The sequence below is a fragment of the Triticum urartu genome, chromosome 2A (assembly GCF_056163025.1).
Source record: "Triticum urartu cultivar PI428250 chromosome 2A, HENAU_Tu73, whole genome shotgun sequence".
Classification (NCBI taxonomy): Eukaryota; Viridiplantae; Streptophyta; class Magnoliopsida; order Poales; family Poaceae; genus Triticum; species Triticum urartu.
In genome coordinates this window covers 252,560,718-252,632,806 of record NC_141874.1, presented here as the reverse complement: position 1 = coordinate 252,632,806, position 72,089 = coordinate 252,560,718, and positions in this window count along the sequence as shown.

The following is a 72,089-nucleotide window of genomic DNA, read 5'->3' as shown; positions in this document are numbered from 1 at the left end:
CTAATATAATTGGATCATATAACCCTCCCTCAACGTGCAATGAAGAATCACTCCAAAGTTCCTATCTAGTGGAGAACATAAGAAGAAATCGTTTGTAGGGTACGAAATCACCTCGAAGCTATTCTTTCCGATCGATCTATCCAAGAGTTTGTACTAAAATAACACGAAATAATTTCAGATTCACAATACTCAGTCCAACACAAAGAACCTCAAAGAGTGCCCCAAGATTTCTACCGAAGAAACAAAAGACGAGAACATGCATCAACCCATATGCATAGATTACCCCAATGTCACCGCAGGAATCCACAAGTTAAATGCCAAAAGACATATCATGTGAATCAATATGATACCCCATTGTCACCACGAGTATTCATATGCAAGACATATATCAATTGCTCTCAAATCCATAAAAGTATTAAATCCGGTAACAACAAAATCTCAAAGGGAAAAACTCAATTCATCACAACAAGATATTGAGGGGAAAACACAATATGATCCAACTATATTAACAAAGCCCGCAATACATCAGGATCGTGCCATCTCAAGAACACGAGAGAGAGAGAGAGATTAAACACATAGCTACTGGTACAAACCCTCAGCCCCGAGGGTGGAGTACTCCCTCATCATCATGGTGGCCACCGGGATGATGAAGATGGCCACCGGAGATCATTCCCCCCTCCAGCGGGGTGTCGGAATGTGGTCTAGATTGGTTTTCGACGGCTATACAGCCTTGTGGCGGCAGAACTTTTGATATAGGGTTATTTTTGATGGTTTCTCTATTTATATGATTTTTTGGCGTCAGTTTCACACAAAGATGGGCCTTGAGGTGAGCACAACCCACCGGGGCAAGCCAGGCACGCCCTGGTGGGTTGTTCCCTCTTTGTGGCTCTTCTGGCCCTCCCACGAAGCTTTGGGGGTCTCTTTTGTTCCAAAAATAATCATCAAAAAGTTTCAGCTCATTTGGAGAACTTTAAAGAAAGCACAAAAAACAACACCACGGTAGTTATGCTGAAAACTGCGTCAGTCCGGTTAGTTCCATGCAAATCATACCAAAACCATATAAAATTTTTGTAAACATGGCATGAATACTTCATAAATTATAGATACATTGGAGACGTATCACTTCCCGCATACAGAAGTATGATCTCAAAGTATGAAGTGACACACGACAACCTAAATTTGAATTTGTAACCACTCATTGCACTTGACATGATCAACTTGCTTTCTCCAAGATACTTGCACGAACAAAATGTCTACGCATTTCAAACCTGTTGGGCTCACTAAGATATGCGTTGAACATCCTCACACATGACCAAAATGAACAATCACCTATGTCGGCACCTTCCCGCATGCAAAGTAGGATCTTAAAGTATGAAGTGACACTCGACACTGTAACTTTAATTTATAACCACCACTGGTACGTGTCGGTCCTAAATGAACGGTTTTTAACCCCTTTCCGCGACGTCATTTGGAACCATCGCCAAGTTAGTGTGGGCGATAGGAGGGTCCTTCCCACACGACCCAGAAACCGTCGGGGATATGCCCTCCTGGCACACACACTCGGCAAAATGAGGTCGTGTGCGACCGGTGAGCACTCAAATACGGAAATACATACAGTAGAGCTGAAAAATACAATTATACTGCGAAATTGTTTTCGGTCGCAAGTACATCCCACACAGTCAGTCCCCGCTAAGCATTTCCGTTCGTATGCACATCCCACACAGTCGCTCCAAGGAAAACGTTTCCATTCACAGGTACATCACACACAATTTTTCTCGTTAAATCTTTTGCGTTGTTGAATGTATCACACACGGTCTGTAGAAGAAACTGTGTGGCAAAGGCTGTCCACCACACACAGTTTTTATGTGGTAAACGTTTATGCAAGGCGGCCTAACACAAACAATTTTCAAGAGAAAGTCGTGTGTGATTGTTCATTGATCCAACACGTTTTATTACTAGAAACTGTGTGTGTAGCCTGATGTCATCACGCATGGTGTTTTTTCAACAACCGTTTGCAATAGCAAACCACAATTAGTAGGCTAATTCGCCATTAGCAGGCTAATTATCCGATTATTCATAATCCATTTATTAATCTAATTGGCATTTCATATTAAGCATACAATATTTTTCATTTCCATTAAGGAAGGAGAATTTCATAATTGAAATACATCAGAGTACAACATGATATAGCTTCAACACTCAACTACCCTATTACACAACTGCACCAGCAGTAAGTTCCACATGCAACATGTAGAACCTTTCGAAATTAGCATCACAGACGGTATATAGATAGATGCATCTCATCTGGAAAATTGCTGAAGTGGAAGGCAAATATTGAGCCTTCATTCATGTTGAAGGTCTTTGCAACTTTAGGCTAGTGCCTGTGGATGATTGACCGCCCATCCTTTGTCCTCTTCAGGAACACTTCAATATCGAACCGTGGGTGTTGTATGAAAACCTTCCTGGCCTCCTAACCATAGAGGTGGTTTGAGAGGTAATCATCGGTGAACTTCTTTGGAAAGGCCTAAAAGCAAGGATGTGCATAAATATCTTCTCTATATTGGAAATGGGGCAAAGGAATAAAAAAGGAAAGGTATAATAGTTAGTACCATCTTGTAGTGAACTGATGTCTTCTTCATTGTGCAGACAATGATCTTGTATTTTTTGTCGCTGATTTCTTTGTCCTAACAATCTTTCTGAGTTTCTTGATTTTATTGATATTCATGGAAAACTCATTTCCCCATAGGCAAAAAGGGTCGAACAGTGGGTCAAAACCTCTTACAGCAGGACCTACATGTGCAAGACCAAATTGTTAAAAACCAAAATATTAGAATGATTCCTGCAATTGCACAATAATGTGCTATTAGAAAATAGACCATGCACGTGCTAACCTCGATTGTAAACCTCGGTGCTTCACATTGTTTCCCTGCAACACATATAAGGTAGTTAGTCATCAGGTTAAGTAAGGGTTCACATGCTATCTGTAAAATATGTTGATGAAAAATAAACACATTGCAGATTCATCAGATTAATTGAAGCCACACGAAAAACCCATTTACCCAAACCAAGCATGATTAAGAACAAGGAAATATAGCACTTGTATATGTTTCTCATGTATTAAGTGCAGCCAAATTCGATTTATTCCTCACATGCACAACAATACAAAATTCTACCCATGACAATTGGACATCGCATTGCAGAATTGAACCAAGCAGTTAACTAAACACCACAACAAATGAACCAAACATTAACTGAGCACCACATTGCATAATATAACATACTCCTAATAGAAGATCAAAGAGTTAACCAAACAGTTAACTACAGCCAATTGTAGCAATTGTATTTGTTTCTCATGTATTTACTACAGCCAAATTCAATTTATTCCTCACATGGTATACAATAACAGAATGCACCCACAATTTTGTAAAGATAAATTCGATTTATCTCTCAGATGAAGACAATACAAAATTGTAGCCTGAAGAATTGAACATCACATTTGCAGAATTGAACCAAATAGTTAACTTAAGATGACAACTAATTAACAAAACAGTTAATAAGTGATCACCACACTACACGACATTTAGAACATATACACTAGAGCAACAGATTACATGGTGAAATTAGATAGCACAATTCACTAGAATTTGTGAAGGAAAGGCAGGAGCAGCACACGCAACGGGTAAACCGAGCATGCTTAACCAGCGTAGCTAGCAATTGGTAAGGTGCTCCTTGAAGATTTGGGGGTCGGCATGATTGGCAGCCATCGCGACCTCATCTGTGCGTGCGGCCGCGATTTGCTTCTCCACTGCCAAATGCTCCTTGAGGTCCTGGTTATACTGCGTGCACCATGGCTCAGACCGGCTCTTTTTTGGTGGAGGGGCGATGATTTGGGTGGAAGGTGTCGCGCTCGCACCGGCGGTCGGGGCATGTGTGATGTGGAAGCAGGAGGAGGATGGGGGTCGGGTGTGGATTACCTGCCTGGATAGAGGAGGCCAAGCAGCATGAAGGAGGGTCGCCGACGAGGAGGCGGCGGTGCTGCAAGCAAGGAGTGAAGGTTTCAACTTGGAAAGGAAGACAGAAAGAGGGGAAATGTGGCTTTTGGTAACGGGGAGGGGCGGGGAAGTAGATATTTCCACGGAAGCTGAAAATTTGCAATCGCTTCAGCCAAAAAACTGGCACGCAAAGTATCATCATACACGGTCCCTGATTCAGAACTATGTACGATATGTGGAGATCACAAACGATTCAGATAGCTTAACCCGTGTGTGATGAGTTTGAATGTCAAAAGTTTTGGTTCGAATTTCCATGGTTACAATGGTCATCCACGTCATGGCATAATTTGGGTACACAAAGGAGACTACAGCACACCCATACTTCTTAATCGAGCAAGTTCAGCAATTAAATAGAGCTAGCTGACCTAAACATTACTCTAACAAATTATAGACCGACGCTCTTAATTAAACAAAACAAAGAGTACAACAATGGCTGGTGCTCGTCGATCTCCGCCACCGCCTCCATGTCCAGCTCGCGCCCAACGATCTCCTCGGGAAGGGGCTCCATGGCATCCATCGCACCATAGTCAGCAAGCATCTCGCCATCCGCGTCCGCCATCTCTATGGAAAAGGCCTCCACGAGCCGGGCGTGGGCGGACGCGATCTGGGCTTGGACAGGCTCCGTCGTCGCAAGGTATGCGGCGGAGGAACGGACGGCTGCTCGAACGCTCTCGGCGATTGCCAGCTCTTCGACCATGGGTTGCCGACCGTTGTCGGAGAAGCTTCATTCGATTTGTGCGGTGACCTCCAGGAGCTGGGCGTGGGCGGCCTCAACATGGTCATCGGCGGCCTCCATCAGGGCTAAGGACGCCGCTACGAAAAAGACGATGTGCTGCTCTTGCCAGTTGCTATCCCCGACGCAAATGTTGCTGCCGCCACCTGAGAAGCAACAGCGGCCATTTGGGCTGCCTTTGCCACCCGGTCGCAAATTGCGGCCGCGCTCATGCACCTTGTTAGCACACGCAAGGCAGCTGTGGCCGCACTGTCGCCGGAGTGAGCCACCGAAGTTGCCCTCACGACGCGGGTCCACATGCCCATCTTTCACCGGCGATGATTGAACAGTGAAATGATATTTGGGGAGTGAGCTAGTGTGCTTGAGACGCCGGCTGTGGACTGTAGCCGACGCACCTTCTCGCGTAAGCCATGGGCGTACTATACACCGATGGTGCTCCAAGATATTTTGTACTACATCTCACACGGTTGCTAATAATAAACTGTGTGCGATCTACTTGATTTTTCATCTTGATTTGAATTACATAATGGGGTCACAGTGGCAATGGATGGTGTTTGAATTGCTAGACCTTTTATCTGGAATGAACATGCAACTATATGTGTGTCGTAAAAGAACTGGAATTATTCAGGGTTCATTTGAACATTTTATACATTAAATTGGTTTTCTAGCCATTTCAGGTAAACAATTCAAATTTGAACTATATGCACATGCTCTAGTGCATATAAATAGGTTGAAAAATCAAATATGTGTCCTTGGGTGCATGCTTAGGTCCCATGCAAGAAATGGGAATGAATTTCAAACAACATGGCACCTTGATTGCCGGCAAAACATTGAGATGCCTGGTTTTTAAATTCTAGTAAATCCTAAACTCGTATGAAATTCATGAAACTTGGCATGCTATCATGGAGTGGCATCAACATGCAGTGGTACATATTTTGTCCCATTTGGGGCAGGTTTGGGTATATGCTTCTCACAAATCGGAGCTTCTCACAACAAGCATGATGGTTTTCGGTAGGGAATGTCCCACCTTTGGGGGAGGAACGATATCCATTGCCTCTTATTGCTTTCAAATTTTTTTCTCGTGTCAACATAGAACAGCATGAGTGTTGTGTGAATTTTTGTGATTTTTCAGGGTTCGTTTGGACATTTTCATGCATTAACTGAGTTTCCAATGCATTTTATATGCATAATTCAAATTTGAACTACATGCACAAGTTTCAGTGCAAATTGGTTGAAAAATCAAATATGTGTCCTTGGTGCATGCTTAGGTCCCATGGAAGAAATGGGAATGAATTTCAAACACCGGGACACCATTGATTGCCGGCAAAACATTGAGATGCCTGGTTTTTCAAATTCTAGTAAATCCAAAACTCGTCTGAAATTTATGAAACTTGGCATGCTATCATGGAGCGGCATCAACATGCCGTGGTACAAATTTTATCCCATTTGGGGCAGGTTTGGGTATATGCTTCTCACAACAAGCATGATGGTTTTCGGTAGGGAACGTCCCACCTTTGGGGAAGAAACGATATCCATTGCCTCTTATTGCTTTCAAATTTTTTTCTCGTGTCAACATAGAACAACATGAGTGTTGCGTGAATTTTTGTGATTTTTCAGGGTTCGTTTGGACATTTTTATGCCTTAACTGAGTTTCCAATGCATTTTATGTGCATAATTCAAATTTGAACTACATGCACATGCTCCAGTGCATATAAATTGGTTGAAAAATCAGATTTGTGCCCTTGGGTGCATGCTTAGCTACCATGCAAGAAATGGGAATGAATTTCAAACACAAGTGCACCATTGATTGCCGGCAAAACATTGAGATGCCTGGTTTTCAAATTCTAGTAAATCCAAAACTCTTCTGAAATTAATGAAACTTGGCATGCTATCTTGGAGCGGCATCAACATGTCGTGGTACAAATTGTGTCCCATTTGGGGCAGGTTTGGGTATACGCTTCTCACAAACCGGAGCTTCTCACAACCAGCATGATGGTTTTCAGTAGGGAATGTCCCAACTTTGGGGACAAAACGATATCCATTGCCTCTTATTGCTTTCAATTTTTTCCCATGTCAACATAGAACAATAGGAGTGTTGTGTGATTTTTTGTGATTTTTCGGGGTTCGTTTGGACATATTTATGCATTAACTGAGTTTTCAATGCATTTTATGTGCATAATTCAAATTTGAACTACATGCACATGCTTCGGTGCATATAAATTGGTTGAAAAATCAAATATGTGTCCTTGGGGTGCATGCTTAGGTCCCATGCAAGAAATGGGAATGAATTTCAAACACTATGGCACTGTTGATTGCTGGCAAAACATTGAGATGCCTGGTTTTTAAATTCTAGTAAATCGAAAACTCGTCTGAAATTCATGAAACTTGGCATGCTATCATGGAGCGGCATCAACATGCCATGGTACAAATTTTGTCCCATTTGGGGCAGGGTTGGGTATATGCATCTCATAACACGCATGATGGTTTTCGGTAGGGAACGTCCCACCTTTGGGGACGAAACGATATCCATTACCTCTTATTGCTTTCAAATTTTTCTCTCATGTCAACATAGAACAACATGAGTGTTGTGTGAACTTTTGTGATTTTTGGGGCTTTGTTTGGACATATTTATGCATTAACTGAGTTCTCAATGCATTTTATGTGCATAATTCAAATTTGAACTACATGCACATGCTCTGGTGCACATAAATTGGTTGAAAAATCAAATATGTGTCCTTGGGTGCATTCTTAGGTCCCATGCAAGAAATGGGAATGAATTTCAAACACCAGGGCACTGTTCGTTGCCGGCAAAACATTGAGATGCTTGGTTTTTAAATTCTAGTAAATCCATAATTAGGTTAACCATTGATGTGACGCTACGTGTCTTCCTTTTAATGGCTGTAGGAGGTGCCGTGCGGACAGTTGCTTGAGCTTGACTAAATGGGAGGTGTGCGAGCGCCGTTCGGTGCGCAGGATGACCGAGAGGCGTGCAAGCTGTCCTCGAGTGTGCAGGCTCACCGGGAAGTGTGCGGGCTGTACGCTACGCAGGCTCACTGGAAAGCGAGCCATTTGACTTCCATGGCCGCCCGGCTTGCTCGCATCCTCTCCACTAATGGCGCCCAAGCCATAGTTTAATTCGCTTTTTAAATATAAAACACCCATCACGAATGTTTTAGTTAGAACACCTGTATGTAAACCAACAGCTTCCCCAAGAAGCCAAGAGAAAATGTGTCGAGCAGGATTTCTGCAGCTCTTGATCGCAAACGTTTTAGATAGAACACCTGTATGCAAAGTGAGAGCAGCACAGGATTTGTGCATCCCTTCAACACAAACGGTTGTTTTGGGGTGACCGGTGTGCAACCACGTACAAACAATTTGGTAAGATTTTTCAATCCTTGTAACACTGCGATTTGTCAAAATATGAAGCTAAAAAGCACTAGTAGTATCTAATTTTTGCAACTAAAATTCAGTAATTAAGCATAGATTTCATTCATAGATTAAGCAGTCGTTCTTAATTTATACAAACAGTTCAACTCGACAGCTGAACCGACCAAACTTTTCCCCAATTGTTGCCAACCACGTACTGAAATAGATAGTTCAACTATATATACTAGATAATTTTAAGTACGTTGTACATTTCCACCACATCTATAGTCAGATGAACTGAACAAAATAGCCCCTAAATACTACTACAACTACTACTGCGGAGGGGCTTTGTACTACTTCCGGCTGCCTCTCCTCTGTCGAGCGCGCTTAGTAAGAGGCGGAGGAGGAGAAGCCTACCGACGAGTTCGGTAATGCGGTGCTTGCCGCTAATGCAGCTTCAGCGACGCTCACCTCGAATGCCCTCTTTCGCTCCAGACGATGCTCATCTCCTGATTCCTCGCCTCTGAGGCGGCGTGTGTCGTGGCCACTGCGGCGGTAAGACTCTTTGCATGCTCGACGAGGCGCTCCTCCTCCTCCCATAGGAATTCGGTGTAGCGCGCAAGGTCGCTGTCACATGTGCGGGCATCCACCTCCACCTCGCACCTTCGGGCATCATTGGTGGAGCGGGTGATGACACCGGCGGTCGACGGAGGGCTGGCGGCCACGGCGCCCAACGACGGGGTCGCGGCCACGACAACCACCTCCTGCCTCCGGGTCGCGGTGGCGGAGCAGGTGATGGCCACTATGGCCGACAGTGGGGTGGCGGCCACCACGGCCATCTGCCGCCTTCGGGCTGCGGCGATGGAGCAGGCGATGGCCCTGGCTTTCGATGGTGGTGTGGCGGCAACGGCGGCCGGCAACAGCTGCCGACGGGCATCGTTGGCGGAGCGTGTGGTGGGTGTTCCGCGCACACCCAATAGGGACGCCACACGCACTACACTATGTTAGGGACTGCGCCGCCACTGCGATGTAGCCTCCCAGCTAGAGCTGTCCTTTGATGATGGTGGAGTGGCTGAGCGACGATGATGGACCAGTCCCATTTGAGAATGTGGGAGAAGCAGACGAGATAAGCTACAGGGATGGAGCGGAAAATGCGACGCAGGACTCATCGGCCGTGAGGGTTTCTATAGCAGGCCAGTAAGCATTGGGATTTTGGGCAATTTCACCGAGTCGGGTGGGAACCTTGCACGGGAACCTGTGAGGCTGCCAGGAACGGGCTCACCAACGATTCATTAGCGCCGCCGTTTGGCAAAAAGAACGCCCCTGCACGTTGCGCAAGCTTGCGCTGTAAGCCGTCTGCGGCAGCGGGGTGACAAGACGTGCAAGAGGAGGACGAAAGGCCACCTGCACATACGCTTAATAAAAAACGTTTGCGATTTAATTACCTACTATACCACCATCCTGTTTTATAAGTATGATTTAACTAATAAAATAAAATACGAATGCATGTCGCCAGAGATTATATAGTTGGATTTGTATTTGAACATAGTTTCCAATTATATAAATTTTAAAACATGCATTAACATTTTGTTGGTTAAATTTGAGGGCAAAGTATGGCATGGAATATAAAGGAGACTATAGACTAGATGGAGGTGGTACCACATGGCCTGTCGGTGGGAACGACACCTATGGAATAGCTGGGATCCCTCCTATGGTTGGCGGGCGCGGGGTTGTGCAAAGAGCGGGTCTAGTAGCCAACGCAAAGATCGTTTACCCAGGTTTGGGGCGCAAGGATGCATAATACCCTAGTCCTGCTTTGGTGTATATTTGAGTGTTCTTGAGCTTTCGAACTAGCTGCGGTGCATGCGTAGTCCAAAAGATCAGAGTCCTTCTCCATTACGCCTCAGGCCTCCTTTTAGAGTCAAAAGGGGTCGCCACAGTGGCACACTGGAGGTGGAAAGGTATACAGTGTACAAGCTTATCGCCTGTCATTACTGGACAAGGCACATTAAATGTGACCCATAGGTGTCCCGTTGCTTTATTGGGGACGGTAACGAGGCCCGTCCCATCCGTCGTCGTTCCACCTCACTCCGACACGCATCTAGGCCAAAGAGGCATGCAGCGCCACATGAGCTGGCAGGCTGCTGAGATGGCGTGCTGGTAGGGTCTTTGCAAAGATCTGCATGCCACCACGTAGGGGCTTGCCTAGCTAGGTTAGCATTCACGTACTACCGTGTGGTTACTAGCCTTAGTTGGTGGGTCGGTCGCTAAGCTGGGGCGATGATGGGGCGCCAAGGTCTTGTCGCGGTCCCGCGTATATTCCTGGCAAGGGTCTTGCCGGGGTCTTGTGATCGCCCTCGGCAAGAGTCTTGCCGGGGCCATGTGAGTGTATTCGGCAAGGAGCCTTGTCGGGGCCTTGGGGGCATCCTAGGCAAGGGGTCTTGAGATTGTATTTTCTTCTGATCATCGTCTACTGTTGTGGGCTCTTCGTCTTCACAAAGATTTGTATGTCCCCATGGAGGTGCCTCCCGAGCCTTGGTTCCAATGTGGTTGATGGTGTTGGAACCCCTGGGCTCAAGGGTGGCGCGCTCTGCTGGCGTTGGGCAAGTTGCCCCGGGAAGGCTCTTGCCGGGGTTGCGGAGGCCACCCGGGCAAGGGTCTTGCCGGGGGAGACCACTTCGCGCTCTTGCTCTTTGTGTCTCCGATCTTGGCGTTGTTCTGGTCGTCTTGTGCTTCTGCTTCCTCTGCCCTACTAGGTATGGCCGTAGGCGCGGCTTTAACTGTCTGCGCACAAGTAAAGGGGTACAAAAGAGAGCCCCTACTTTTGTGCACCGACAGGAGCCCCGGGCATGCGGGGCCAAGTTTTACTGCTGTAACTTTCTCGCCCGTCACACTTACCCACGACCCGCGTCGAATGCGCAACGTGGGGGTCGTGTGTGACGTGGGGGTCATGCGAGGGGCGGTTGCTTCCCTCACGAGTCACATCAAAGTGAATGGTAAAGAGGCGGCCTGAGCCTTCCCCATAAGAAAAAGGGGAAACTGCGGGCGCTGCTCATTTACCCTCCGCGTCTCTCCAATTTCGGAACCGTTGTCCTCGCTTCTTCTTCCCCAAGTGAAAAAATCCGAAACCCCCGCCTCCAGCCTCCGCCGCCGCGCCCCCATTGCCCCCAATCCCCCACTGTTCTAGATTCCTCACCTCTTTCCCGGCCGCCATGGCACCCAAAACTAGTAAGGGCAAGGGGGTGGCCAAGGACGCCGAGGAGAAGGAGATGCCGGAGAGCGAGTCGGCGGCGCTTCGGACGCAGCTTGCCTTCTTCCCCTCGGTTGTAGATGCGGTCCACCTCAAGGACTACTTCAAGGCTCAGTGGGGGTGAAGATGATGGGGCATCCGGCTACGCACATCATCCCGCCGATTTTGCCAAGGCCGGCCCGAATATATATCCTTTCTTCATTGACTACTTCTCCTGCAGGCTTTGCCCCCCTTTCTCCGACTTTTTCAAAGATGCCATGCACACCTTTAGCTTCCAATATCTTGATTTCACACCGAATGCCATGGCGTGCATGGCCCTCTTCGCCCACCTCTGTGAGGGCTTTGCCGGAATGCTTCCCAGCACGACGCTCTTCTGCCACTATCTCTTTCCCGGTATCCAGGCGGGGTGCCATCTCCGGCTGTGTCACCTAGATCCTACGGACCCAGGGGAAAGGCACGCGTCCAGAGGGTGCCCAGAAGAAGGGGCGGGAGGAGTGGCGGGGCCGGTGGCTATGGATCGAGGAGGAGGAACCACATGAGTTCTGCCAAGTTCGTCAGAGCCCACCAGTCCGCCGCAAGGACTGGAGCAACGCCGACGCCGATGACAAGAAACTCGGGATTGCTACCAACAGGATCCAATGCCTCACTATGGCTGGGCTCACCCTTGAGATGATTGGGCCGACTTCATCCACCGCTGGATCGCCCCACAACATCACAAGGGGAGGCCGGCCTGGCTCTTCAAGAACGCGGCCGATGCCATGAGGCTTTGCCCCGGCTTGAAGCACAACTTCACGGTGGTGGGGCACGCTCATTTTTGTCAGCAGCTTTTCCAGCTTGATGTGGGTGATGACGGCAGGGCTGAGAGAGCCGGCAAGGCCGCGAAGGCCGGCAAGGTCGTCAAGGTGCATTTGTTCGGGTTGCCGGCGGGAGTGGTCCCGCTGAGAAACAACTCTCACCAAGCTGACAACATCGCCATGATGCCGGACTTCAATGCGCGTGGACTTGACCCAAGCGGGCCGAGCCGGAGGAGGAGCGGGTGCAGGAGTTCTTCGACAACCTGTCGGAGAGGTATGTCCGCGTTGAGCCACTGCTTATCAAGGACGCCAGCAAGGAGGAGCTAGAGTACATCGCCGCCAGGGCGGCGGAGGTGGCGCTTCCCAGGGAAGCTAGCAGTGTTGGCCATGTGGAGAACGAGGCCGAGGTGGCCGCGGAGGAGGAGGATCTTGACGGATGGGCAAAGCCTGCTGGGGAGGCCAGCAGCGCCGGCACCGGGGCCCCTCTCGTGGAAGATGTGGTCGAGGAGTCGACTGAGAGAGAGGCCGGGGTTGACGACCCTCCGGGAACGGGGAGAAAGCGTGTCCTACGGCGGGCCAGCTCTGGTGAGCCGGTCCGGCCTGGCAGGACCGAACAGCGGCAAGAGGCCCAGGGGAGTCCGTGCGCCTGACGAGGGCCACGGCAACGAGGAAGGTGGTGAAGGCCGTGGTGGCAAAGAAGAAAGCAACCGCCTCTTTTTCGTCCAAGCGTCGCCGGACTCCATCCCCTTCCCCTCCTCCTGCAGACGTTGACATAGAGGTCGTCTTCGATCTTGGGTCTCTCAGCCCAAGGAGGAAGAGGAAGGCGGAGGAAGAGGAGGTGGAGGATGAGTAAGCATCTTGCCTTTGATCATCTCCGTTCCTTCAGACCGCGCTGGTTTACTTGACTTGTTTTTATTCTTGCAGGCATATGGAGACGCTGGCCCAGAGGGTGCCGAAGAGGGCCAGGGCCTTGACTCGTGGCTAGCCCCCGGTGGGCACCTCGAGTATGCCGCTGGTGGCGGAGAGCAGCCCGGATAGTAGCCCCTGGCGTAGCCTCCAGCGTGCGTTCACCACTCGCTCCCCATCGGCATGTGTTGGGGTACAATCCCTTGGCGCTGACCTTGCCGTGGTAGCAGGAGGAGGACGGTAGCATGAGGAGTCACTGAGGCCCACCCGAAACTTGCTGCCCCAATCAACCACGCCTCCCCGAGGGGCGTCCCCGGCAAGGGCACCAAGCACCGAGCCCATGCGCATGGAGGATGAGGAGGGGGAGGCGAACCCGGGCGCCGGTGGCTCCGTCCCGGCACCAAATATCAGTGAGGAGGGGGCCACTTCTTCCCAGCACAGGGCGGGTGAGTTAATTGCCCTCTATCCCTGTTCTTGCTTTCTCTTTTCAAACCTTGGTCTTGGCTTCACGTCATTCCCCTCCTCGGTATCCCGACCCTTCCCCGGTGGACCGGGAGGACATTGACACCATCATTGAGGAGGTCGCCAGGGACACCGAGGCCGAGGCCGATAGGATCACCACCGAGGAGGATGCCAAGGGTGCTGCTGATGATGCTGCCAAGGGGACGGGCGGGGAGACTGGCAGGGCCGCTACCGAGGAGGCCGGCAAGGCCGCTACCGAGGAGGAGGTGGTTGACGACCAACCTTCCTCCTCCGCTGCCTCTGGCTCAGGGAAGTACCTGAAGGTGAGGGATGACATGTTCGTCCACCTCCCAGGGACGGCGAGCACCAGGGCGCCCACCGAGCGGGAGGTGTTTGATGACGAGGTGCTCGCCGCCGTCGGGCTCGAGGTTGTTGACGAACCGAGTGCCGGTGGTGGAGGTTCCCAGGAAGAGCGGCTCCTCCAGGCCTTGAGCATGAACTTCCAGAAGCTCCAGGCAATTCACCGTGCCCGCCTGGACGAGGCCAAGTCCCGGATGGCGGTGGTGGACAAGGCGGAGGCGGATCTCGAGGAGCGTGTCACCAAGACGAAGGCTTGGTTCCACCAGGCCTATGAGGAACTGAAGTCCGCCCAAGATCTATTGGCCGAGCGCAAGCAGGAGCTTATCCTGAAGCAGGCCGACATCGAGAAGGCCCAGGAGGCGGCGAAGGCACATGCCGCCAAGGACGAGGCCGCTCCGCACCCGCATCAGGCCGTGCTGAACTCCCAGGAGGAGGACCTAGACGCTCGTGAGGAGAAGCTCGCAATGACACTCCGCGGCAAGGATGAGGATGTCGAGAACCTTGTCGTGCAGTGGACCCGGGAGCTTAAGCAGAGGCACGAGGAGGCACTCAATGCTCAGGGCCAGGTCTAGGCCAGCAAGGTGAACGAGCTGGAGGTGGAGCAGGATGGGCTGAAGAAGCAGGTCCTGGAGCTGGCGAAGGATAGGGATGCGGCCAAAGGTGCTTTGGCTGATGCGCAGGCCACAGTCCTCGGCAAGGCCGAGCTGCTCTCCGAGGCCTATGACACCATTAGGGATCTGAAGCTGATACTGGAGGGCATCGAGGGGACGCTTTCGGAGGTCAGGGCCTGGGAGGATACCCTGACCAAAGATCTTGAAGCTGAGAGGCAGCTGCGGAGGAATGACGCCGCCAACCACGTGGATTTTGTGAAGGGCGAAAACCTCTGGATCAGCCGCCTTGCCGACATCGCCGGCAGGATCACCACGCAGCTAGCTACCACGGGGATGCCGAATGTGTGGTACGCCCTGAAGCCGAATGTGAGTCCCAATGCCAAATTGACCATGTTCTTCGAGGGCGTTCTTGGAGCTCTGGAGCAATTCCGCTGCAACAGAGCGACCTCCCTGGCCAATGAGGCCCTGAAGCTTTGCCGGGGTGTTTTGACTAAGGTCCTCACGAAGGTGGCGTACTGGAACCCCAACCTCGAATTCGACGCCGTGCTGGAGAGCTTGCCGGAGGATGTGGACCTCGCGGCGCTTGAAGAGTGTATCAAGCCCATCATCAGCCGCGTTGACGGAGTTCGGAGGATAGAGGGCCAGCGCCGGGACTAGGCACCACGTTTCTCATCGCCACTGTAGGTTCATGACCAATACAATTTTTATCTTCAGTTAGAACCGCAGCAACAATTGATGTAATATAACTCTGCAGTACCTTGAAACTATGCATGTTCTTTTCCTGTTCGATCGTTCTTTGTATGTACACCCTACGCTCAACTAGATAGTCTTACCGGCACGCAAACCCATGCTGCGGTGTTTCGAGGACAGATCCTCGCAACCGGCCGGGTGTGCCTGCGGCCAAGTAAACGACCTTGCCGTTCTGAGCATGGCCGCTTGAACTGTTGAGCGGACTCGAAACAGAACAAGGGCGTTGCCAATAGCGGGAAGGCCACCTTGCCGTTCTCAACGCAGCCGCTTGAACTATTGAGCGGACTCGAAACAAAACAAGAGCGTTGCCAATAGCGGAAGGCCCCTATCGCGTGCTTTTTTTCATACCAAGAGGAGGATCTCCGAGAAAAACAGCCTTATTCATAAAAGAATTATTCAAAGTTTTGAATGACTTAGATTTTATGTCGCCGCATTAGCGTTTACTGCATCTACGAATGATGCCACTCGCTAGGTCGTCTTCTTCCTTGGGGCGATGACCAGGACGAAACCGCTGCGCCAACATGACCAGATTTCCACAACTGCGCCTCCTACCTGGCACGCCAGAGATGTCGGTGGGAACGACACCTATGGAATCACTAGGATCCCTTCTACGGTTGGCGGGCGCGGGGTTGTGCAAATAGCGGGTCTAGTACACTACAAAAAAGACACATCCGTGACATTTTGGGCCGAACGAAATTTTTTTCTGTCATACATATGACACTTCTATGACGATAATTGTGACAAAACCCGGTATCATCATAGATGTGGTGGGCTCCTACTTCTATGACAAAAAATCATGACAGAAAATGGGCTTTTCGTCCTGGGCGGGCCGGAGACGCAGCTGCATGACATTCTTTGGGCCGTCCATGACGGAAAAAACTGTGGTAGAAGCGAGGGGGAGGAAAATTTCGGGGAGTTCCCGGTTACAGTGGGAGGTCGGGGGCCGAGCGACACGCGTTTCTCTTGTACACGTACGCGCGTGTGTGCGAGGCGTTGGCTCTAACTGAACCCGAGCGAGGCGTTGGGCTCTAACTGAACCCGAGCGATTGCACTGTAGGCTACGCGTTACTGAACCCGAGCGATCGATCGATGGCTGTTAACTGAACCCGATCGAGCGATTCCTTGGCTACTGCTGCTAACTGAAGCCGATCGATGGGATGAACAGTGAGCGTTGCGGGGGGGTTTGGATGAACAGTGAGCGGTGGCGTTGCCTCTGGATGAACAGGACCCCATGGTGTGGTGGAGGGCTGGATGAACAGTAGACGGTGGAGGTGTGCCTGTGGAGGGGTGGATGAACAGGATCCCGTGGTGTGAAGGGAAGGATGAACAGTAGACGGTAGAGGGGTGCCCGTGGAGGGGTGGTTAAACAGGACCCCGTGGTGTGGAGGGCTGGATGAACAGTAGACAGTGGAGGGGTGGTTGAACAGTAGCCGGTGGAGTAGCGCACGGTGGAGGCTGGATGAACAGGAGCCCGTGGAGGCTGGAGGAGGTCGACGGTGGATGAACAGTAGCTCGTGGAGGCTGGAGGGGGTCGACGGTGGAGATGAACAGTATCCCGTGGAGTCCCGTTTTGCGGTACGCCACACCCCTCCCGATGAACAGGGCCCCCGTTTCGACCGTAGCACTCCAACACAAGTCCGTTTCCTCCGTTTTGCGGTACGCCACAGCCCTCCCGATCAACAGGACCCCCGTTTCAACCGTAGGAGGTCCGTTTCCTCCATTTTACGGTACGCCACACCCCTCCCGATCAACAGGACCCCCGTTTCGACCGTAGGAGGTCCGTTTCCTCCGTTTTGCGGTACGCCACACCCGTCCTGATCAACAGGACCCCCGTTTCGATCGTAGGAGGTCTGTTTCCTCCGTTGTGCGGTACGCCAGGCCTCGTTTCCATCGCCTCTTCCGTCCAAGTCCTCTCGATGAACACGACCACGCATTCCATTCCGACCCAGACGCATTGCCTCCCGATGAACACGATGCATTCCGTTGCCTCCCCATGAACACGACGACGATGCTGTTTCTCCGTTCCGACCCAGCCATGTACACGAGCCCTCGCCGTACGTATGCGTGAGTAGGCGTTCGAGACCCCGCCTGTATGTACACATCCGTGGCCGTATTTTCTTTCTTGCACCCTGGCCGCCTCTACTACGACACGTGCGTGCCTCTACATCCACCAGTATATATGTACGTACACGTTCGCGACCAGAATGACAACGCCACGTACGCTTCGACCAGGTGGGTCCCGACTATCAGGCACTTCCTTGCCTGCGAAGATGTAGCTGGTGGGTCCCAGCAGTCAGGGGGCGAATTGTTTTTTTTACCCGGACGCACTTCCTTGCGTGCGAAGATGTAGTTGGTGGGTCCCAGCAGTCGGGGGGCTGGTGGGCCCCAGCAGTCAGGGGGGCGAATCATTTTGGTTTTTTTTGCCCGGACGCACGTCCTTGCGTGCGAAGATGTAGCTGGTGGGTCCCAGCAGTCAGGGGGGCGAATCGTTTTTTTTGCCCGGACGCACTTCCTTGCGTGCGAAGGTATAGCTGGTGGGTCCCAGCAGTAAGGGGGGAAACGTTTTTTCACGAAATACAGTGGCCTGTCCGGTGGGTCCCTGCTGTCAGGTGGAGGAATCATTATTTTCCGTGTAATAAGGAGGCACTTCCTTGCTGCCGCCATGGACCAAGCTGTCAGCCTCTCCACGTACAGTCCACGTCCGATGGAAGTCATTCCTTGACCATGTTGACCACGCCCCGCCAAGAGCACCAGGGCAGTGGACGGCGACGAGGCCTAGGAAGGGGACGACACAGAGGCAGGGAAGACTCGATAGTTGTTTCCAACGCGGAGGGGAGTACGACTGTATGAGGGTTTACTGGTTCGTCTGCCGTCGCCGGAGAATAACAACAGGTGTGGGTGAGTAGAGGGATGGCTAGGCCAGCGATGGGAGTACGGTCGGGCGGTGAGGCCTGCACGGCAGCACAGCCGGCCGCGAGGAGGAGGGAGCAGGAAGTCCCGCCGGCGCTTGTTTTAGCGGCTGGAGCAGGAAGAGCAGAGATTGAAGAAGCACGACGGTCGTTCGATGGACATCCAATAGTCAGTGCTTGTGCGTCAACCTTTTTTCAGGAAAGCCTCAAATCTATTGAAAACAGCATACAGCCCATCTGCCATTATTTCTAATAATTTACAGCCCATTTGCTAATTCTTAAGGTTTTTTTTGGAGCCCATATTCTTTTTGTTAGCATTGCAGCCCATATTGTGGCAACGGTTAAAAAATTATACGAAATTTTGCATATTTTGGTGTGGTCCGAACTGTTTTTAATCCCGAAATTTCGACTCACATTCAAACTGATTTTAAAAATAAATGTATATCAATATAAAATCCAACAAATTCTCCACGCATAAGAATTAATGTAATTTAAAATCTTGAAATGAAAAAAAAGATATTTGAAACTAATTGCCGGTTTGATGTGTTTTAAAAATGTACATCCCATTTATCATTACTAATGGGCCATTTTCTCGGCCAGCCGAATGAAAGCTCTCCTCGTATTGAAAGATTTGCAGCCCAACAGGCCTGACAAAGCGACTTACTTGGCAAATCACAAAAAAACTGGGTTGTGGCCGTGGACCCAGTTGTCAGCCTCTCCACGTATAGTACTCTTCCGATGGAAGTCGTTCCTTGACCACGTTGACCACGCCGCGCGGAGAGCACCACGGCGGTGGACGACAGCGAGGCCTAGGAAGGGGACGACGCGGCAGTGGAAGCCCGCGCGGAGAGGACTACGAGGTTTCACTGGTTCGGCTGCGTGTGCGGCTGCCGTCGCCGCAGGGCCTGGCCAGCGGTGGTAATAGTAGGGGCGGTGAGGCCTCTGCGGCAGCACAGCCGGCCAGGGGAGGCAGGAGCATGCGGCACGACCAGCGCTGCTTTGGGCGGCTGGAGCAAGAAGACCAGAGGTTGAAGAAGCACTACGGCCGTTGGATGGACATTGTATGGTCACTAGAGCTAGAATCGTTCATATTGACTAAGCTGACAAAGCTCTTCGTCCCCGTCAACTTAGTAGGCCCACAAGTCAGCCTCCCAGCAAGGTGGGTCCCAGCTAGCCGGGGGAGTATTCATTTTTTTGTGTAATAAGGAGGCACTTCTGGTGGGTCCGAGCTGACAGCGGGGGGTGTTTTTTTCACGAAATACGGTGGCCCGTCCGGTGGGTCCCAACAGTCAGGGGGAAACGATTTTTTTCACAAAATACTAGTGGCCCGTCCGGTGGGTCCCTGCTGTCAGGTGGAGGAATAATTATTTTCCGCGTAATAAGGAGGCACTTCCTTGTGGCTGCCGTGGACCCAGCTGTCAGCCTCTGCATGTACAGTACTCTTCCAATGGAAGTCGGTCATTGACCATGTTGACCACGCCGCGTCGAGAGCACCAGGGCGGTGGATGACGGCGAGGACTAGGAAGGGTACGACTCGGAGCCGGGGAAGACGTAGCAGTGGATGCCCACGCGAAAAGGAGAACGAGGGTTAACTGGTTCGGCTGCGGTGTGAGGCTGTTGTCGCCGCAGATTAACAGGGGGTGTGGGTGAGTAGAGGGATGGCCTGGCCAGTGGTGGGAGTAGTAGGGGCGGTGAGGCCTCCGCGGCATCACAGCCGGCCACGGGAGGCAGGAGCACGCGGCACGACCGGCGCTGGTTTGGGCGGCTGGAGCAAGAAGACCAGAGGTTGAAGAAGCACTACGGCCGTTGGATGAACATCGTACGGTAACAGGAGCTAGAATCGTTCATATTGACTAAGTTGACAAAGCCCTCCGTCCCCGTCAACTTGGTTGACCCACAAGTCAGCCTCCCACTATGCTGGGTTCTAGCTGGCAGGGGGAATATTCACTTTTTTGTGCGTAATAAGGAGGCACTTCCTTGCGTGCGAAGATAGCTGGTGGGTCCGACATTTCAGTGGGGGGCACTTTATTTTGCGAAATACAGAGGCCCTTCCGGTGGGTCCCAGATGTCAGGTGGAGGAATCATTATTTTGCGCGTAACAAGGAGGCATTTCCTTGTGTGCGGCCGTGGACCCAGCTGTCAGCCTCTCCACGGACAGTCTACTTCCGATGGTTTCGTTCGTTGACCACGCCGTGCCGAGCGCATCCAAGGTGGTGGACGACGGCGAGGCCCTGGACAGCAACGAGCCGGAGATGGGAAGACGCGGGAGTAGAGTCACAGACGGAGAGGTGTATGAGGGTTAACTGGTTCTAGTGCGGTGTGGTTCGGCAGTCGGTGGAGAAGAACATGAGGTGTGGAGGGGTGGAGGGATGGCCTGGCCAATGGTGGAGGAGCGCTTCATAGCGAAGCGTGCTAAGCAGAGCTGCTAGCAGCAGGAGTAGGGAGGTGGTCCCGGCGGCGCTGGAGGAAGAAGACGAGAGATTGAAGATGGATGCCTGTCGTTGGATGTAAATCCAACGGCTAACATGTCAGAATCATTTGTTGTCTAAATTGACAACGACTTGCATTGGCTTCGACCTATTGGCAATAAATGATGTGGGATATTTTTATAAGTTAATAAGATGTGGGATATTGTTTTCTTACATATGTAAGTATCTGTTAAATATATGATGACAATAAAAATAATATATAATAACATATGAAATAATTTTTTTAGAAAAACATGGAGCATCTCCTCGGTTCCATTGCTGAGAACGAAACCACAACATAGTCTGATACAGCAGCTCAAAGAGCAGTTCGAAAGCAAAGGTAGAAAAGCTACAAACTAGGGGGTGGATGAACAAGTTCTCCGAATAACACAAATCACCCGAGCGGTGCCAAAGGCAGAGCGGATAGAGCACTCAAATGACACAAGGAGGGTCCAGCGAAGCCTTCATGGTCTTCAGACGAGGGGCCGTGTTAGCCTGCGGCGACTAGTAAGCAAGCGGAGAGACCGGGCTGGAAGGCATAGCATGGTGGATGTCCCTCTTTTTCGGCGCCAGGTGCCCATCATCTTCATTAGAGATCTTGAGACGAGCCCACAGGTCTAGCCCCAGAGCAGGTCGAGCCTTGTTCAGCCACAAGTGATTGCCAATGGTTTCTGGAAGGATCTTGTTAGGGTTTCCACGAAGCTCATCAACTTCACCTTGTCTGATCTGGAGGAGAGAATCGCCCAGTTCCTCACCATGTTCCTGATCAACCTCAAGACCTGCGGAATGGAAATCCAGGAGGTGTTACTGAAAATCATAGCATTTCTATATTTTTCCAGTGGCACCAAAGGACAGCTGAGCTAACAGTGTTTAAAACTGAGCACCTTTTGGTAGCAATCCAGAATCTGGCGACAGATTCGAAGGATGAGCCAATCTGACTAGAGAAATATTCCTCAATGTGTTCCTAGAGATGTTTAGCAACTATAGATTCAAAAAATAGGTGAGAACAAGACTCTTGTTCCAAGAAGTAAACACAATCAAGGGGTTTGATGATGTGTCTCTTCCTAAGGTTATCCCTAGTCATCAATTTTTTTTGGAGGGAAGCCAGAGAAGTACATGAATTTTAGGGGGAACTCTCAATTTCCAGACAGCAGGGATAAACACGGGTTGAACCCCTCTAAAGTTGATAACATGATAGATGGAGCTGGAGGAATACTTCCCCTTATTGTCCAGCTGCCAAATCAGGGCATCCGGCTCGGCAGTAAAGGTAATGCTTTTGTTAAAGAGAGTTTTAGGCATTGACCGTCCCAAACTTCATTGACACTTTTGTTAAGCTCATTGCGGACAGAGTAAATAGGCCAAAATTGGACTGCTAGGGGGATGTGCCAAACCAACTATCTTCCCAGAACCTGGTTCTGCTCCCATCCCCTATGTTACATCTGTAGCCAAATTTCACAGCATGCATAATAGATTTTAATTCTTTTGCAGAATCTAGAGGTCTTAGGGTTGGAGGAAGGGGCAAAAATATTAGGTTTATTTCCTAGGTATTTATGGGCAATAAGAAGCTTCCAGGGTTTCAGGTCTTCCTCATAGAATCTTTTAATCCAAGACCCTAGAAGACAGATGCTAATTTCTTGGAGGTTAGGTATGCCTAGGCCTTCAAAATCTTTTTTCATAGAGACTAGGGCCCAATTAGCAAGGTATAGCTTCCTATTTCCCTCAAAATCATTCCACAAGCAATGAGACATCTGAGAATTGATGAGGTTCACTGCCCATTTAGGGAACTTGAAGAAAGAGAGGAGATACACTGGAATGCTAGGCAAACAAGCTTGTATGAGGATCAATCTATCTCTGTAAGAGAGAAGTTTGCCCCTCCACCCAGCAATCCTTTTAATGATTTTATCCACAAGGGGTTGGATATCCTCTCTCCTCAGTTTATCATAGTGGAGAGGGATACCTAGGTACTTAATGGGGAAGTTACGTTTATTACAGACTAGAATAGAGAGGAAGTCAGCTAACTCATGATCATCCATGATGATAGGGATGAGTTCACTTTTAGAGTAGTTGATTCTCATGCCTGAGACTTGTTCAAACCAGGTTAGAACAGTTTTTAGATTGCTAGAATGTGTGGACTCATTGTCTAAGAAAAGGATGGTATCATCTGCATATTGAAGGCAGATGATGCCACCAGGTCAGACCTCAGGACAGAGCCCTGCAATCAGACTATGATCAGCAGCTTTGCTCAGCATTTTAGTAAGAGCGTCCACTACTAAATTAAACAAAAGTGGGGAGATGGGGTCACCTTGCCTAAGGCCTTTACTAGCAAGGGAAAAATCACTTTCACAGTTATTTAACTTGACCCCAACAGACCCCCCATGAGTAAGTTGCTGGATCCAACTCTCCTCTATGAAAGGCTTGGAAAAGATCTAAGAGATCATTTTTCACCAAGTCCCAAAAATGCTGGTAAAACAAGAAGGGAATCACATCAGGACCAGGAGCCCCATCAGGATAAGAGTTAAAAATGGCTTCCTTCACCTTTGTCTCTGAAAAAGGGGCTTCTAGCAGCTCATTTTCAGCAGGAGACACTTTTTCAGAAGCAGAGAAAAAAAATTTGTAGAGAGAAACCAGAAGGGTTTTCTTTCTTAAACAGGTCTTTGTAGAAGTCACTAGCCACTTTCAGCATCTCATCTACCTTAGTAACAGGGCCATTAGGGCCATCAAGGGAGTGAATGAGGGTTTTCCTCCTCCTCCGGTTAGCTATTGCATGGAAGTAGGCAGTATTTCTATCACTTCCAACATATCTAGCAGAACTGTGGGTTTTCCTTCTGACAGGGCAATTCTCAACTTTATGGGTAACCATTTTGCAGATAAAACAACTCTTGGGCTTGACACATTTATCCAAATGATGCCCTGGTTCCCCACAGTTGTAGCAGATCACCTCAGAGTATGCCCTAAGGCCCGAAGCAGGGGTAGGAGCAGTTTTCTGGATGTCCTATCTCTTCTTTTGCTGATTCTTGCCTTGAGATTTCCCACTGATCTGAGAGTCAGAACCACCAGCTGATTGATCTTGAGCAATTACAGGAGCCTGCCCAGATTGTGCCCCCATTTGGGGCGAAGGTGGGCTGTACCACTGCCCAACCAGCGCTCCCCCCCCCCATTGTGATAGGGGAAATTCATCGGAGTTCCTGGTTCCTGCTCATCCTCCAGCCAGATGTTGTCTCTCAGGAAGCAGAAATAACCACCAGACAGCTCAATTGAAGCAGATTACAAGCCTAATTTCAATCTTCTACAGGTTTGGGGGAGAGGTAAGGTAGGGGATCCACCTGCTCCGGCTCCGGTGGCGTGCTGGTGGGCAGGAGTCCATTCAAGCATTCCCATCTCGCAGCATGGCGTGGATCTCCTGAATTCACTTCTCCTTTCTCCCATCGAACGAACGCAATCGGTGGCTCACTGGGGTGGGGCATCCTGTGCTTCTCCGAGAAATCTCCTTCGAAGTAGATCCGCAGGGCTAGATTCAGCAGCTCCCAATCCACATGATCCTTGCACATCCGATCATACCTGCGCGAGTGAGAGAACGGATTCGGTCCCTCCTCGGCTTCCTCCCTCGTAGCTTCCTCCTCTGCTTCCCTCCATTCGCGCGTGCACTAGGTCCAGGAGAGAGCGTCGCCGCGGATCCGCATCGCCCGCTCCCTCCATCTCCTCCCTCGAGTCTCCCGCAGCACCGCCGGCGCGGCGGAGTCGAGCGGCTGGAGCATCCGCAGGAAGGCTTTGTAGACATGTGGGAGATGCATCTTGTACATCTGCCTATCTTCCAGCCATTCCCCCGTGGATATGGCCGGCGACTCCACGGGGCGCGCGAGCGGACTTGCTGAGGGGGGCAGGCGCGCCCGGAGTCAGGAGGCGGGGGGTGGCGGCGAGATCTATTTTCCAATTACTCCCTCCTTTTCAGTTTATAGGGCTCAATTCAAAAATCTCACCAACCAAGGTAGATGATGAATGGTGAATACTTTTTGTAGTTTGCAAAAGCACCTAATTAATGCACTTGTTTTCCTCAAAAAATTATGTTTATCAATGCATAAATTGCAATGCATGCATGCATAAAGTACATGCATTGGTCAATTTTCTCTTAATACTTGCATGCAATGATTTGATGCACCTTGGAATCTGAACATCTGATGGAAAGCAACCAAATTGAGCCTTATAAAATTGAAAAACTAAAATTTTGAGATAAGCCCTATAAACCGAAAAGGAGGGAGTATGTGAACTAAACAGTCAACATATAAAATAACTTAAATATATATAATATAGTTAGAAGGGAAACATAAGTTGGACCTGGCGTTCCTATTCTTATACAGAAAAATAGAACATACCTCTGCGTTTTCTTCAAAAAATACATAAATTGGACTGCCAAAAATAAAACCTCGGATGGGAGGTCCATAGGCCGGTCGATACATGACGGCCCTAAGAAAATACAAACAGGCCTATGGACCTCCCATCCGAGGTCGTGGGTTGCGCATGTTAAAAATGAAAGCCTAGACGGGGCAGCCCAAAACCACGTCCAACACTTGCCAAAACTTCGTCCCTCATTTTCTCGGTGTTTCGCACACTCGACATTGTGTGGGCATTTTGACTGTGCATCATATGAAGATGTGCTATGCATGAATGTTGATCAGCATGATGTTAACTGGCTGGTAGTTCCATTTTCGACCATGAATAAAACTTCCAACATGATGTTAACCCTGTTTGAAAAGGCCGTGTTAATATAAATGCTCTGCCTCTGAAAGTTGCAGTTTCTAATCTAAAACTGAAACTTGCAGTTTCTTCTCTGAGAATCACATTGTCTACACTTTTATACTCCTATGGAACTACATTTTTTAAGTGCTAAAAATAGATCTCTAGAATTCATAAAATACTTCATATGCTCAATACTGCAAATCTGAAATTCAAAAGACATTCATATCTGAAAGTACTCTCAAAATACACAACACAAAACACAATTCACAACCTGCAAATACTGACAACCCTAAGCTCCTCCTGGCAATTCATAACCTGCCTGACTATTGGGCTGGGGGGCAGCCCCCTCCTATTCCTCGGTGGCAGACAGCCGCCCCGTGAGACGATGTGAATGGCGAGGGAGACGATGGCGGGGAAGCGTCGTCAGGCCAACTGCTTTTCTCCTCTTGCAGTTGGGTTCGGTCGACGAAGACTCCACCGGCTCGCTCTGGCAGGACACCCTCACAAACGGCACCCTGTAGATGCTCGATCCTTCAATCTCTGGTGGATGCTCCATCTGGGATCGATACTCCAACCACCGCTCCCTCACGATCGGATTCGGTGACTCTGTTTGCTCCATGGCCCAGAGGAGCAGCTCTATGTACTCCGGCGCGACTCCCTCCGGGAGTATCGCCGCCTTTTCGATCTGTTGCAGATATTTGGTCATGGATGTCGATGTCGCCGCTAGTTGGTCCTTGTTGTCAAACCAAGACTGTATCTCCAACATCCTAGCTAGCTTCACAGGGTCGCCGTCTGCGATCCTCACGTATCGGTTGTACTTCTCCATCGATCTACTTCTCCACAGCACCTTCACTCGCCGGCGGTGGTTTTTGAATGGAAGAGGAGAGGAGCAGCGCTGGTTTTGGATTAGAACGGGAGAGGAGTGACATTGGTTTTCGACTGGAACAGGAGAGGAGGGGCGGTGGTTTCGAAATGGAAGAGGAGAGGAGCGGCGCTGCATTTAGATTGGAACAGGAGAGGAGCGGCGGTGGTTTAAGAGGAGAAGAGCGGAAGAGCAGCGCTGGTCTTGGAAGTATTTTTTGTTGTTTCATGTATTTTGGGTCAAAGTTTGACCACGTATTGTATTTGACAAGCAAAATGTGAATGCATGTCACCAAAAATTGTACCATTTGATTCGTATCTGAATGTACTTTCAAATTATACTCCCTCCATTTTTTTATACAAGGCCACAAACTCATATTACAGGTACCAAGGTAAAATTCAATGCTATGTTTAAGTCAATGTTGCTAGCTAGCTTGTCACCTTGATTGTCGTGTTAATTAATGTGGTTTTTCTCTCCCAAGCACAACAAGCCAACCCTCTTACTCCTCATTGGTTGATTAATGTTGGGAATGCAAGCTAACCTTCTCACTCCCGCATGCACACAAGGGATATTAATGTCCTCGGGTGCTACTACGAGGCAAACGCCATCAATTTTGCCTCGATTAATGTTAGTGGCCTTGTATAGTTGCAAATTGTAATTTTGATAGTGGCCTTGTATACAACGTATAACATATATTTTATGTGCGAAAATCATGGTCAATTATGACCCAGAATAAAAAGGGAGACTAGTTAATGTGGGGTCGCTTTCTTAATTGAAGGGTAAATTGATTTTTATTTTGATCCAGTCAGAGCGCGCCGGCCCTCTCGTCTAATCCTAAATCGCTGCCGCACGCTCCTCTCCCTCTTCTCCTTTGCAAAACCACCTCCTCTCCTCTCCATCATCTCCATTCCAAAACCACCGTCTCGCCTCTCCCTCTCTCTATTGCAAGACCACCGTGTCTCCTCCATTTTCTAGATGCTTTGCTCCACGGCGCGGGCGCAATCCATGGATACAAAATTAGTATACTCTATACTATTTAAAAGTCAAAGGCAAGGCTTTTCCTGCGCGGTAGGCGGCGGGGCAGTTCTGCCTAGTCGGTTCGACATAGACGCGAGAAGACGAGGGAGTAGGCTACTTCAAACGTAGGGCTGTGTGATTTGACAGCGAGTTACTGCTGGACAGGTGGGGCCCCGTGATTTGACTTGCCATTATCATTTTAACTGCGGCGCTACGATCGGTGTGAGTCTCCCAGATTAGTGACCACCTCCATACAGGTGCCTCTCCCAATGCTCCACCATGTAGTAGAGGCTAGCTCTTGCATGAGAGCCCACTTCTCCACTTTTTCCTTGCCTCTCTTTCCTCCACATATGCAAAAATGCCATGTAAAGCGCACTATTGTACTTACTTTTACTTGCTCCTATAGGTGCTTAAGCTTGCCACATAGGCATAAAGTTTGATGTGGCAAGTTAATCAAGAAGAGAGAGACTAGTTTGGTGACCCAAGGAAGAAACGGTGCTAAGCGCGTGTACCTAGGTGAAAAGACAATTTTGAGTCTATAGCTAAGTAAATGAAACAAACTTAGCAACACCATTTCATTGGAAGAGGTCACTCCTTGGCAAAGGCAATAAATACACGCGCTTACTAGCATCGTTTCTTCCTTGAGTACGAAGAAAGAGATAGAGAGGACTAACAAAAAATACACTTATAGCCAACCTTGTTGTAGTATGAGTGACTAAGTGATGACTATGTATGACATGCCAACATCAGATAGCCTAACGCACCATGTTAAATCTCCAAGGGCACGGCCGCGTGAGCGACGCGACGGTCATGGTAGGCGCGACCATGATACGGGCTGCTGGCAGCCCTTGGATCTGAGATCAAACGGTCGCATGCTAAGTTCCTGAAAATTTGCAGAATAACCCTCTAGGATAGGATATTCACCCATAGGTCTAGAATCACGCCATGCAACCGTTTGATCTCAGATCCAAGGGCTCTTGGAAGCCCGTATCATGGGAGAATGGAAAGCCACTACCCTGCCGTTCACACGCTGGCAGTTCCCTCCTACTCGTCCCCGCACGTCCTTCAATACTATGGCGGTTCGCTCCTGGTCGTCTCGTCCATTCACATCACGGTAGTTCCACTAATCCTAACCCTTCTCCCAAATCCATGGCGTCCCAAATCTCCATGATCAGCAGTGAGTACAAGGTTAGAACCATCACCGGCGATGAGTTCGACGTCATCTACACCCGTTCTTCCGCAACGGTGAAAGGATGCCTTTCTCGCTTCAGACGCATGTTCGAAAACTCAGATGATGAGTGGGTCACTGGGCTAGATGTTGAGTACACCACAGTCCTGGGACGAGAGAAGGATCTAAAGGACAAAGAGAGGAAGAAGCCTGCTGTTATCCAGGCTGGCGTGCATGACTTATGCTTGGTCCACCACATATGCCATGCCGACGTTAAGTGCCAGGATTTTAAGGACTTCCTCGGGAGCAACCTAGTCAAATTCGTTACTGTAGACTTTGGTAATGACAAAGAAATCCTGGGTCGGATAGGCCTCGTTGTAGGCAACCCCTTCGACCTCCAGAAGAATCGGCTGATGCCCTCTCGTCAACCTTCAATGCCGACCCTGGCAGGAGCCATGGTTCATCCTTCGTACGTTAAACTGGTGAAAGCTCCATACACGTTTCATCATCATGCATGGCAGCGGAATGTACTAGATATAGACCACATCCAGTATGCTGCAATGGATGGCTACCTTTGCTTCAATATCTACAAGGGTTGGATGAAGAGCAATAGCCAAGTGTGTGTTCAAGCAAAGAAGTATCGGCCAAGAGGAAGAGGGACAAGGACGAGGACGAGGACGTGGACGTGGATGAGGACTCCGAGTAAGGTGGCAGTGTTGTTGCTCAAGGTGTTTCTAATGCAGTGTCTACCAGAACAGTTGCAGAGTTTAATTTTAGGTGTGCTTAATTTAATTTGAGGGGTGTGTTGTGCTGAGCGCCCAGCAGAACTATGTTATGTTTCTTCTCATTACTTTAACTCTTCAGTACGTACATACTAGTATTTCTTACATTTCATCTTTTAGTTGGTATAGTACTACCACTCGTTTCTTCACATTATATACGTACAATATATATGGCCAACATCATATAGCCAGCAGTTTAGTTGTCAAAGAATTTCAGGGTGCTTAGTTTTGTCAAAGAATTCCAGGATGCTTAGAGGGTGCTTGGATCCAAGGGACTTATTTTAGTCTGACTAAAAATAGTCTCTTTAAGAGGCTAAAGTTCCAAGCACCCCTGACTAAAGAGGGGCTAAAACTGGTCTTGAGACTAAATTTTTTTAGTCAGGGGTACCCCTACTAAAATGTGGATTAGTCCTCTCTCTACTCATTTAACTCCTCTCCTTTAACACAGGCGAGTTCTGGATTGGAGGGTTTGGAGGATAATAAATGCTCATTAACTTGATTTTAGCCTTTTTAGTATTTGGATCCAAGCATGGGTGAGGCTAGCATGTTTTAGTCCCACTACTTTTAGTCATGGGACTAAAACGTATCCAAGCAACCTCTTAGTATTATTTGAGGGGTGGGTTATGCTGGACACCATTATTGTGACTAGCCTTTTTAATAGTACTATATGCATAATTTGGCGACGAGTGCTCTCTATATGTACCACCTTTTTTTAATTTCAAGTTTTGCTCCATGGCGCAGTCCATCGATACTACTGCTGTACAAAAGTATACATTTTTTAAAAGGCTAGAGGGCGGGGCAGTCTAGCTTGGTCGGTTTCACGAGAGGCGAGGTCCTTTGTGATTTGACGGCTCATTACTGCTGGAAGGCAGGGCCTTGTGATTTGACTGCTCGTATAAATGCGCCGACGACCTGATCGAGGAGGAGCAAAGAACCATGCGGTATACTCAAGTTTTCCACTGGAGTAGTACTGCGACGGAGGAGCACGAAACACGGCAGCCCAGTGCCATATGGCGATAAAAATGATCTAATTTGCTAGTCATCTCATTGTTAGCATTGTTCTACTCATTCCCTCAAAAAAACATTGGTCTATTCATGCCTCGCAGAGAACGTGACACGTGCGGTGAAACACCCAAAGCAAAAGATGAAACACAGGAGCAAAAGAAGAAGGAAGATTATCACCCCAAATGATCTAATTCGCCGCGGAGTCGTAACTGCATCTTCATCGCCTGCACAACCTCCATCTACTTGCGCGTCTCCTCCGCCATCTTCATCATTGTGTCCATGACGCGGCATTTCTTGACGCGAGCCTTCATCATCTGTTCCACGGCCATATTACGTACCTTGACAGCAGCCGGGTGCTCGATGCGGAGCTTCGCCAACTCTTCCTTCTGTTCCATGGTGAGGTCCTGCAGCATCTTCATCGAGGAACTACTGTTCGCATGCAGCTTCTTCCAGCTGTTGTTCTTCTCCTTCAACAGGTCGATCTCGTGGAAGAGCTTCGCATTGTCCTCCCAAAGTCGCAGGATTTCGCCAGTCGCCTTCTTCTTCGAGGCAATGCTCTTCTTCAGCAGCATCACCAAGCCGGCGGTCAACTCCCCCTGCTGATTGAGCTCAGCGGGCATGTTGTCGAGGTTCTCCTTCAGCAACTCCATCAAGCCTTGGATGAACTCCTTCTGCTTATTGAGCTGATCGGGCATGCCGTCAAGGGATAATGACTCCAGCTCCACCGGCTCGGCATGTTCGCCTCCGCGGCTAGGGCGCTCCTGGGAGCCATCGCCTGCCCGTGAGAGATCTTTCGAGGTCTCTGCGTGGCGGCGAGCCCTCTCTTTTTTTCCGCGGCCTTGGTTGCCGCTCCCTTGTTACGAGTAGTTCTCGACCTAGAGCTACGCTCACCGGCCATGGCAATGACGGACGAAGAAGACGCACTTATGAGGAGGAAAGGTAGAGTGATTTTCGGTTATGTAGTTCCCCTTTTTATAACCTAAGTACTAGCACTAGTACTAATACCTGAATAGTGGGAACACGTTCAGGTTTGGTACATACTACTAGTAGGTGTGAGCAGGTTTTGAATGTGATGGGAACAAGGTAAAGATTAATTGATGGTTTTGGTGTCGAGGCCTGAAAGGGCTCCCGATGAGTTTAGCGGAACATAAATTTCAAGTACTACACTGCTCAAATGCGTAAATATTGAGTAGTATGTTACTGTCAAAAATTGGCACAAAATACGAAGGAGACTAATGGAAGTACTACTAGCAACCCACGATTTAACTACTCGCATGTGCGCAGTGGAGTAATAATGTCTTTCTTCCGCCCTCACGTCCACTCAATTTGCATGCGTTGTATTAATCGACCATCAATGAATTGAACGACTTTACATGCATCAAATTATCACATGGGATGGATCTTGGTACAAAATTGCGTCCGCCCATGTACCCGCGTGTGCGTGCGAGGAATGAGTGCGTGGATGGCGTGCGTGCACATCTTCGCTTCATGCATGTACCGCCAGTATGGCTCAGGGAGGACGAGTACATTCTTCTGGAACCAGCAGCACGTCACTGTGATCAATCCACACAAGGAGGTCGCGACAATGCCTGCACATGTGCCACGTGGCTTTATGAACTGTAAGAGAGACACTGTGTAGCATGCCATTGGTATTCTAGTTTATGTGTTTTGCACAAACTCGAAATACTAGTAAGGTACACGTGCATTGCACGCATCAGATTTTGCAACCAAATTATGAATAAATACCACACTATAGCATGTAAGCTTTGAGTCATATATGCCTGATGTAGCCCTTCGTTTAATTCTTATAGTTCATCTCATTCAAAATCAATTAGTTTTTATAAAAAAGTTAAGAACGCGGGAATAGGAAAAACATGGGATTATAGTGGAATGTCGTCTTGAATCCTACAGGATTGTACGAGTGTTTGATTGTGCATAGAAAAAACACAGAATTCTTTCAAAGAGGTTTGAGTGGATGGGATGTTTCCTATGAAATCTAGCGCAAATGAATCATATGGAAAAATTCCTATGGTTTACAATCCTACGAATCAAACAACCAAGATAGGAAAAATGCCTAATGATTAGAATCCTCCAAAATTCCTTTGAGAATCCTTTGAATCAAAGAAGCCCTTAATATATTTTATGATTCATGGAATTGTGCGTTGTAAAGCATAAAGTAAAAATAATAATGGCAATTCAACTAGAAAAAAAGTTTGGGCAGTTATGATACGGAAGAATCTAGAACAAAAGAGAACCACTATTGTTTTGAGGTTTGTGCATTATGCTTAAGTTCAACCATGGAGTCTGCTAGATTGTACATGTTGCAAAATCTGGTGGGTGGGCTAGAAGATGGTGCAAGGGGACGAGTGGAGGGAGACTATGAAGGAATGCACAAGTGGAGATCGATATTTAGAGAGAGGGGGTGAACACGTGCGCTGATGCGCGCAGTGGCGGAGCCATGAAAAATAAATGAGCTAGGGGGCCAAACATTGCTAATCCTTTACGAGGAGGGTCAATTCATGAACTTAAACCATTTTTAGCAGCAATTGTCTAATGATCACATTCATATTAGCCTTGATATATGGTGATGTTACGGGGGGGAAGGGGCAGGGCCCTTACTGCCCCTTGTCTTTGCCATTGTGCATGCGTCTGAGAGATGAAGAGGAAGGCATGGATGATGAGAGGGGGACATTGGATACATAATTAATGTGGGTGTATTAGCTATATATGTTAATCCTATATAGAGAGATATATATTGATCGATGTGGACGTGGGAAAGAGGGTGAGACCTCACTGGATATATCGATTGATCGATTTGTGTGGAAAACTATGAAATACCTAGCTATATACACACATACATAGAGGAACATCGATTGTTGCGCATGCATGCGTGAGAGATAAAGAATGCCCGATATGATGGAGAGGGGGATGTGTGTTGGTGTGTGCCTTCATGGGAGAATGACCTGAAGAAAAAGTTTGCATGCGTGCGATGGATAATGCCGACTGGTAGTGTGTGTGCATGCATGCACGAGAGAAAGTTAGTGGTACAATTATAAAGAGAAGACTGCTGTGTGGGTGTAAAAGAATAGCTGAATAGGTGAGGTCACAATCAATGTAAAGTTGAATTCAAATATTTGAATAAGAGATTCTGATGTTTGAAACTCATGCATGCATGAATATAACGGAGATCTGCGCGGTGTGGTTTGGAAACGAGCATGTTGTAAGGTATACACATTGAACAAGGTCAGACTTATTTGAATTTGAGATACCGATGGCACACATCACTTGGCCATGTCGCATCCGTGCATGGACACACTATTCTAATTGGAGATGATGGGTGGCTTTTGCATCACATATCTATATCTATACCCCTATATATATATATATTATATATATTTTTTATATTGTGTGCGGGTAACTTTAACTTTGAAAGATGGTCGTTGGATGAGGCGAATCCGATGGTCCAAAGATGGCAAATTTGAGCACTACTGGCCATTGGATATCATCTAGATTCCGCCAGATTTCGCCACATGTATAATCTAGAAGACTCCATGGTTGAACTTAAGCATAATGCACAAACATCAAAACACAAGCACTTCTTATTTGTTCTAGAATCTTCAGTATCAGAATTGCCCAAATGTTTTTCTACATGATTTGCCATTATTTGTTTTTACTTTATGTCTTACGACGCACAATTCCATGAATCTTAAAATAGATTAGCTTTCTTATAAAAACTAGATGATTTTGAATGAAATGAACTATAAGAATTAATCGAACATCTACATCATGCATATATGACTCAAAGCTTGCATGCTATAATGTGGTATTTATTCATAATTTGGTTGCCAAATCTCATGCGTGCAATGCACGTGTACCTTACTCTAGTCTAAATGGTGTTTGTGTGTGTGTTGTGCGTGTTGAGGTGCAAATTGTGTTTTTTTTGGGTACACGTTAAGCTTGTTCTTATGAAATTTCAAGCCGCGCCTTGTTATGCCAAAAATTCAAGCTAGCATCTCTGTCTATCGTGCTGTGAAACTCCCGCCTCTTCAACCCGCGCCTTGTTAGCCTGAAATATTTAAGATATATCTTTGTTTCGTTGTGCTCCGACAACTCCCTCCATGTCAACCCGCGCCTTTCTATTCCGAAATTACAACGCGCGCGAAAACTCCCACCTCCTGTGAAATCGAGACACGCGAAATGCCCGTGGTACCCCTGAACCGCAAGAACCACCTCAAATCGGTGGGGGTACTTTCATAAATTACCCCAAATTTCGGACAAGCGCGTCTCTAAGCCATGGTTCTCCACTGCCATCCCATCCGCCCACCCATTCATACATCGAGGCCGCGAAAACCCGCAATGAAACCCCACACCTTGCTCCGTCTGCCACCCAGCCGGAGCCTCTTCCCCGACGACGTCGTCCACAGCAACACCTCGACGTCCCTCATCCACCGTACCGGATGAGGATCTGTCGTGGATCTCATCGTCCCGCCGGTTCAGCCACCCCGTCCTCCACCTCCAAGGAGCTGCCCCGATGTTCCCCTCGTCTTTCGTGCCACCTCCATTCCCACACCGCCATCTTCACCTGCACCACCGGAAGAGCATTATCATCACTATTTCCTCGGATGAAGCTGCGGCCTAATCGACGCCGCCAAAGAGGTTGTACACTAATCACCGCATTTTCTTCTTGATTCGATCTCACGGTGCTGCTGGCGCTTGGTCCCGAGCCGACACGGCGCGACTCCATCCACGGCGGTGTCGCCGGCCACTTCCTCCATGGCGTCGCTCCCTCGGCGGCGACGTCCACATCAGTAGGACCTGCTGCTGCTTTAGCTCTCGCTCGCGCTGCTGCTCTGCTCTTGCTCTTGGTCCCTGCCTGGTCTGCTCTTGCTATTGCTCTTGCTCGCGCTGCTGCTCTCGCGCTTACTCTTGCTTGCGACGCTGCTCCGATTTAGCTACACTTCAGTCGACTGAATCGACTTTTGGGTCAGTCGATTTTCAGGTGGTGGGGGGGCTCGCCGGCATGAAGGAAGAACCAGCCGGAGCGGGGAGGGGGCTCGCCAGAGAGATACCCCGCTATCTATCTTAGGGTTCAGGATGGGGGCGGTGGTCGCCGGCGGTGGCGGGGCGGTGGCGTGGGGATCGCCGGAGAAAAAGCTCGGCACGGGGTGGCATAGAGGGATGGCCGGGGCGGCGGCGGACCGGCGGTGGGGAGTGTTTTCGGGGCAGGCGGGGCAGCGCACCGCCGGTCGCAGGCAGCGGGGGGCTGCTGTTTGGCCGGCTCAGGGGGGTGGAGGTTGAAGATGAACCGCAGGCCCTTGATTTCGTATCCAACGGCTGCAAATCGACTGACCAGAGATAAAAAGTCAGTCAAACGACGTGTAGCCTCACCTTGCTAGTGCGTTCAGTTTCGACAGCAAAATTCAGTTTCGACAGCAAAATTCAGTTTCGATAGTTAAGTTCAGTTTCGACAGTTAAGTTCAGTTTCGACAGTTAAGTTCAATTCCGACAGTTAAGTGCAGAGATGAGCGGCTGATGTATTTTACATCTAGCACTTTGTGGTTATGTATTTTACGTCATGTATTGGAGATGCTATTAGAATTTCACTCAGGTTAACGTTGTTCATTGTCTCTCTTGTTGTGCTTCAGCCTCGGCGTCGTACAACTCATCGGAGCTGCTCCAACGACGAAACCCTCCATCACAGCAGAGCAGTACCTCGGGCTCCATCTCCAAACGCTTAAGATCTTCTTCCCCTCCTCCGACAGCCAAGTCAGCTGGAGCATCCTCACCGGCCAACCCAATCACGCTGAGATCGACATGGCTTCGCCAAAGAGGTTATACACTTGTTGCATCTCTTTTTTACTCTACATGTTATATATATTGTCCACTAAGCACTCGTAGTAACGGGAAATACGATTATTTTATCCTACTATATGACAAGCAGTGAGGTACCAGGAAACTTAGCTATCCGTGATGGACTCTCTTGAATGCCATCATTATCTATCTCTGCGTGTTTCAGCTGTCCATTTGTCGATGGGCCTGGGAGTTGAGCTAGTATGGCAGTGGCCTGGGTCCAAAGTAATAGAAGTAGCACAAAAACATTTTTTAGTGTAGGATTTTCCTTGCTCAAGCCTGCCTACTAGAATCGCCAGTGCTTGAAAGGAAAAGTGAATGAAAAACATCGGAATTGGAAAGTTTCCTATGATACTACTTTTCATGAATTTGGTGCAAAGGAATGGAGCAAAGGAAAACTGTAGGATTTGTTCCTTTAGTGTCTCCTTGAAAGAAAAAACGTAGGAATTCTAATTTCCACTTCTCCTCCTTTTCATATTCCTATTCATCAAGCACAAGACTAAGAGATAGTAGCATAATAGCATTATAACCGTACATTTTCTTGTAGTTTGACTTAATCTCACCATGCTTTTTTGCATCCTATGATCTTCCAATTGTTGTGAATCAAACACCTAGATTGGCAGAAATCCTGTGTTTTTAAATTCTCTGTTTTGCACGTGCATTCCTATCCTATTCCTGTCTATTTCCTATCCCTGCATTGTTAGAATCCTCAAATTCAAACAAGCCCTTACTCAATTACTTCTATTACAGATATGTGTCAAAGAAAACCTTGTGTGGTTTGTCCTGCTCCTGCGGCGCTGTGTTCCACCCCAGCTCAGCTGCTCCAACGACGGAAGGGTTCACCACAGCAGGGATCCGCTCTCCAGACTGTCTTTAGCCGCCTCAGATCTTCTTCCCCGCCGCCGGCAGCCACGGCAACTACATTACCATCATCAACTGAGCAGATGACCTTGAGGACTATACGGGTCCGCAAGAGAGGTCGCACTCTTCTGTGTCTGCTTACGTTATGCGTCACGTAATATGATGACATGCTACATTATCGTCGTGTTCACCTATTAGAATCCGAGTCAGTTCCAAACTAATGCTGAAACTTGAGTTTTTAAATGGTTGTGGGGTACATATTGGGACAGCAATCAGTACTATCTGTCTACTATCTGGTTAATCTCCGGTGTCTACTATGAGTTTCATGTTGGGTGCAAACAAACATTAAAGGAGCCATTATCTGTATTTTTTAACTAAAGCTATTATCTGCCTGCTACCATTGGTTTTGGGTCTATCCACAGTTTGCTACCATCACTCTAGATTGTGCATGCACTCCTTACATAATCTCACTATGTTTTATTCCTATGCATGCCAGTTAATGTACACAATGGAACTGATCATGTAGAGCAAAAGAGACGAGCCTTGTGTGGCAATAAAATTTCATGCAAACGTCGTTCCATGGTGGGCGCAAAGGCAGCCCCCCCTCCACCCATTTCGGATCGTAATCAAGAGGAAGATAACTGTTATGAGGGGGATTCAGAAGGAGAAGACCACTCCTATTTACCCCATGAGGTCTTTGCTCTAACTTGGCATGCTGATGTTGGTAATATCATGCATATGGTGCCTTGCATTGCTTACTGTATACATTAAAGATGTCATCTGCTTAGTTTGGACATGCTTTGTGTCAATGCCATCTGTTTAGTTTCTTTATCGTATATGTGAATCATGCAATGCCATCTTGTCTAGCCAGGCATCATATATGTGAATTTTGCAATGCCACCCTAGTTAGCCAGTCATCTTATATGTGAATTATATCAGCCATCATTTTTTATTACATGTTAAATTTGTCAACAATTTTAGTACATTCAATTACTATTCCTGTGCATCAGCCATTTGGCACGGTCATGGAAAAATCTGGAGTGGAAACAAGGTCTTCAGAGCAGACAATGCTATCTGACGAAGTGCATGTCTTGCTGGTTACCGATAGCTCCTTAGAGGAGGATTCAGAGACAGATGACCAGTCATATTTCCCCCCCAAGGTGCATGCCCTAACTTGGCAGGGTTATGTTGCTCATATCGTGCGTATGGTATCTTGCATTGCTATGTCATTTGCTTAGTTTAGACATGCTTTGTGTGAATGCCACCTGTTTAGTGTCTAATTACCATATATGTGAATTATGCAATGCCATCTTGTTGCAAGACATTATATATGTGAATTATGCAATGTTATCTTGTTGCAAGGCATTATGTATGTGAATTATGCAATGCCATGCTGTTTAGGCAAGCGTCATATATGTGAATTATATCATGCCGTCCTTTTTTTGTATTTCTCATTGCTTTTGTCGACAATGTTTGTATATTCAACTGCTCTTCCTGTGCATCAGCCATTTGAATTGGTGATGGAGAAATCTGGAGTGAAAACAAGGTCTTCAGAGCAGACAATGCTACCTGCTGAAGCAGATATCTTGCTGGTTACAGATAGCTCTTTAGAGGAGGATTCAGAGGCAGATGACTAGTCCTATTATCCCCCTGAGGTGTATGCTCAAACTTGGCAGGGTTATATTACTCATATAATGCATATGTTGTATTGCAATGCTTAGTTTTTACATCATATACACAATATTGAATGCCATCTCCATAGTTGACACATCATATATGCGATTGCCCTCTGCTCACTTCCTTAGTATATAAATCATATATTTGAATTATGTCATGCTATGAAGTTTACATAAAAAGCATGTATCTGAATTATGGCATGCCAACCCATTTTCTAAAGACATAATATAGTTATATCATCTCATCCTGTTTACATAGTCATCATATTTAAATTATGTCATTCTATCCGTGAATTATATCATGCCATCATGTTTCCACCGACGGCATGTTTGTGATTTATGGCATGCCAACCACTTTAATAGATACATCATATAGTTATATCATGTCATCCCGTTTACATAGTCATCATATTTTGAAGTATGTCATTCTATCCTGTTTAGTTAGTCATCATACATGTGAAATTGTGTCAAGCTATCCTGTTTAATTAGCCATCATATATGTGAAATTATGTCCTGCTATTCTGTTTGCTTAGACAACATAAATGTGAATTATTTCATGCCCTGTTTTCTTCCCTACTATCCATTGCACCTATCTATCTTACAATGTTTGTACATTCAATTACTTTTCTTGTTTATCAGCCATTTCAATTGGAGGGAGTGATGGCAGTATCTGTGGGAGTAAAAACGCGGTCTTCATAAAAGATCGTGCTACCTGTCGATGCAGGTAGAACCACGGTTGTACTTGCCCAAGAACCAGCCCCACCACACATAACCCACACTCATGCAGATTGTACCCCTACCCAGTTGGACAGAGAACCAGCTACACCCCTTCTAACCCCAACCCCAGCAGATAGACACCCAGTTCTCGTTGACACAGCACCGTCTCCACCACAGAGCACCCAAACACGAGCAATTAGTAAGGCAACTGCAGTGCCCAAATCACGAGGACCACCAATCCGAACCCGAAGTCAATGCTAAAAGCAGAAGAAGAATTGTTCTCAGGTCAGGTTCCATAGCTATGGTTCATACTACTTTGCTCTTGCATCACTGTATTTACTGATACCAACTAATTTCAAATTTGGAGGATGCAATTGAAACTCCAATGGCGCAACAGGTATGTTTTAAACCTGTTTCTTCAACGTGTTTGGCTGTTTGCTGTTGTAACTTGCTCTATGTTGATTTCAGTTTCAATTGAATAAACAGTTATGTTCTCATGCCATGCACATTACAAGTGTTGTTATTGCTGTGTAGTTTCCCACACTTATATTCTGTCTATGCTACTTTGTCTTAAATAGATATGATTCGAACTGTATCTATCTTGATTTGGCAACATAAACTAGAATGATATAGACCATACATTGACCATACTACATAGATATATGTCTGTTTCATGCTGTTATCCTATCCACCTTACTACTGAACTGGTAAACCTGAGATGTGTTTGTTTGTTTCTCTTTTAGAACACGAATAAAATATTGGAGAAGAGTACCCTGTTATGCAATGGTAAAGGAAGTAATGCAGATAAGGTTCAAGATAGTGAGACATCCCTGTTGGTCTCCAAGAAAGCTGATAAAAACTATATTGAAGACACTGAGACAACCCCAACGTCCTATCTTGATGTAGTGTTCGAGTTATTGGCTACCACTGCTGGCACCAGCTCTTCGAACTCGTTGCCCGAATCAGTTCGGCTTCTTGAGTCTCAACTTCAAGTTGAAAGACATCGATCGGATGTTATGCGATAGGAAGCCGAAGGACTGAGGAAGTCCCTGCAGAATTCAGATGCATACTTTTTGGTGCAACAGCAAGCGCTGGAGGACTTAAGCGCCAAACAAGAGAAAGTTAATAAGCTTGCTAAGCATCTTGTCAGCATTATGGGTACCCAGGATACTGTTTCTTGAGCTCTTCTGAAGTGGTTTCAGTTCTGGACTTGTTTTGCTGCGGCGTTTATATGTTGTTGTGTTCCCTATATTTGCACTGGTGGCGAACTTTGATGCCCAGTGGATGTAATATGTGTAATACACTACAACACGGCTGAGTTTTAAAGGCATTTTCTAGAAGGCGTTTAAAAAGTGCCTTCGATTAGCATGACTAGAGGCGTTGTTTAGAAACTGCCTTCAAACGTCGTAGTAAGCAAGGCGCTTACACGGAACACCTCCATCCATATCGAATTGAAGGCATTTTAAAAAAGCGTCGTAATACGTCAAAGCATAGGGGGCGTTCTATAAATTGCCAGCACATATGTGAAGGCGTTCCGGAAAACAACGCTTCAGTGTCTCTATTAAATTTGCAGAGTAGACCCTATCATGTGGACTATTTGAGGATCAAGCCTTTTCTGTCATTCTCGTTAGTACAAGTTCCACGCTCAGAAACAAAGCATAGCGAACTGGTGCTGCCGATTAAGTTAGTCCCATACCGCTTACGGAGGTGACTTTTCACATGTTTAAAAGGAGAGCGGTGCAATCACTCAACAGGAGTTCTTGTACAGCAGCGAAAAACGTTGCGTTTAAGTGCTTCGCTACAACCCTGCTAATTAATAGATGGGCGGCCAGCAGTGAAAAAAAATTGTAGATCCTTTGCGAGGAACCGGCTCGGCGCGTGCCCGTCTGTGTGTGTGGGTAGGTGTAGCTTCCTGTATACAGGGTCGTGTGCAGTAGGAGGAATAGTCTAATGAACCTTGCTTTTACTAAATAATTGCTTGCCCTGTCCACTTTTGCAGGCGTTCTGACCTTGGAGGCATTTTCTAAAATCGCCTCGACATTAGACCATCCGAGGCGTTCTGGGAAAGTGCCAACAAAAACCTTTCCCTTCGAGACCATCCGTAGCAATTTTTCAAAGCGCCACCTTAGCTCTTTGAAGGCATTTTGTGAGCTTTCCAAGGCATTTAAAAGTGCCTCCTAATGTCTACAGTGCTGTAGTGATAGCCGTGATAGCCTAGTGTAAGTTGCTTGGTTATTTATTTCCTTGTTGTCTTGTTTATTTGTTTGCTTGTAGTCAGTGCAGTTCTTTTTCTGCGGTTTGCTAGTGGCTGCAATAACCTATTTTTTAAAACTAGGCCACAATAACCATGGGCTAATATTTACTGTAGTGACACTGGGCCTCCTACGGGCCGTAGAAACTGTGGGCCTTCTACGGGCCGTATAAACAGTGGGCCTCCTACGGGCCATAGAAGCAGTGGGCCTTCTACGGGCCGTATCATTAATGGGCCTTCTACGGGCCATATCATCAATGGGCCTTATACGGGCCGTATGATCGATTGGCCAAACATGGGCCGAACAGACCGCATTCTGGCCGTAAACGTGCTAGAGTTGGAATCGTCCGTTCATGGGCCAACCATAACGGGCCATCGTTAATAGGCCGTATTTGATGACGCTATGAAAACGGCCCAACGTATTAATGGACCACAAACGGGCCGATTGTAACCACGGGCTGAATTTGGCCCACAAGCAGAAAATGACAGTAACGGGCCATAAGTAAACGAATGCTAGAAATGAGCCCAAGAATAAATGGGCTCTGAAGAAGGCCGGAAGATAACATGGGCTGGAAACGGCCCAACGGTATAATGGGCCGTTAATGGGTATAAAGTGATACACTGTTCATCACGGGTCAGTTTCACCATGGGCCGTTAATGGGTGTAAAGTGATACATTGTTCATTACGGGCCAGTTTCACCACGGGCCGTTAATAGGCCAAGAGTTACATAGGCCCCCTATGGGCCGAAAGACGTCATGGGCCATACATGGGCCAGAAGTGAAAATGGCTGAAATCATATTGGATGGCCCAGATGACGCTACTGGGCCTAATTCGAATAGGGCGTAACGGGCCTTGGGTTAGCGGGTTGTAAATGGGCTATATTCGAACAGGCCGTTAACAGGCTTTCCATGGGCCGGCCCGCCAGCTTTTGACCAAGTCAAACGGGCCGGCCTTTACACAGGAATGGGCCTCTGTTGGGCCGTGCCACATGTCGACATATCATAGGCGCCTATCTGACCCACTGACGAGCTGACACGTGTTTCCTCCGGCCAATAAGAATTTTACACGTGGAAATTTCCCATTGGTTGGCTCTGTTAACGGGTTATCGGATCCAAAACCCGACCCGATAGCTTAACGGCGTTCCGTTAAAGTGGATGCCATGTGTCGGTCACCCTTGACGAAAGCACTTCTGTGACGCGTGATTTACCATCATGGAATTGGACACTTCCGTGATAATAATTTTGGTAATGTCATGGAACACTTCTGAAGGAAATATGCCCTAGAGGCAATAATGAAGTTATTATTTATTTCCTTATATCATGATAAATGTTTATTATTCATGCTAGAATTGTATTAACCGGAAACATAATACATGTGTGAATACATAGACAAACAAAGTGTCACTAGTATGCCTCTACTTGACTAGCTCATTAATCAAAGATGGTTATGTTTCCTAACCATGAACAATGAGTTGTTATTTGATTAACGGGATCACATCATTAAGTGAATGATCTGATTGACATGACCCATTCCATTAGCTTAGCACCCGATCGTTTAGTATGTTGCTATTGCTTTCTTCATGACTTATACATGTTCCTATGACTATGAGATTATGCAACTCCCGTTTGCCGGAGGAACACTTTGTGTGCTACCAAACGTCACAACGTAACTGGGTGATTATAAAGGAGCTCTACAGGTGTCTCCAAAGGTACATGTTGGGTTGGCGTATTTCGAGATTAGAATTTGTCACTCCGATTGTCGGAGAGGTATCTCTGGGCCCTCTCGGTAATGCACATCACTTAAGCCTTGCAAGCATTGCAACTAATGAGTTAGTTGCGGGATGATGTATTACAGAACGAGTAAAGAGACTTGCCGGTAACGATATTGAACTAGGTATTGAGATACCGACGATCGAATCTCGAGTAAGTAACATACCGATGACAAAGGGAACAACGTATGTTGTTATGCGGTCTGACCGATAAATATCTTTGTAGAATATGTTGGAGCCAATATGGGCATCCAGGTCCTGCTATTGGTTATTGACCGGAGACATGTCTCGGTCATGTCTACATTGTTCTCGAACCCGTAGGGTCCGCACGCTTAAGGTTACGATGACAGTTATATTATGAGTTTTTGCATTTTGATGTACCGAAGTTTGTTCGGAGTCCCGGATGTGATCGTGGACATGACGAGGAGTCTCGAAATGGTCGACACATAAAGATTGATATATTGGAAGCCTATGTTTGGATATCGGAAGTGTTTCGGGTGAAATCGGGATTTTACCGAAGTACCGGGAGGTTACCGGAACCCCCCGGGAGCTAAATGGGCCATAGTGGGCCTTAGTGGAAAAGAGAAGGGGCTGCCCAAAGTGGGCCGCGCGCCCCTCCCCTCCCTTGGTCCGAATAGGACAAGGAGAGGGGGCCGGCCACCCTTTATCTTTCCCCCCTCCGCGAATCCTATTCCAACTAGGATTGGGGGGATCCTACTCCCAGAGGGAGTAGGACTCTCCTGGCGCGCCTCTCCTAGGCCGGCCGCACGCCCCCTTTAGTCCTTTATATACGGAGGCAGGGGCACCCCAGAAAGACACAAGTTGATCCACGTGATCATATTCTTAGCCGTGTGCGGCGCCCCCTTCCACCATAGTCCTCGATAATATTGTAGCGGTGCTTAGGCGAAGCCCTGCAACAGTAGTACATCAAGATCGTCACCACGCCGACGTGCTGACGGAACTCTTCCCCGACACTTTGTTGGATCGGAGTCCGGCGATCATCATCAAGCTGAACGTGTGCTAGAACTCGGAGGTGCCGTAGTTTCGGTGCTTGATCGGTCGGGCCGTGGAGACGTACGACTACATCAACCAAACGCTTCCGTTGTCGATCTACAAGGTATGTAGATCACACTCTCCCCTCGTTGCTATGCATCACCATGATCTTGCGTGTGTGTAGGAAATTTTTTGAAATTACTATGTTCCCCAATAGTGGCACCCGAGCCTAGGTTTTATATGTTGATGTTATATGCACGAGTAGAACACAAGTGAGTTGTGGGCGATATAAGTCATACTGCTTACCAGCATGTCATACTTTGGTTCGGCGGTATTGTTGGACGAAGCGGCCCAGACCGACATTACGCGTACGCTTACGCGAGACCGGTTCTCCCGACGTGCTTTGCACAGAGGTGGCTTGCGGGTGACAGTTTCTCCAACTTTAGTTGAACCAAGTGTGGCTACGCCCGGTCCTTGCGAAGGTTAAAACAGCACCAACTTGATAAACTACCGTTGTGGTTTTGATGCGTAGGTAAGATTAGTTCTTGCTTAAGCCCGTAGCAGCCACGTAAAACTTGCAACAACAAAGTAGAGGACGTCTAACTTGTTTTTGCAGGGCATGTTGTGATGTGATATGGTCAAGACATGATGCTGAATTTTATTGTATGAGATGATCATGTTTTGTAACCGAGTTATCGGCAACTGGCAGGAGCCATATGGTTGTCGCTTTATTGTATGCAATGCAATCGCGATGTAATGCTTTACTTTATCACTAAGCGGTAGCGATAGTCGTGGAAGCACAAGCTTGGCGAGACAACAACGATGCTACGATGGAGATCAAGGTGTCACGCCGGTGACAATGGTGATCACAACGGTGCTTCGGAGATGGAGATCACAAGCACAAGATGATGATGGCCATATCATATCACTTATATTGATTGCATGTGATGTTTATCTTTTATGCATCTTATCTTGCTTTGATTGACGGTAGCATTATAAGATGATCTCTCACTAATTATCAAGAAGTGTTCTCCCTGAGTATGCACCGTTGCGAAAGTTCTTCGTGCTGAGACACCACGTGATGATCGGGTGTGATAGGCTCTACGTTCAAATACAATGGGTGCAAAACAGTTGCACACGCGGAATACTCAGGTTATACTTGACGAGCCAAGCATATACAGATATGGCCTCGGAACACGGAGACCGAAAGGTCGAGCGTGAATCATATAGTAGATATTATCAACATAGTGATGTTCACCAATGAAACTACTCCATCTCACGTGATGATCGGACATGGTTTAGTTGATTTGGATCACGTAATCACTTAGAGGATTAGAGGGATGTCTATCTAAGTGGGAGTTCTTTAAGTAAATTAACTGAACTTAAATTTATCATGAAACTTAGTACCTGATAAGTATCTTGCTTGTTTATGCTTGATTGTAGATAGATGGCTCGTGTTGTTGTTCCTTTGAATTTTAATGCGTTCCTTGAGAAAGCAAAGTTGAAAGATGATGGTAGCAATTACACGGACTGGGTCCGTAACTTGAGGATTATCCTCATTGCTGCACAGAAGAATTACGTCCTGGAAGCACCGCTGGGTGCTAGGCCTGCTGCTGGAGCAACGCCGGCAGTTATGAACGTCTGGCAGAGCAAAGCTGATGACTACTCAATAGTTCAGTGTGCCATGCTTTACGGCTTAGAATCGGGACTTCAACGACGTTTTGAACGTCATGGAGCATATGAGATGTTCCAGGAGTTGAAGTTAATATTTCAAGCAAATGCCCGGATTGAGAGATATGAAGTCTCCAATAAGTTCTATAGCTGTAAGATGGAGGAGAACAGTTCTGTTAGTGAGCATATACTCAAAATGTCTGGGTATAATAATCACTTGATTCAACTGGGAGTTAATCTTCCAGATGATTGCGTCATTGACAGAATTCTCCAATCACTGCCACCAAGCTACAAGAGCTTCGTGATGAACTATAATATGCAAGGGATGAATAAGACTATTCCCGAGCTCTTCGCGATGCTGAAAGCTGCGGAGGTAGAAATCAAGAAGGAGCATCAAGTGTTGATGGTCAACAAGACCACTAGTTTCAAGAAAAAGGGCAAAGGGAAGAAGAAGGGAAACTTCAAAAAGAACAGCAAGCAAGTTACTACTCAAGAGAAGAAACCCAAAGCTGGACCTAAGCCTGAAACTGAGTGCTTCTACTGCAAGCAGACTGGTCACTGGAAGCGGAACTGCCCCAAGTATTTGGCGGATAAGAAGGATGGCAAGGTGAACAAAGGTATATGTGATATACATGTTATTGATGTGTACCTTACTAATGCTCGCAGTAGCACCTGGGTATTTGATACTGGTTCTGTTGCTAATATTTGCAACTCGAAACAGGGACTACGGATTAAGCGAAGATTGGCTAAGGACGAGGTGACGATGCGCGTGGGAAACGGTTCCAAAGTTGATGTGATCGCAGTCGGCACGCTACCTCTACATCTACCTTCGGGATTAAAATTAGACCTAAATAATTGTTATTTGGTGCCAGCGTTAAGCATGAACATTATATCTGGATCTTGTTTGATGCGAGACGGTTATTCATTTAAATCAGAGAATAATGGTTGTTCTATTTATATGAGTAATATCTTTTATGGTCATGCACCCTTGAAGAGTGGTCTATTCTTATTGAATATCGATAGTAGTAACACACATATTCATAATGTTGAAACCAAAAGATGCAGAGTTGATAATGATAGTGCAACATATTTGTGGCACTGCCGTTTAGGTCATATCGGTGTAAAGCGCATGAAGAAACTCCATACTGATGGACTTTTGGAACCACTTGATTATGAATCACTTGGTACTTGCGAACCATGCCTCATGGGCAAGATGACCAAAACACCGTTCTCCGGTACTATGGAGAGAGCAACAGATTTGTTGGAAATCATACATACAGATGTATGTGGTCCGATGAATATTGAGGCTCGTGGCGGATATCGTTATTTTCTCACCTTCACAGATGACTTAAGCAGATATGGGTATATCTACTTAATGAAACATAAGTCTGAAACATTTGAAAAGTTCAAAGAATTTCAGAGTGAAGTTGAAAATCATCGTAACAAGAAAATAAAGTTTCTACGATCTGATCGTGGAGGAGAATATTTGAGTTACGAGTTTGGTGTGCATTTGAAAAATTGTGGAATAGTTTCGCAACTCACGCCACCCGGAACACCACAGGATAATGGTTTGTCCGAACGTCGTAATCGTACTTTACTAGATATGGTGCGATCTATGATGTCTCTTACTGATTTACCGCTATCGTTTTGGGGATACGCTCTAGAGACAGCCGCATTCACGTTTAATAGGGCACCATCAAAATCCGTTGAGACGACGCCTTATGAACTATGGTTTGGCAAGAAACCAAAGTAGTCGTTTCTGAAAGTTTGGGGCTGCGATGCTTATGTGAAAAAGCTTCAACCTGATAAGCTCGAACCCAAATCGGAGAAATGTGTCTTCATAGGATATCCAAAGGAGACTATTGGATACACCTTCTATCACAGATCCGAAGGCAAGACTTTTGTTGCTAAATTCGGAAACTTTCTGGAGAAGGAGTTTCTCTCGAAAGAAGTGAGTGGGAGGAAAGTAGAACTTGACGAGGTAACTCTACCTGCTCCCTTATTGGAAAGTAGTACATCACAGAAAACTGTTTCTGTGACACCTACACCAGTTAGTGAGGAAGCTAATGATGATGATCATGAAACTTCAGAACAAGATACTACTGAACCTCGTAGATCAACCAGAGTAAGATCCGCGCCAGAGTGGTACGGTAATCCCGTTCTGGAAGTCATGCTACTAGATCATGATGAATCTACGAACTATGAAGAAGCGATGGTGAGCCCAGATTCCGCAAAATGGCTTGAGGCCATGAAATCTGAGATGGGATCCATGTATGAGAACAAAGTATGGACTTTGGTTGACTTGCCCGATGATCGGCAAGCAATTGAGAATAAATGGATCTTCAAGAAGAAGATTGACACTGACGGTAATATTACTATCTACAAAGCTCGACTTGTCGCAAAAGGTTTTCGGCAAGTTCAAGGGATTGACTACGATGACACCTTCTCACCCGTAGCGATGCTTAAGTCTGTCCGAATCATGTTAGCAATTGCCGCATTTTATGATTATGAAATTTGGCAGATGGATGTCAAAAATGCATTCCTGAATGGATTTCTGGAAGAAGAGTTGTATATGATGCAACCAGAAGGTTTTGTCGATCCAAAGGGAGCTAACAAAGTGTGCAAGCTCCAGCGATCCATTTATGGACTGGTGCAAGCCTCTCGGAGTTGGAATAAACATTTTGATAGTGTGATCAAAGCATTTGGTTTTATACAGACTTTTGGAGAAGCCTGTATTTACAAGAAAGTGAGTGGGAGCTCTATAGCATTTCTGATATTATATGTGGATGACATATTACTAATTGGGAATGATATAGAATTTCTGGATAGCATAAAGGGATACTTGAATAAGAGTTTTTCAATGAAAGACCTCGGTGAAGCTGCTTACATATTAGGCATTAAGATCTATAGAGATAGATCAAGACGCTTAATTGGACTTTCACAAAGCACATACCTTGACAAAGTTTTGAAGAAGTTCAAAATGGATCAAGCAAAGAAAGGGTTCTTGCCTGTGTTACAAGGTGTGAAGTTGAGTAAGACTCAATGCCCGACCACTTCAGAAGATAGAGAGAATATGAAAGATGTTCCCTATGCTTCAGCCATAGGCTCTATCATGTATGCAATGCTGTGTACCAGACCTGATGTGTGCCTTGCTATAAGTCTAGCAGGGAGGTACCAAAGTAATCCAGGAGTGGATCACTGGACAGCGGTCAAGAACATCCTGAAGTACCTGAAAAGGACTAAGGATATGTTTCTCGTATATGGAGGTGACAAAGAGCTCATCGTAAATGGTTACGTTGATGCAAGCTTTGACACTGATCCGGACGATTCTAAATCGCAAACCGGATACGTGTTTACATTAAACGGTGGAGCTGTCAGTTGGTGCAGTTCTAAACAAAGCGTCGTGGCGGGATCTACGTGTGAAGCGGAATACATAGCTGCTTCGGAAGCAGAAAATGAAGGAGTCTGGATGAAGGAGTTCATATCCGATCTAGGTGTCATACCTAGTGCATCGGGTCCAATGAAAATCTTTTGTGACAATACTGGTGCAATTGCCTTGGCAAAGGAATCCAGATTTCACAAGAGAACCAAGCACATCAAGAGACGCTTCAATTCCATCCGGGATCTAGTCCAGGTGGGAGACATGGAGATTTGCAAGATACATACGGATCTGAATGTTGCAGACCCGTTGACTAAGCCTCTTCCACGAGCAAAACATGATCAGCACCAAGGCTCTATGGGTGTTAGAATCATTACTGTGTAATCTAGATTATTGACTCTAGTGCAAGTGGGAGACTGAAGGAAATATGCCCTAGAGGCAATAATAAAGTTATTATTTATTTCCTTATATCATGATAAATGTTTATTATTCATGCTAGAATTGTATTAACCGGAAACATAATACATGTGTGAATACATAGACAAACAAAGTGTCACTAGTATGCCTCTACTTGACTAGCTCATTAATCAAAGATGGTTATGTTTCCTAACCATGAACAATGAGTTGTTATTTGATTAACGGGATCACATCATTAAGTGAATGATCTGATTGACATGACCCATTCCATTAGCTTAGCACCCGATCGTTTAGTATGTTGCTATTGCTTTCTTCATGACTTATACATGTTCCTATGACTATGAGATTATGCAACTCCCGTTTGCCGGAGGAACACTTTGTGTGCTACCAAACGTCACAACGTAACTGGGTGATTATAAAGGAGCTCTACAGGTGTCTCCAAAGGTACATGTTGGGTTGGCGTATTTCGAGATTAGAATTTGTCACTCCGATTGTCGGAGAGGTATCTCTGGGCCCTCTCGGTAATGCACATCACTTAAGCCTTGCAAGCATTGCAACTAATGAGTTAGTTGCGGGATGATGTATTACAGAACGAGTAAAGAGACTTGCCGGTAACGAGATTGAACTAGGTATTGAGATACCGACGATCGAATCTCGAGTAAGTAACATACCGATGACAAAGGGAACAACGTATGTTGTTATGCGGTCTGACCGATAAATATCTTTGTAGAATATGTTGGAGCCAATATGGGCATCCAGGTCCTGCTATTGGTTATTGACCGGAGACATGTCTCGGTCATGTCTACATTGTTCTCGAACCCGTAGGGTCCGCACGCTTAAGGTTACGATGACAGTTATATTATGAGTTTTTGCATTTTGATGTACCGAAGTTTGTTCGGAGTCCCGGATGTGATCACGGACATGACGAGGAGTCTCGAAATGGTCGAGACATAAAGATTGATATATTGGAAGCCTATGTTTGGATATCAGAAGTGTTCCGGGTGAAATCGGGATTTTACCGGAGTACCGGGAGGTTACCGGAACCCCCCGGGAGCTAAATGGGCCATAGTGGACCTTAGTGGAAAAGAGAAGGGGCTGCCCAAAGTGGGCCGCGTGCCCCTCCCCTCCCTTGGTCCGAATAGGACAAGGAGAGGGGGCCGGCCACCCTCTCTCTTTCCCCCCTCCGCGAATCCTATTCCAACTAGGATTGGGGGGGGGGGAATCCTACTCCCAGAGGGAGTAGGACTCTCCTGGCGCGCCTCTCCTAGGCCGGCCGCACCCCCCCTTTAGTCCTTTATATACGGAGGCAGGGGCACCCCAGAAAGACACAAGTTGATCCACGTGATCATATTCTTAGCCGTGTGCGGCGCCCCCTTCCACCATAGTCCTCGATAATATTGTAGCGGTGCTTAGGCGAAGCCCTGCAACAGTAGTACATCAAGATCGTCACCACGCCGTCGTGCTGACGGAACTCTTCCCCGACACTTTGCTGGATCGGAGTCCGGGGATCGTCATCAAGCTGAACGTGTGCTAGAACTCGGAGGTGCCGTAGTTTCGGTGCTTGATCGGTCGGGCCGTGGAGACGTACGACTACATCAACCAAACGCTTCCGTTTTCGATCTACAAGGTATGTAGATCACACTCTCCCCTCGTTGCTATGCATCACCATGATCTTGCGTGTGCGTAGGAAATTTTTTGAAATTACTACGTTCCCCAACAACTTCTATGACAGCACAGGTATGACTATCTTGATTCTGTCATAAATTTGTCATGAATGTACATGCATGACAAAAAAGGGACCTACCGTGACAAACACGTATCATCATGGAAGTGTATTTTTTTTGTAGTGGTAGCTAGCGCAAAGATCATTTACCCAGGTTCGAGCCACAAGGATGCGTAATACCCGAGTCCTGCTCTGGTGTATATTTGAGTGTTCTTGAGCTTTCGAACTAGCTGCGGTGCGTGTGTAGTCCAAAAGATCCGAATCCTTCTACAGTACGCCTCGGGCCTCCTTTTATAGTCAAAAGGGGTCGCCAGAGTGGCACACAGGAGGTGGAAAGGTATACAGTGTACAAGAATTATCGCCTGTCATTACAGGACAAGGCGCATTAAATGCGCCCCTTACGTGTCCCGTTGCGTTATTGGGGACGGTAGCATGGCCCGTCCCATCCGTCGCCGTTCCGCCTCGCTCCGACATGCGTCCAGGCCAACGAGGCATGCAGCGCCACGTGAGCTGGCAGGTTGCTGAGATGGCGTGGTGGTAGGGTCTTCACGAAGATCCGAATGCCACCATGCAGGTGCTTGACTAGCTGGGTTAGCATTCACGTACTGCCACGTGGGTACTAGCCTCAGTTAGTGGGTCGGCCGCTGAGCTGGGGCGGTGATGGGGCGGCAACGTCTTGTCGCGATCCCGCGTATATTCCCAGCACGGGTCTTGCTGGGGTCTTGTGATCGCCCTCGGCAAGAGTCTTGCCGGGGCCATGCGAGTGTTTTCGGCAAGGAGCCTTATCGGGGCCTCGGGGGCATCCTCGGCAAGGGGGCTTGTGATTATCTTGTCTTCTGGTCATCGTCTAGTCTTGTGGGCTCTTTGTCATCACAAAGATTTGTATGTCACCATGGAGATGCCTCCCGAGCCTTAGTTCCAATGTGATTGATGGTGTTGAAACCCTTGGGCTCAAGGGTGGTGCGCTCTGCTGGTGTCGGGGATATACCCCGTGGTATGATCCGGCCGGAGTTATAACCCGGCTGGGACTTAGTAAACCGACTGACAGTTAAGACAGATGGCTAAGACGGACGGTAAACCGGCGGGTGGTAAACCGGCACGTGTTAAGGCAGGTGGTAAACCGGTTGGTGTTAAGTCAGACGGTAAACCGGCAGGTTGTTAAACCGGCTGACTGTTAAGACAGACAGGTAAAACGGGCAGTTAACCCAGACGGTAAACTGGCTGACAGTTAAGACAGGAGTTAAGTCAGGTGATAACCGAGCAGACAACCATAAACCGGCAGACCATCTTAAACAAGCACTAGTTATAACTCGGCAGACAGTGATAACTGGGTTGCCAGGAGTTATGAAGCCCGAGACGTTATGAAGCCCAAGATGTTAAGAGGCCCATGAAGAGAAGTCATATAATAGTTAAGTCTTAAGTCCGAGTTGGACTCTACATGTAACCCGCCCCTTCAACTTATATAAGAAGGGGCAGGGCTCCCTAAAGGGGGACAAGTAAGAAGAAACAATCTTAAGGGTTAGGGTTAACTGGGAGAGCCGGTTTATGGGACTTCTTCATGATCATAATGAGATCTAGCCACAAACAACATGTAGGGTTATTATCGGATGATGTTTCCCGGGGCCCGAAGCTTTCTAAATCCTTGTCTTGTGCGTTGATCCGCCCTGCGTCTCGCGTCCTACTCAACCCCTCTCAAGCTACTACAAAGATGCGTTGGCCTCACGACTAAGCCCTCACACTAGGACATCTGTTGTGATATTTCCACGACAATTGGCACCCATCGTGGGGCACTGCGCATGATGATGTTTAGTTCTTGGAGGAATCTGTCAAGGGATTGAGAAATTTGCAAGTTTCTGGATGAAGAAGAGCCTAGTTCAAAAGAATCTATATACTCTTTGAAGTTCATGAGATGGAATGAAAAAAAGGTTGTGCCTTCTGTGTGGTGTTTACGAATGGGGGTTGAGGATTCATCGATTGTAGCTTCGGCGAAATCGTATCTGGCCGATTCACGCATTATGGCGTGCGCAAATTCGACATCAGCAATAACCGTAACTCCGGGTCACATCAGCCGAGCCGACTTGCTTAGCTCCTTCGTTTTTATCATGAAGTTTTGACGGTTTAACAACAGCACATTATCTGATCATCCGTCAGCCTATAGCTAATTAGGCAACCGGTATCAGGGATCGTGACAACATCTGTTTAATCCGTCAGCCGCGAGTTTTACAATCAGTCGGATGCATTTTTGCAAGTCGCCAAGTTCACGTTACTATCGTTGATCATGGCCCGAGTTTGTTTCGGCTACAAAACTGCTATTATAAACTGTAGCTGATTGAAGTTGACCACTCAAGAGGACACCGGATCAAGAGGGAAGCAAATCTGAGCCGGCTAGCTCCGTCTGTTTCTTATCCGGTATATAAAAAAGGAAAATACCAAATGACCCAGACGTGGGTCATCCACGGACCACGACCCGGAGAAGGAAACCGCTCCGCCTCTGTTTCCTATTGGCTTCGCCAGTTCCTTCGCACGGGCACCCCCGCTTGGGCCTTTGCCCGCCCGCACTGGTTCTGCGTCCGCACGCCCGGGAGCGTCGGCCCCGTTTTCCCTACTCCGCCCGGCCGCCTCAAATCGTTTGTTGCCGAGGCTGAGTCGCCTGTGCGTTGCAGGCCGCAAGTCGCCTCGCCAGGGGCTTCCACAGCTGCTGCGACATGGATGAACCATCGGCGGCCTCATTCCCCGTCAACTACAGCGAGCCGCCATCCCGGCTGCCTTGCCTCACCTGCAGCGGCACAGAGCCACCACGGCCTCACACCATCCAACTCATGCCTCTGCAGGTCTCCAGCGCGATGGCCGCTTCAGTTTTTGTCAAGTCGCCGGCCTCTGCAGTGGGTCGCCGGACCGGGGCCTCTTCAAACCGCCGTCTAGCTTTGCCACCATCTGGGTTTGTACAACTGATGTGGCTTGTTTATGCGTCAGGTTGCCGTTTTCAACCCGGAGGAAGAGGTCAACACGAATAGATCTATCTCCGCCTTCGTCTCCACGTTCGAGCGGCTTCCACTGAACTGCCGCGGCCTCCCCTTGCCGTCGAGCCACCTTGGCTGCGCTCTGACTCTATGGCCAGGCCACCCTAACTCGGTCAGTCGGCAGCCTCACCGGTTCACAGCCCTACGCCAAACCGAGATCTACCATGCTTGATTGTTGAACGGACCGTAATGAACCGGCTGCTACCATTACAGCTGTCGTGGCCTCTGTTGGCCTTGCCTCTCGTGCGTCAAACCGCCACCGTGTCGCAGTAGGAGAACCACTGTGTCACAGCCGGACCACGCCAAGCATGCCACACCGGGTCACGGTCCTCCTTGTGGCCAGGTGCTCCCCATTCACCGGCACCAGTCCGCCTCGTAAGTCAACGGCCTCTCCGGCCGTCTTTACCTCTGTAAATCGCCGGCCTACGCCGACGAGCTGCTACCCCATCTCCACCAGTGAGCCTCCCTGCGCCGCCAAGCCGCCCTCGCAGCCTCGTTTGCTGCCTGCGAGCATGCTCGCCGGTGCCCCTCTGCTGCTTCACACCTCTAAGTTGCCTCGGCGGACTTCGAACGCCTCTCCAAACCGCCGTCGGCACAGTCGCGCCTTGCTCGTCAGTCTCCCTTGCACGCCTTCACCTTTAGCCGCCCTTACGCAAACTCACCTCAGAGCAGCTCGCCTTCACCGCACCGCCAAGTTTCCTCCACTACTGCCTGTGAATCGCACGTTGCTGTGGCCTAACTTCAACTCGCCGACCGCCGTCAAGTTGCTCGGCCGGCCCGGTTCTCGCCTCGGTGGTCTTGTCAAGCCGGCTGCACTGGAGCCGCCTTCACTGGAGTATCAAGCCACCGAGATGTTTCCGTCTTCGGGCTGAGTCACCACGGCCTCGTGACCATTGTCGCTGAAAAGCTGCCTTTTTATGATCCGCCGGAGCCCCTCGGCTTCAGCTGCGTTCAACCTCCGTCAAGCCGCCCCTGAAGCCAATTTAAACTGGGTCTGCTTTGCCTCGGAGCCGGTTCGCTCCTCCGCCATCGTTCAACAACCTGGCCTTGTTCGCCTAATGAGTCGCCGTGCGCCGAGTCGACCGACAACCGTGCCAAATCGCCACCGCGCGGAGCCGCTTCTGACAGACTACGACTCTGCCTCCGCCGGTGAACCGGCCTCGCACTTCAAACCGTCGTGCCGACCGGCCTTGAGCCGCTTGCAGCGCCGCCCTCTCAACTCGCCATGGGGTGCCTTTGCTTCGCCGTTTCTGCCGCGAGCGGACCCGGCCCCGTTCGCCTGATGGACCGCCACACGATGAGTCGCTGCACAGGTCAAGCCGGCCGCGCCTGAGCGTCGCTGCACAGCCTTGTCAAGCTGGCCGCGCCTGAAGCTGCTATCTCCGGGTCGCGACTCGTTCGAGTCTTGTTCCGCCGGAGTCTCGTTGACCCGCCCAGAGCGACGTTGACCTACAGTCACGCTCCATGCCGCCTGTCACCTCCTGCTGCTCCTGCATTGATTCTGTCAGGCGCTGCTCCTGCTTGCTCCGGGTTGAGCCGACCCTGTTACTACAAGTTGTTGCTCCTGCCGTGGCTCCCGCCTCCGGATCATCTTAAGTGGTCGGGGCCATTCTAAACCGCCGTTGAGCGCACCTCCACCAGTTGAGCTGCCGCTGTTGTTACAAGCCACCACCTGCACCTTTTTGCTGACTAAAATTCTGAGGTGGCAACGATGCTGTAATTCGCTAGGAGATCAGTGTTGTTATATGTTCAGACGGTCGATTACATCATTGAAAGTACTACTACAGAGTTAGACCAGGGATCATCCAATGCAGTTTCTACTGGCACGCGAGGCAAGCCAGCAACCCAACATGCAGCATTGGAGTAATTGCAAGGATGCATACTTAGGCACTTGGCCTACTTCACGCAAACAATACAAAAAGAAGAAGAAGAAGAAGCACACGTGGATGTTATGCTACATCACATCGGCGGAGGTCAAAGTGCATATACTATTCAGTATTACATGGCACCAGCATCTGTGTTTCCTCCGACAAAAACAAAATCAGGTATTATCCCTCCTATATATTTTATCAGTACATTTGAATTTCTTTGAGCTCCATTACACTGCTCTATTGGTGTTTTTATATACAGGTAGAATTATATTGTTATAATACGGGTATAGAGAACGCACTAGCAACGTTCTACAATGGTGTTCTCCTCCATGTCACATAACCCGATGAACGGACGGTCGGTTCATGCGTCCGCACTGGTTTACAACGCGGAGGACAACTTGCTCGTCCGCACCGGTTTACAATGTCGTGGCCGATTCATTTATCTGTTCCCACGGCCGGCTCGGCCGTGATTGATTTCAGCTTTACCGGGGTGATCATCAACTCCGGGGTGGATAATTTCTGGCCTAATATATCAGGTGAAATCCATTCAATATATTTTTATATTATATATTTCTTGCTTTAAAAAGAGCAATTACTCCCGCTTGCAAAGTTATTTAATGCAGGACCCTAAACCGCCATATTGGTGCAAATTTAAATGCCGTTGGAAAATTTCTGACTTAAAAAGAAGGATTCCGGTTTAAAATCCAGGCTCAAGGGAAAGCTATATCCCAAAAAGCTTTGAATCTCTCAATATCCGGTTCGAAATTCCGGTTAAAAAGAATTCATCTCTCGCAAGTTCGAGTTCTTAGAAAAATTATAGGGACCAAAGAGAGTCTGTTGGAAAGGCACATCTCAAACATAGGCACCCCTTGAGCATAGCTTACAGTATCATTTGGGGGCTTGGTCGTATTCGAACCATAGCTACACCTCTTAATCCGGCTATCAAGCCACTATTATCATAAGAGCACAACTCTGGTTATTTCGATAATCCGGCTATCAAGCCAATATTATCATAAGGGGCCAAAGAGAGTCTGCAGCACAGCTCAAACATGGGTATCCCTTGATCACAGCTCACAATATCACTTGGGGGCTATGTTCGAACCATAGTCACACCTCTTGATAGGCTTGAAGCCACCAAGGAAATCACTTGGGGGCTCTGGTCGTACCCGAACCATAGCTTGTACCCTCTTGATCAGCATAAGGGCACCAGGGAAATCACTTGGGGGCTTGGTCGTATCCAAACCATAGCTACACCTCTTGATAGGCATAAGGCCACCAGGGAAATCACTTGGGGGCTATGGGTTCGAACCATAGTTACACCTCTTGATAGACATAAGGGCACCAAGGAAATCACTTGGGGGCTTGGTCGTATTCAAACCATAGCTACACCTCTTGATCAGCGCAATTCCACAATTATGCTACTTGGGGACTCTGGTCGTATCCAAACCATAGCTTAAAACCTCTTGATCATATACATACATCATCATATATTGCATCATACATTGCATCATCATTACATCATCATAACATGTATCATATGAGCACAGATATACCGGTTTATATGGCAGGAATCGGTTGTCAAAACCAGGTTATATTATTCAAAATATTTAATAGCCAACACGACTGGATTTTTTATGGTTATCAATAACCTAGATTACGATTGAGGTTTTCAAAAGTCGCTTCAGCGCAATGGATATAATTTATTCTACTATGGAAGGAATAGTCCCGAGTCGCTGCCGGCTTACGACCCGACACTTGAGGGCTATATTATTCAAGTTAAGATTACATCAAATACACAAGTCTCATGTCGCTGCAAGCATGCACCATGACACTTGGGGGATAATGCAAAGCCATGGTTTGCTCACCTTATTAAAGACCCGACTCATCACATCGTGATGAGCCGGCCATTGGGATCTACCAGTTGCTCCTGTCAACAATTCAAGGTACAAAACTTTTAATGCATTATATTGAAGGGTCCACTACTTAGTTGGTAAAACACGAGGTTCTTAACCTTGTGGACGTGGGTTCAAGCCCCATGATGGGGGTTACATCATATATTGTTAGTCGCAATGAATTAGATATAAAGTCCCGGCTCAATATTATCTTACTGAGCCGGCCCTTGCAGACTACATGTTGCTGTTCAAAGTCTACATGTTTATATTTACAAAGTCCCTGCTCATTATTGCATAATGACCCGACCCTTGGGGGCTACACTGGTGGAAGTTTTTATAAGCATAAGGCAATTTCAAGTCCCAGGTTGCTGCAAGCATGACAACCCGGCACTTGGGGGCTACATATGTGGAATGCTCAGTTCTGACTTGTGATTGAGATGAACAACCTGGATTTCTTCAAGCTTGTGACATTCATATTGAAGCAAGTCTTAAGCTGTTGTTATGCTACCTTATTAAGACTTGGGGGCTACAAGTGATAGGCATATAAGAGGTACATTTTCAAGCTTGATGTTAACTACAATTATGACCCGGTGCCATCAATATTTGTAAACCGGCAAGGTTCTACATTCTTAAACCGGCAAAGTTCTACATTCTTAAACCGGCTGAAGATCAGATGAATATTTCAAAGATCGATATTTTTGTTAAGCATTGGGAGCTGAGTCAAAGGAGTTATTCTTCACAATATTTCTCTATGAAAAACCAATGTCAGCAAATTGATTATGAAGCTGGCCTATTGACCCAGATTTTATAGAAGAAGGAGGTAACAAGGACTTAAGGATGATCAGGATCAGTTTAACATGGATAAATCCAAATTAAACAAGGGGCTAATGTCGGGGATATACCCCGCGGTATGATCCGGCCGGAGTTATTACCCGGCTGGGACTTAGTAAACCGGCTGACAGTTAAGACAGATGGCTAAGACGGACGGTAAGCCGGCGGGTGGTAAACCGGCAGGTGTTAAGGCAGGTGGTAAACCGGTTGGTGTTAAGTCAGACGGTAAACCGGCAGGTTGTTAAACTGGTGGACAATTAAGATAGACAGGTAAAACAGGTAGTTAACCCAGACAGTAAACCGGCAGGTTGTTAAACCGACTGCAGTTAAGACAGGAGTTAAGTCAGATGATAATTCAGCAGACAATCGTAAACCGGCAGACCATCTTAAACCGGCACCAGTTATAATCCGGCAGACAGTGATAACTGGGTTGCCAGGAGTTATGAAGCCCGAGACGTTATGAAGCCCAAGATGTTAAGAGGCCCATGAAGAGAAGTCATAATAGTTAAGTCTCAAGTCCGAGTTGGACTCTACATGTAACCCGCCCCTTCAACTTATATAAGGAGGGGCAGGGCTCCCCAAAGGGGGACAAGTAAGAAGAAACAATCTCGAGGGTTAGGGTTAACAGGGAGAGCTGGTTTACGGCGACTTCCTCATGATCATAATGAGATCTAGCCACAAACAGCATGTAGGGTTATTACCGGATGATGTTTCCTGGGGCCCGGAGCTGTCTAAATCCTTGTCTTGTGCGCTGATCCTCCCTGTGTCTCTCGTCCCGCTCAACCCCTCTCAAGCTACTACAAAGATGCGTGGGCCTCAGAACTAAGTCCTCACACTAGGACATCTGCCGTGATATTTCCACGACAGCTGGCGTTGGGCAAGTTGCCCCGGTAAGGCTCTTGCTGGGGCTGTGGAGGCCGCCCCGGCAAGGGTCTTGCCGGGGGAGTCCACCTCGCCCTCTTGCTCTTTGTGTCTCCGGGCATGGCGTTGTTCTGGTTGTCTTGTGCTTCTGCTTCCTCTGCCCCGCTAGGTATGGCCGTAGGCGCGGCTTTAACTGTGTGCGCACAAGTAAAGGGGTACAAAAGATAGCTCCTACTTTTGGGCACCAACACGGCCGCTCTCTAAGCAGCGACGCAACTGTCGGCCGGCTTGTAGGCGACCATTTCCTGCGTGTTCAACTGCTCTATGCGTGTGTTTGCTTGCGGCTTAGGCGGCTGCGGCGCGCTCTGGTCATGTCCCGCCGCGCGTGCTCTGCTCTCGCGTCCCTCCGGTTGCTCTGTCCTCGTCCACTCCATGTGTGCTGCCAGTGTTTTGGGCCGGCGCACGATCACGCACGTTCGTGTGCAAGCGGTTGCGCCGGGCGTGGCGCGACGATGTAGTTACCCGCTGCAAAAACTGCCATGCGGACACGCCGAGAATCCAAACCGCCCGGCCCCCTTTTATTCCTGCAGCCATTTACCTTCATATTTCGTCTCACATGACACAATAAGAACACCCACAAGGACACATACAGAGAAGAGATCCAGCGGTTCCAATGGCGCTTCCCGTGGCTCCAATGGCGCACCAAGTGGCCGACGACGACAACGGCGGGCAGTTCACCATGCATCACGTAGTGGACACCCACATGAGGGGGAAGGCCCTCTCGGTGGTGTACACAAATGATCCGGTCTCGATGGAGATCTCCATCCAAACTATGGAGCAGTTCCTTGCCGAGGACAAGTACCGAGTGGTCAGATTCGACCTCGAGTACACCATCGGTCGTGCCGGGCACGATCAGAAGGTTGTCGTCACCCAGTTGTGCGTGCGACATGACGTCCTTGTCTACCACTTCCACCTTGCCACAAGGCCTTGCGAGCGTTTCTCCAGGTTTATCAATAGCTTCGACTACAGTTTCATTATGGTGGATACCACCACCGATCTAAAAGTGCTCAAGGTTTCGGACTTGAAATGCCCGAATCTTGTCAACATCTAGCACCACTACAAGGTCTGGGGCAGCGACACAAGCAAACTGGACTCCCTGGTTGACCTCGCCTCGGCCATCATCGACCCCTACTACGGGAAGATGAAGCAGGAGAGCAATAAGGACAAGAACGCTTCGCACAGTGTGTGGCATAAGACACTGGATGAACAACATGTCAAGTCGTCCCGCCGCGTGCGCTCTGCTCTCGTATCCCTTTGGGTGCTATGTCCTCGTCGACTCCACGCGCGCTGCTATGTTTTGGGCCGGCGCACGAACACGCATGTTTGTGTGCAAGTGGTTGCGCCGGGCGCGGCGCGACGATGCAGTTACCCGCTGCAAAAACTGCCATGCGGACGTGCCGAGAATCCACGTCGCTGGTCCCCCTTTTATTCCTGCGGCCATTTACCTTAATCTCTCATCTCACACGACACAATAAGCACACCCACGAGGACACATACAGAGAGGACATCCAGCGGTTCCAATGGCGCTTCCTGTGGCTCCAATGGCGCTCCCAGCGGCCGACGACGACAACGGCGGGCAGTTCACCACGCATCACGTAGTGGACACCCACGTGAGGGGGATGGCCCTCTCGTTGGTGTACATGAATGATCCGGTCTCGATGGAGAGCTCCATCCAAACTATGGAGCAGTTCCTTGTCGAGGACAAGTACCGAGTGGTCCACTTCGACCTCGAGTACACCATCGGTCGTGCCGGGCACGATCAGAAGGTTGCCGTCACCAAGTTGTGTGTGTGACATGACGTCCTCATCTATCACTTCCACCTTGCCACAAGGCCTTGCGAGCTTTTCTCTAGGTTTATCAACAACTTCGACTACAGTTTCTCTACGGTGGACACCACCAACGATCTAAAAAGCGCTCAAGGTTTCAGACTTGAAATGCCCGAATCTTGTCAACATCCAGCACCACTACAAGGTCTGGGGCAGCAACAAAAGCAAACTAGACTCCCTGGTTGACCTCGCCTCGGTCATCATGAACCCCTACTACGCGAAGATGAAGCAAGAGAGCAATAAGGACACGAACGCTTGGCACAGTGTGTGGCATAAGAGACTGGATGAACAACATGTCAAGTACGCGGCCATGGACGCGTACACAAGCTATGAGATGTACACGCAGGTCGTTGACATGAGGAACTATCTTCTTCCTGACCAAGACGAGGGATAGAGCCACATAGCAGTGGCGGGAGCGTCACAAGAAGTAGATGATTAGACAATCGTTTCTCCTAATTTGAATGCATGCAATTGTTTATTGAGTTGTGTTCGAATGATCTGTATAGTCACATATGTAATTGGATGTTTATTCTAGTTATATATATGTATATGTCATTCTACTGTAGACAGAGTAATTCACACGGCTTATTAGTAGCAATCCTCTATGTTATTATTGGTCTTCGCACACATTTTAGATTACGGACCTATTTGCCGCGCATCACAAACATCTTGTTTAGTTGAACCGTTTCCATTGCGTTGCCTAATCACACACAGTTCATCCCAGTGAACCGTATGCTGTATATCGTACATGCCTTCATCTGGCTGCCCATTTATTTTGTGCCTCCTCATCCCAAACAATTACTTGAGCTGAACCGTATGCCCTGCATCGTACACGCAACTAAATTCTGAACCGTGTTGGATGCATCTGTCATTGCAAAAGTTTTGTAGCTTTTTGATGGTTTTTACACCATCATTTGCGATTATGGCATCACACACAGTTTCGTCGAAGGGTCTCTGATCATAGTGTCGCGTTTGGACCATCCTGGAGTAGTGCACTCCTTACACTTTAAATGATCAACTTGCTTTCTCCAAGATACTTGCATGAACAAAATGTTTGTGCATTGCAAAGCTCGGCTTGCTTGTAGGCTCAAACCCCCTGGTGTGATGTGCAGAATGAATTCTTTTTTAAATCCTCTCCACTATGTTCCGTGCATCATGAATAAAAAACATGGAACGTGTTCGGATTCATACTTTTTGAAATCTTTCGGATGATATGACAACCGGCACCGGGAACTTGAATTTGTAAACAGTCCTGACAATTCACATGATGAACGTGTGCTTTCTTCAAGTGACATGCACGATAAAATTATTTTGCATTTCTAACATGTTGTTCTCACCTTAAACAAGTGAGGAACTTGTTACTTCTCTATGTGGTCACATTATGTGAGGAACATGCTGTCCCATGAATATACCTCAGATTTATACTTGCTTCCCCACTAAGTGTTCCCTGAAATTTTCCCTTCCCTCTAGTCAAATTTTAAGCCCCACGTGCCCACCTAACCCGAACCCTCCTCACATTAATACTGCCTCTTTTTTCACACTTACCACACCCCTTCCACAAAACCATCCTCCTCCTCCTATACCTCTCTCTCTCTCTCACTCCCACTCTCTCTCTCTCCAGATCCGCCCTCCATGCCGGTGCATCTCGCTAGCGATGGCCACAAATCGTTCGGTGAGGGAGGCGCTCACGATCGATGGTGTTTGGCTTGGCCCCGTCGGCTCTACTGGTAAATCTACTCCAAGATATCATCATAATCGACGAGTTCTATTTGCGGTGTTGTTTTTTATGTATGGTAAAATAGTTAGGGTTTGTATTCTCATTAACACTACATGTTTCATCATTTTGGAACTCCACGCATAACTAACCCCAAACCAAATCACGCCTCTTATCTCAACAGCAGCCTCCCCCCCCCTCGAAGAAAGAAGACATCACCTCCTATCTCTCCACATTTGCCTATAGAGTTAATCCAATCCCAACCGGTCGTTCTTGCGTCGCCACCACAAATTGTTTGGTTACAACAGAGGTGCACCAGACCGATGATATTTCTGCTCAGACCCGTCCGCTCACATGGTATGTCTATCGCATTATCTCATTCCAAATCGCCTTATGCATCTACTTACTTTTCATGTGAAAGATGTTGCTATTGTTTTTACAACATCTGGGGTTCTATTCGGGCTAAGCATGATGGTCAATCTAGCTAAGTTCTTATTACTAGTTCATATTCTTCATCTTAGTGGAAGTACGCGAATGTTTAACCATTATGGCACCCATATTTAAAATTTATCGCTGTCTCGTACTGTACCTACTTTAAGCAAGGCATAATTTTTACACAATTTAGAGAACATTAGTGAAGGCATGGAAAGGATAACATGTATAAAAATGAAGAGTTTTCTAACTTTGTACCTTGCTTTCTAAGTCGGCTCACAGATTTCCATGTGTTCTCAAATGTCAGAGGTCATGTTCGCTGCCTAAACCATCAAGAAGACCTGATAGACCGTGACAGTGATACTTAAAGTTAACAAAAAGATGCAGATCAGGTCACCACTACAGATGTAGAGGACATTGTTGTTGCAAGCTCTACAGCTATGGTTAGAATATGTTTACTTGTTGCAACAATGCATATATAATGTAAATTGCGTGCAGTCTAATGTCCTCAAATACATTATGGATGGAAAATTATTGTGATCAACTTGAAGCAGTAGCTAAGGGTATACAAATGGTACATGAAGAGTTCAAAAAACTCATGTCTCTAACTTCAGATGCAACCCCAAGCTCAAGAACATTGAAGAGAAAGCGGGGACAACCGGTAAGTAGCTCAACTCTTTTATGTAAACACTTTCTTAATTAGTTAGACTATCTTTCTTCACCCAACCACTGTATACTCTGGTAGATGCATGTACAATTTGGAATTATTGTATAAGTTGTAACCTCTATAAATTTTGTATGTAGGGAAACTTAGGATTCTCAAATGATGACAATACTGCAAGTGTTTGGCACTAGAAACAATAATCTAATGTTGTCATCAATGCCCTGGCAGTGCAGCAGGAACAACCAAAAGACGTGCAACACGTCATGGTTAACAAGAACGATGAAGTAGATGATACGAAGAAGGCCGTGGCATGGTAGTAGCTACAATCTAAAGTTGTTGCCAAGCACCTGGAATACTAGTAGAAAACATGGTACTAGTCCCATTCCAGAGGGCCTTTATTCCCGGTTTTGGAACCGGGACAACACAAACCGGACTAAAGCCCAAAACCTTTAGTCCCGGTTTGCTTATGAACCGGGACAGAAGGGGCTCCACGTAGCCGCTGCAGGGTGCCCAAGCAAGAGGACCTTTAGTCCCGGTTGGTAACACCAACCAGGACCAAAAGGCAGCCACGCGTCAGCAGCTCGCGGGCGCTGGGGTTTTTTCAAGGGGGGGGGGGTTAGGGGTTTTGGAGGGTTAATTTAGGGGTTTCATATTGTGGTAGCTAGCTAATAGAGAGATGTAACCTCTCTTTCTCCGTCCTTGGTCGACACTAGCTACTATACATATAGAGAGAACTCGACACGCTAGCTAGTAAGCAAATGAATGAACCATTAATTATAGAAGATTGTCCTGAACATATACAGAGAGAAGTGACCTCTCTTTCTCCGAGATTGGTCGAACAAGTTTTCGTATATCTATCCGACGCTACTACATATATAAAATATAACATCTCTTATAGTCCCTAACATCAATCCATTTCAATTTCCACATGGTATTCTCCATCTTTATGTATGACGTGGTCAAGAAAGAATCCCGTCAATTCCTCTTAAATTCCTCGTATGCAATCATGTGGTAGGAGTTCATCCCGCATCGGCCACATCTAATTTAAAGGGGGTCAATATATATATATGAATGGTACTCAACACAATTGATGGTAATAAAACAAAATTGTTAATTTTGTTTACGTACTTCATATTGTTTGTTAGAGTAGCCCCGCTCAGAGGTCAAGTGGCGGATGAACTTGCAAACGTAGTATCCACATAAATTATTCCCGCCTTCCTGCCACAAGCACTTTATGAGAATAGAGTTCAATCAAACCGATAATGAAGCATGATAATGGTATTGATGAAAGAAGAATCAATGAGGGATGCGCAGAACTAGCTAGTACTACTTACTTCGGGGTGTGTAAATCGCAGCTCCTTTTGCATACCCGGAACCATTCCGGTGAACTATTTGTAAACCTTGCCAGGAAAAGGAAATGATTACTTAATATCAGCAAATGAACGAAAGTTGCTGATATGGTGCGATAATGATCAATTGAACTACTTCTAGAGCACTGCAGTCATGTCCGCATACTCTTGGGGATCTTTATGTCTCGAGTCTTAGACAATTACTACTCCTCAGTCAAGATTAATCTCTAGCCGAATAAAGTGGAACCTGCGCACGCATAACTCATCAATTACATTACTATAACATCAAGTAAGCGAAACCAAATATGCACAAGATAGTAACACCCACTTGAAGGTGTAAGGAAAGAGTATTTTCCCTTTGTTTTGATGTCGAAGTAACGATTGTAGCAAGTTGTCCTCAGTATCTTTGACTCTCTTTTGAACCGACCATTCATTTACGGTATTTGGGCTAGTGAACTCAATGTCATAGATTTTTCCTATTTTACATTCACGATCTTCAATCTGCATAATATAGTGAGGATAATTATATATACATGAAATGAAAACTGAGCTATAGAGACTTAATTACAGAAGTAATAGTTACAGACAGTAGCAAGTCATGAGTTGTTTGTCGAAGGAGTCTTGATTGGATAACTGAAATAACTCCACAAATTCAACAGGTATCAGGTCAACTCAACAGGCATTAGGTCGACTCCAATGAAGTCGTGCTCCTCTTTAATTCTCACCATCAAACTATCCTTCCCAGACTTCCTGCAGGTATCCATATACCATTCATGCAATCTTCGCATCATCGTTGTTAGAGGAGGAGGATCAGGTTTGACGAGAGGCTTCTCGTACTCATATCTGAAGATCTCTACTACCTCTAACATTTCAAACTGTACATCATCGCTTCAGGCTTGGACCAGCTTTGAATTTCTTCATGCCTCTTGTATGGCTAGCCACCAGAGCGGCGGCGTCTCTCTTCCGCCATTGCTAACGCGGCGGAGTCCACTGACATGTTGCACGAGGTGGAGGAGGAGCCGGAGTGCTCTGACGTGCCGGAGGAGGCGGAGGGCTCCGACGTGCCAGAGGAGGCAGAGTCCCTAACGCGATGGAGGAGGCGGAGTGCCCTGATCACTTGCCGGAGGAGGAGGAGGAGGTAGAGGGCCTTGACGCGGCGGGGGAGGAGGCATCCAGTTTGGAAGCTTGATGTACTCATTTGTCCATAGACATGTACTCCTTAAAGCATATTCCAGATGATTCTCCCCATCACCTGTAGGGTAGTCAACCTCCAGGTCCTCAAATCCCTCTATTATTTCATCCACCGTCACAACAACATAGCCATGTGGATTCGGACGGCAATGAAAAGTTCCCTCATCTTGAGGAGGTGCAATAGAGCCGACCGCTGCCTTCAAAGTCAGGTTCTGGCATTTCATCATTAGCTCACAATGTTCAGCCTCCATGATACTATCCACGGGGTAGCGAGGAGCCGTGAAATCAGGCTGAACGAGGTTCGTGGATGCCACACTTCTTCTCCACTAAGATGGTGGGGTAGCTTCTAGGGCAGCATCGAAGCAAGGATCTTCGTGCTGCTGAGATGGTTGGCTGGTATCTCGCATGCTTTCAAGTTCCTCTAGCATTGCTAGTGTTGCACTGAGCCTATGTATTTCCGTTGCTTCCACTTTCCTCTTTTTCTCTCGGCTTCTGTAACCATCAATGCTAGGAAACCCATGCACCCACAGAACGGAGCCTGGTGTGCCTCGTGTTTGTCCAGGGTACTCAGGATTCCCGAGGGCCTCTGTCAGCCCGTCCTTCTCTCTATCGGGAATGACCATCCCTTCTTGCGCTGCCATGATTGCTGCCTAAATCTGGTTGATGGGTATTGCAAGTTGCTCGTCTGTCCAATGACACTCCCCTGTTTCCAGGTCCAAAGTTCCCCAACCCTAAAGAACAAAGTCCTTGAACAATCTGGCCAGTACAATGGCGCTGGTTGGACCCCTTTAGCAAGCAGGTCTTGCTCAGCTTTGTCCCACAACAGCCAGGCTTTGTAGTAGCCACCTGACCCCGTGTGATGGTGATACAACTTCTTTGCAGCATTTTGCTTGTTTGCTAGTGGCCTTTTGTTACCCTTCTCCGATTTGTTGTAGGCCACAAATGCAGGCCTGTGACCTCTTATCTTCTCATATAGACCAATGAATTTTGGAGTCTTTCATTTGTCGACAAACTTTGAGTTTAACTCTTTCTTCTAGTTCCTGAATAGTTCTGCCATCTTCTTAAGAGCAAACGCCTTGACCTTTTGCTCTCTAACTGGGTTATGCGGCTCCTCCTCTAGCGGTAGGCTAAAATTTATCATCAGCGAGGTCCAAAGATCATCTTTCTGTCTATCCTGGATATAAGAAGCTTTAGGGTCCTTCGGCTTATTCCATTCTTGGACGCTATCCCTAACAACAACTCCACATTGATGTACGAATGCGTCCTGGGTCCGCTTGGGAGAAATCGGTTAGCCATCTTTTGCGATTTCTCTGATCGTGAACCTTTCATCTTGGCGCAAAATTTTCTTCGGGCCTGGTTTCCCTATGGAAGTTTGGCTCGATCTGGAGGGCTGAAAGAAGAAAGAAGTGTTAATATATGTACATACCAAAACAATTAATGCATCAAGTCAGCACAGGCTTAATTAATAGGGTTTTTTACATCTGTCCCCCTGGTTCCTTAGCTCTACTCATTCATCCCCGCGCTCTTAACTTTTGCTCAATTTTCCCCACTCCCTTGCCAGAAACCCTGAGAACTGGTCACAATGAACGTTGCCTTCAGGTCAAAGGCTTGACCATTAACTCTGACGAGTGGGGCTGCACTCGACTGTGTCGTCCGTCGGACCTGACAAGTGGGGCTGCATTGGGTGGTGTCGTTGTTGGACATTTGGGCCGTGGTTTCGTTGGGTCGTCCATTGCATTGAATGCCCGTGCATGCCGCCAGGATAGAAGCCTGCTTAGCATGCACCCGGCAAAGCCTGCCTGCCTGCATCGATCGAGCCTGCATGCGCCGATGCCACGATGGCCCGATGCGCCGACCGAGCTTGCATGCGCCGAATGAGCCTGCATGCGCTGATGCGTCCGCCATGATGCACTGACCGAGCAACTTTCTTGCACGCCAGCCACCACAGATGTAGCGACAGCCACCGCCGCTAGTTCCTCTCTTCTAGCTAGGTGGCTACCTTTTTGTGCCTTGTGTAAAAAAAGAGAAGTGTTCGTTGTGGCTGCATGCACTAGGTGGTACTAACAAGGGAACCCTACTAACAAAGCGAGTTCTCTAAGAAAATAATCAACAAATATGTAGTCCCAATATGTAGATAGGGCCAACATGCCCATAACACGATCACATAGTTCAAACGAGGAAGAATTTAATAATACAATAGATAGAAAACTTAAGAATAGAACTTAATAAAAGGGCCAACAAGCCCATAGAAACTCCAACATAGTTCAATTACAACTTAACATAACATAGACTAAAAAGAAGATAGAGGGTTTAGAACCCTAGCCGTCGCCTTCCACCTCGCTCCTCCTCCGGGCGCCCTTTTCACTGCTCCTCCAAGGCGTTGTCTATGGGGTACAGAAGAGTGTGCATGCGTGTCACGGTGGGGAAGATGTTGGTGTACTCCGTGAACCTGTTGTGGATGGTGAAAGCAATGAACTTGGAGGCACACCAAAACACCCGGCCAAGGAGGTAGAAGGCGTCAAATATGTTGGTGAAGTGGGCAAGGAGAGCAACCACCACCCAGTTTTGGATGACCTTGTCGACGCGGAACATCATTGGAGACCCCTGCGGGAGGTGGTGGTAGCCGGACGGGAGGAAGAACTCGGTGAAGTTCCTTGTGGTCCTCAACCTTTGTGACGCCCGGATAATTAGGCTACAGTGAACCTCTCCTAATGATGCCACGTCACCTTGATTACTGTTGGTAATCTCGCGTTAGTTCGAAAACGGTTCGAATTCAAATTCAAAATCAAGCAAACAATAAAATTTTTCAAATATTAAAACTAAAATGTTCGGAGTGAGCCAAATAATCCATATTAAATCTTGGTGAAGAAACCCCACTTTTATAAAATCTTTAAATACTCTAAAGTGAATAAAAGTGTAGCGAAATAATTATTGAAATGCCTTTTATAATTAATAAAAATGTTAAACTATTCTATTTAGGGTCTAAACTTTATATGGTAGTGGGTTTAGTGGTAGTACTAATTTCGAGGTCATTTTGGTACTTTACAAAAAAAAAGAGGAACAAAATATAACAGAAAAGGAATAAGTAAAAAAACAAAAACAAAAAAATAGAAAGAACTCCCGCTCGGCCCAACTGGGCCATGGCCCAGCCAGGCCGACCCAACTCCCTCCCCCGGCCCAACCACGCCTACAACCCACCCCACTCCCCCGGTGACCTAGATCGGTCCACCCACTCCCCCCCATCCCCACGTCTCCCTCATCCTCCCACTCCGCCGCCACACACACGCACGCACGCACACTCGGTGGAGCAGGCACCCGAGCCGCCGCACCCCTGAGGCCGCCGCCCGCCGGCGCCGGCAACCGCCACCCCCGGCCTCCTCCTCGCGGCTCCCAACCTCCTGCACCGCATCCCCATCCTCCTCCCCACCGGACTGCGCCCGCCTCACCGACGCCGGACGCCATCGTCTGCTACCTCTTCTTCGACCACGAGCACGACCTCGAGACCCCGTCGTCGCCGGACTAACGCCGCCCGTCGCCGGATCTCCCTCGTCGGACTTCCCCTGACCTCCGTCGAGCCCACTGCCACGGTCCCTACTCCCCACCGTGAGCTCCCTTCCTTCCCTTCTCTGTCACCGGTGCCGTTTCCCCCCCACCCCGCAGCGCCCGCGTGCCGGAGCTCACGCCCCGGGCCGCCCTCGCCGCACGCGCACCACCTCGGTGCCCCTGGATGCGCCCACGGCCGTGCCCCTCTTGTCCGCCCCCCGCGCTCGGCTCCAGCCCGGCCTTAGTGGCCCGCGCCGACCGCACGCGTGCCCGACCACGCCCGCACCTGCCTGTCCGCTGGCGCCTCTTTCTCGTGCCGTTGTTGCCGCTGGCTGCTGCTGCCTTGCTTGCTCTGCGCCGTCGCCTCGCCTCGACCTCACCATGGCCCCGCGAGGCCTGCGCCCGTAGCCACCGCGCTCACCACCTCCACCTCCGCGCCCGTGCCATGGCGCTGCTTGGCCGCCCCGCCGCCTGCTGTGGTGCTGGTGCCCCAGCCCTGCTCGGGTCGCCGCCCGCACAGCCCCTGGCCGCTGGCGCTCGCGCCCGCGAGCCCCGTGGCTCTACTCCGCTCCATCCCCGTTAACCCGCGCCCGATAAGCCCCCCTGGGCCTATGACGAACAGGGCCCACGCCCAAAATGATTAAAAATAATAATAATAAAAAAAGAATTAAAAATAAATAAATAATAATTAAATTAATTAATTAATTAAGTTAATTAATCATGTTTAATTAACCTAATTAACTAGTTAGCTTAATTAAACCCTAATTAGTTTAAACAGTCAATGACAAACGGGACCCACCTGTCAGGTTGACCAAGTCAACTGCTGACGTCATGATGACGTCAGCAAACACTATTCTGGATAATGTTGAATTAAATTAATTAATTAAATCTTAAAAATGATTTAATTCTTTTAAAATTAATATAAAATAAACCACAGCTCAGATGGAAAAACTTTGTATATGAAAGTTGCTCAGAACGACGAGACGAATTTGAATACGCAGCCCGTTTATCCGCCACACATCCCTAGCATAGCGAACACGCAACTTTCCCCCTCTGTTTCATCTGTGCGAAAACGCGAAACACCGGGGATACTCTCCCGGATGTTTCCCCCCCTTCACCGGTATCACCTCATACCGCGATAGGGCACCCCTAGCACCGCTACTTGTCATGTCATGCATCGCTATGCATCTGTTTGCTTAAATACTTATTGTTTCTCCCCCCTCTTCTCTCGCTAGACACCGAGACCGACACCGCTGCTACCCCGTACGACTACAGAGTTGACGACCCCTCGCTCTTGCC